This window comes from Pantherophis guttatus, chromosome 6, assembly GCF_059756535.1.
Source record: "Pantherophis guttatus breed Tessera chromosome 6, ASM5975653v1, whole genome shotgun sequence".
In the NCBI taxonomy this organism is placed as follows: domain Eukaryota; kingdom Metazoa; phylum Chordata; class Lepidosauria; order Squamata; family Colubridae; genus Pantherophis; species Pantherophis guttatus.
In genome coordinates this window covers 57,702,827-57,774,915 of record NC_142068.1, presented here as the reverse complement: position 1 = coordinate 57,774,915, position 72,089 = coordinate 57,702,827, and the positions used below count along the sequence as shown (strand labels likewise).

General features: G+C 35.2%; 1 protein-coding gene across 1 annotated transcript; it reads right to left on the bottom strand.

Annotated features, from left to right (window-relative positions):
- Nucleotides 1-19,941: 19,941 nt before the first annotated feature.
- WDR11 (WD repeat domain 11) lies at nucleotides 19,942-65,290 on the bottom strand. Its single transcript, XM_034436348.3, has 29 exons — nucleotides 64,973-65,290; nucleotides 63,046-63,157; nucleotides 62,313-62,466; nucleotides 56,506-56,679; nucleotides 55,279-55,465; nucleotides 53,559-53,724; nucleotides 51,288-51,405; nucleotides 50,560-50,755; nucleotides 48,867-48,970; nucleotides 46,624-46,794; nucleotides 44,365-44,449; nucleotides 40,457-40,563; nucleotides 38,647-38,722; nucleotides 36,646-36,754; nucleotides 36,303-36,427; nucleotides 35,611-35,758; nucleotides 34,595-34,701; nucleotides 33,772-33,886; nucleotides 32,903-33,074; nucleotides 29,400-29,508; nucleotides 28,791-28,853; nucleotides 27,339-27,404; nucleotides 25,370-25,547; nucleotides 24,396-24,491; nucleotides 24,092-24,257; nucleotides 22,942-23,039; nucleotides 22,194-22,339; nucleotides 20,912-20,991; nucleotides 19,942-20,617 (listed from the first exon to the last, which is right to left on the bottom strand). Exons 1-29 carry the CDS (start codon nucleotides 65,056-65,058, stop codon nucleotides 20,463-20,465), a joined length of 3,669 nt encoding a protein of 1,222 aa, XP_034292239.1. The 5' UTR covers nucleotides 65,059-65,290; the 3' UTR covers nucleotides 19,942-20,462.
- Nucleotides 65,291-72,089: the final 6,799 nt, after the last annotated feature.

The following is a 72,089-nucleotide window of genomic DNA, read 5'->3' as shown; positions in this document are numbered from 1 at the left end:
TCTCTCTCTCTCAATCTCTCTCTCTCTCTCTCTCCCTTCCTCCCTCCCACAAAACTGTTATTTCCTATCCTGTCATCTCTAACTTGTCCTTTTTAGGGAAGGTTACTGAAACTGTAGATGGAATACAATTATAGACCACCCTAGCAAAAGCAGTGTATTTGAATGTTTTCCAGTCAAAATTGAGATTTGGGCATTGGTTGTTTTTGTGGGTTATTTTTGTCATGATTTGGAGGGAACAAGAACGTCTGTCTTGCTCCTGTTAAACTTAACAGCAGGGTCCTTATCAGTGACCACAGCAAATTTCTGCATTGCCTAATGGTTAGGGATCAGAGACATTAAGTTATTCTGAATTAATTCAGAGAGTTTTGAAGGGATGAGATGATACAGTCAGGATTGATTGGTTGATAATTGTGTGGATAATTTGGTTTAAATAAATAGTTTTTATATTATACATATTATTTTACAATACAATACAATATTATACAATATTTCAATTGATGCATGTGAACCACCAAGAGTCTTTTTGATAGTAGTAGAGTTTATCAATCAAATACATGGACCGTTGCAATGGAAGGAGATGGAAGAAGAATCAAAGACAAAGATTCCCTTAATCCAAGCAGAAACAGAAGTTGGGGAAGATTTCTAAGCCATGAATTTGCTTCTTTATGGGAAGCACAATCCTGTCCAAAACCACATCTGGAATCAATGTTTCAGGAAGGCCAAGATATTAATGGATAAATAGCAACTCTGTCTTGCTAGAATTTAACATGAGCTTGTACTCCCTGTCCAAACCTTAACCGCTATCGCCATTGTTACAGGATTTCCAGAACATCTCCAATCTAGTCTGGGGTGAGTATATAAAATGATATCTCATATCAAACCAACAGATAATCTCTCCTTGCAATTAAATAAAATGGAGAGTACTCTATAATAGACAGACTACACTTCATTGGAATAACCATGAGCTAGTCACTCTTCTCTTTGTTAACTTGTTGTTGCTGCTAGTTGCAAAGTCATGTCCGACCCATCGTGACCCCATGGACAACATTCCTCCAGGCCTTCCTGTCTTCTATCATCCTCTAGAGTCCATTTAAGCTCATGCCAAATGCTTCAGTGACTCCATCCAGCCACCTCGTTCTTTGTCATCCCCTTCTTCTTTTGCCCTCATTCTTTCTCAACATTAGGCTCTTCTCCAGTGAGTCCTTCCTTCTCAATATGTGGCCAAAGTATTTGAGTTTCATCTTCAGGATCTGGCCTTCTAAAGAGAAGTCAGGGTTGATCTCCTGTAGGACTGACTGGTTTGATCGCCTTGCTGTCCAAGGGACTTGCAGGAGTCTTCTCCAGTGCCATAGTTCAAAGGCATCAATTCTTTGGCGCTCAGCCTTTCTTATGGTCCAACTTTCACAGCCATACATTGCAACTGGAAAAACCATAGCCTTGACTATACACACTTTTGTTGGCAGGGTGATGTCTCTGCTTTTTAGAATGCTGTCTAGATTTGGCATAGCTTTCCTCCCAGGAGCAAGCGTCTTTTAATTTCTGCAGTCCCCATCTGCGGTGATCTTGAAGCCCAGGAAAATAAAATCTGTCACTACCTCCATTTCTTTCCCATCTATTTGCCAGGAATTGAGAGGGCCGGATGCCATGATCTTAGTTTTCTTAATATTGAGTTTCAAGCCAACTTTTGCACTCTTCTTCTTCACCAGCATCAAGAGACTCCTTATTTTTTTTCATTTGAGTTTTATTGGGTTTTAACAATTAAACAATTCTTATTCAACCAAGAGACTCTTTAGTTCCTCTTCTCTTTCTGCTATTAGAGTGGTATCATCTGCATATCTGAGGTTTCTCCTGCCAATCTTAATTCCAATTTTTGATTCATCTAGCCCTGCCTTTCTCATGATGTGTTCCGCATATAAGTTAAATCGGCAGGGTGGCAGTATACAGCCTTGCCGGACTCCTTTCCTTTGTTAACTACTGAAGCCATTTGCTCAGATTGGAGTGAAACTAGCACAAAACAGTGCTTCCAACTCCTAATCCTCATAGGCAGTCCACTAAGATACCATGATTGATGGCACCAAATACTGCCAAATCTACTAGGTCTAGGCTGGACTCATTCTTCCCATCCAAACAACAGTGAACAGTGCTGTTTCTGTCCTGTAGCTGACTGAATCCTAAATGAAACAAATACAGACAATGCATTTCTTTTAGGAGCTTCTGAAGTTAATTCCCAATTACTCTCTGAGCAACCAATCTTGGATGGAAACTGTCAAGAATAGCTGAATTGTGTGATACAGCCTTTTGAAGAGAGAACACATCCTTTTTTCACTCCTTCAAAGAAGCAGGTAGAGGAGCCCACACCTCAAATAAAACTAAAAATTAATAAATCCCAGTTCTCATTGCTCCATTTACCTCCCTTGGCTGTGTTCAATTGGCCTCTGACTCTTAGGAAGCTTGGTGACTTTATCTACAAAAAAGGGCTAAAAAATTTCACTGGACACTGCAGGATTCTTATCCTCCTTTGGGTCAATGTGACAGGGTCACTTAATAAAAATGAATAACATAGACTTTTTACTGTGTAGGTCTAAATATGAACGTAGGCAAAGGCCAGTCAGGTTCATTTCTGGTTTTGCACAGTACTACTTTTAGAGTACTTTCCATACACTTCATCCCTTCGGTTCCTCCAAAAACTGGACAGTCAGTTGTGATTTTTTTCTTAGTAACTCCATCCCATGCAGTGGTTCAAAAACCTGCAATCCGATTGGAAAATGATCTGACCATAGCAAAGGACAGTTGGTGACAGTTCTCCTTTTCCAGAATGCAACCACTGTGCAGATCTAAACTAACAACATAATTAAAAATAAAAGAATTCCTCTGTTTATGCAAGGAAGTTTATATATAGCCTTCTAATTAGCTGTTCCATAAAATCTTGCAAGCTGAGATACCAGCTTATTTATGGATTTAGCCTGTCATTCCTAGATTTCACAGAAAAGCTTCTTCTGCAGAGATACATGTGGAATAAACTGTGCCTCAAATTTTGAAAATAATATTTCTTTGTCTGTTTCAGGACTAAAAAAATATCCCATGATCAATTTTCTGCCACATGCCTAGTATCAAAAATAATTCTTTCTGGTTCTACCAGTTATATTGGTTCCCTTTTAGTACCATACACCTTAATTTTTATTCGAATAATACAATATTCAAAGAATACAATATTTCTCTCTTAAAATATATCTAAGTAGTAGTTACTACTTTCTAGTAGTTCCACTAGCGTAAGTTGAAATTGTACTTTCTTTTCATTTATCTTCAAGTGGTGAGTGAAATGAGAGAGCATAATACTATTTCATATCTATACGTTAGCTTCAGTAAATAAAATAACAAAATGGCTCCAATGGTTAATGTTTTCTTTACTATGTAGATGTTTAATGTTTTCATTCAGATTGTCAGCAGCTGGAGTTCTGAAATGTGGTTCTGATTTTAAAAATTCAAAAGCAATTTTGGAAGCTTCTTTTTTAAATGTGGTTTCTCCCACTTAATTCTCATTTAGGAAAATGAAAAAAATACAAATACTGTACAACAAAAGTAAGCAAAAGATGTTCTATATGGTGGGAAGTTTTAAGGTGTTGCTGCTTTGCAAAGTTTCTCTATATTCTGCTAAACATCAGAACAATGCTTACTCCGACATGCTGAATCACAAATTATATGCAGAAACTGAAATCTGGGGGAGCCATTTTGAATTTTTCCTTCAAGATGGCTTTCTACAGCCAAAAAAGAATGCTTAACAAATGATGTAATTGCTGGCAGTATTAAAACAACCGGATTGTTGAAATAATGATTTATTAAACCAATATCCCAGCAGTAATTAGTCTCTTTCACCTGAGATGACTTGGTTTTTTACCTTGTCATAACTTACTGAAAACATTTACTTCCCTAATCAGACTCTTCAAGCAACAATTTACTTAAACTGAAGGAAAGAAAACATACAGACTCGGGTGGAAAAGCAAATTTGTTCATAGTTGTCTCTAAAAACTTGGATATGCCAAATCCTTGCTGTTATGGATTTTCATTAGTTCTTGTCATCTGTTGGAAAAGTTGTTCAAACTGACATACACAATACAAATGTTCCATTCTTGATCAGTTCTTCAAGTGTGGCTCAGATTGCTATGAAGAAGTTTGTTGTTGAAGGGAGAATCAAATCCTGACTTTCCCATGGACTATGGACAACATTTTCTGAAGCTGAGGTAACCCTATTAACAAAGGTGGGGGCTGTCTTCCAAGAGCATGTTTCTCCTTTTCTCACCCAGGGAGGTATAATATTCTGTCTTTTAAAAATTTCCTAGAATATTTCATTCTTCTAGGAGAGGGGTGGGTGCTAATGTCCTACACAACTTTAAGAAGTAAAACCAGTATGCTAGCTGGGGAATTCTGGAAGTTGAAGTCCAGACTTCTTAAAGTTGCCAAAGTTGAGAAACACTGCCTTATAGTGAAATAGCTCGCCAGGTTATCTTGAGGTTTGATAACAAATTTGGATCCATCCAGATGTTACTACTACAAATTAGCAGCAGCCCTATTAGCATGACACATGGTGCAGGGTTTTGAGAGTTCTAGCTTCTCTAAATCTGGAAGATGAGCAATCCCCTGTGGGTGTGGACGTTGTCTCTTTTCTTCCCCTTCTTGGGTCCTTCTCTGTGATTTGGTAAAGATCTCAGAAGCTGTAAGACCTTACCTGTCTTTAGTTTAACGTGAAATAATTTAAGTTCTGGGTTGTTTCCTTCATTTAAAAGAAATTTAAATTTTCATTTCTCTTTTTCCCATCCTATTTTCTTGCTTGACTTTCTGAAACTAGGAAAATATGAATGGCTTTCATGGCAATAAAAATGAAAAAAATAAATAAATAAGAAACCCAGATTGGTGTAGTGGCCAAATTACTGTGCTAACCTTGAGCTGGGAGCATTCATTACTATTGCTTGCCCTTTGCTGCCCTCTGCTGGATTTTATATGCAAGAATTCTGTGATTATGTTTAAAATTTGATTTTTATTATTATAAAGATTAGAGGATTTCAATAAATGATTCACACACACAATCAAATAATAGTTAAAAGAAAAATAGCAGTGCTTATTTTCTAGGCCCATTATTAAGAAGTTAATAGAAGACCTGTGCTATTCTAGTATCAGCTTGTTATGGAAATATGGAACCTTTTCTAAATATTTTTATTAAGCAATATTAATGCAACTATAATTATAATAGTTTAATTACAATTTGATTTTAAAACTGCCTAAATAATGTTTATCTCTTATTAACCATTTATATGTGTATCAAATCCAATGGTTTCCTTCAGAGCCAAGTTTGAAGAACTAAAATCCATTAAAATTTAACAGACATTTTCCTCAATTTGTGGCTAGACTCATTTAATTCAATGAACTCTCCAAAATCTTAAATAAATTAAGGAGAGATTTGGTGGACTTTTATTCTTACTAATATTCTTCTGTGCTTATCTATTGATCAGGAAGGGCAAGATTGACTGTTTTCTGTCACCCCTATAAACTAGCAAATAAGTGGACATGCTTGTTCCAGTAGCATCTTGGCAATTTAGATAGCAGAATGCTTATTTGAGATACACACAGCCATCCTGAGTTACATTACATTTATATCAGTTTAATTGTCATGAGATCTTCAGTGAATTTGAGAACAAACAGCAGTGCCACCAAGCAGAGCATTGAAATAGATCTTCATCCTCCTTCAACCAAAAGATCATGAGAGGGTCTATGACAATTCACCATGGCCAACTTGCCACAGCCAACTCACCATGGCCAACTTGCCATAGCCAACTTGCCATGGCCAACTGTCCATGAGACAACTTGCCACAGCCAACTCACTATGAGACAATTCACTGTGGGACAAGAGTTACACTAATATCAAAGAAATGGTGGAATAAAATCATTAAAGAAAGGATGCAAAAGGAGGGACAGAATGAAATGTGAATGATGAAAATTAACATATTTTTATTTTAAACATATTTTATTTATTTATTTTAAATAATTAAATTGAATTATTAAATTGTTCTACGGTGAGTGGGCCGCAGTGAGTTGGCTGTGGTGAGTTGTCCCACTGTGCCACGAGGGCCATAAATACAACAGTATTTATTTATAACTTTTGGAAGCAAGTAATCCAAAAATTAGGGATAGTGAGTAAGGATAATGAAGTTGAAAGAGATATGCAGGAACTATTACCTAGGCCCATGATGGCGAACCTATGGCATGCATGTCACAAGTGGCACACACAGCCATATCAGTGAGCACGCCAGCTCAGCTCTGGCGTGCATGTGCAGGCCGGCCAGCTGATTTTCGGGCCTTCTGGGCCCACCAGAAGTAGGAAAACAGGCTGTTTCCTGCCTCCGGAGGGCCTTGTGGGGGGAGGTCCGTTTTTCTTTCTCATCTGGCTCCAGATCCTCTCTATGCATCTGGGAAGGGCAAAAACAGCCTTCCCCACCCTCTCGGAGGCCCTCCAGAGTCCTGAAAGGGCGCATTTCCCAACTCCCGGTGGGACAGGAAGTGACTTTTTTGCTGTCCCCAGTCTCCAGGGACTCATAGAGAGGCTTTTTTTATCTATGCACCCTGGAATGGGTGGAGTCTTAATTAGAGCTTATTTTGGAGGGTAGGGCTTATATTGGGCACACTTGTAAAAATCAAGTTAGGTCTTACTTTCAGAGTAGGTCGTATTTGGGGAAAACACGGTAGTTATTTTTTTCTAACATAAAAGATGGTCAAAGAATTTTCATTTTGGGAGTCAAGGAGGAAAATAGTGTTCCTGTAGTAGCTTGGCACAGCAACAAATTAATATTTTCAAAAAAATCTTAATAATCTTGTTTGGGCTTGAACAAAAACAAAATCTGGCCTGTTTACTTACTTGGATGGGAAATTTCTCAAGATTATGGGGATTGCTAGAAGAGAGGTCAAATAATTTCCATAATTACCATATTTTTCAGAGTATAAGACACACTTTTCCCCTACTAAAAGAAGCTGAAAATTTGGATACGTCTTATACTCCGAATGTAGCTTTATTGAAGCTTTTTTTCAGCCCTCACAAAGCACTAGCGAGTGAAACAATCTTCTGTGCTTTGCCTGCTTTTCTCATTCCTTCTCTCTCCAATGATCAGCTGTGCTTTAGAAGCTGTTATATATCCCAAACCAGGGGATAAAAAGCGTGCACGCATGCTCAAAACCAGCGAATTAATTTGTTGAAGCTGACCAGACTAAGGACGCTAGCCAGATGAATACCTGATAGGCAGATTTTTTTTCCTATTTTTCTCCCCAAAAACTAAAATGCGTAATATACTCCAGTGCGTCTTATACTCCAGTACGTCTTATACTCCAAAAAATACATTATATGACATTCATTATTTCACTAAGTAACAAATTTGATCCAAGGAGACTTTACTTTACTTCTATTTACCAATGATAACTTTAGGACCAACCAAGCATATCTATATCTATGTGGGCAGATTGCCTTGGAAGGAATTACAGGCTATCAGCCATTTCTGGAGGACAGAAACAGACTAAAATTGTCTTCTACTCAACCACAGCTCACTGTGAATGTGAAATCAAAGCAGTTCATTAGCTACAGGAGAAGTTAATGAGCCAAATCTGGAGATTAAATAAAGTTGCCTGCTGTGCTTGAACATGTTTAACTTGGTAAGGAACACTTTTTTTTCAAAATGTACATATGTCTGGTAAGCTACACCCAAAGAAAAGAAAGCAATGAGCAGTGACTTTTATGGCATGGAAACTTGGAGGCACAACAGCAGAGAAACTGTCCATCAGAAGGCTGTGGAAGCAAACAGTCTAGATCAGAGGTGGGGAACGATAGCCCCTTTATGACTTATGGATTTCAACTCCCAGAATTCTTGACCCAGCATGGCTGGCTTGGAATTCTGGGAATTGAAGTCCACAAGTCATAAAAGCAGGGTTGGGTTCTACTTACCTTTACTACTGGTTCACAATGGGATTGTACATGTGTGCTCGCTTCGCTCATGCATGCGCTTGCTTCTGCGCATGCATAGAAGCTTCTGCGCATGTGCAGACCCCTGGTGACGACATCCAGGGTGGTGGGCGGGGCCTCCTGCCAGTTTTACTACCGGTTCTTGTAAACCGGTCCGAACTGGGGGCAACCCACCACTGTATAAAAGGGCCATTGTTCGCAACCTCTGGTCTAGACTGAACTCCTGAAAAATTCCAATCTGGATAGAATTTGCTGAAATTAATTTAGACCCAGTTGCATCAGCAGATGAAGGAGCTATCTAAGATGCAGTTCTGAAGCATCCATATTCTCCATCCATAACCGGCTGTACTCCAGATACCAGTAGTGATCCTGGCACGAGGCTCCGCCTACCCGCCCGGTTCTCATTACTTCCTGATTTTAACCAGGAAGTAATGTGTTTTGTACCCTCTGCACATGTAGGGATACATGCCAGGACCGGTAGTTAAAAATGCTTTAAAAAGTAAAAAACAAAAGTTCCAACATCGCTCAGCTGATCGTTGGAACTTTTTTTTTTTTTACTTTTTAGGCATTTTTTTACTACTGACTCGGGAGAATAGGTAGTAAAAAAATGCTTTAAAAAAGTAAAAACAAGACTCCGAAAATCACAGCTGACCTGCACGATCATCGGAGCCTTTTTTTTCTTTTTAAAGCATTTTTTAACTACCGATTTGCCTGAGCTGGTAGTAAAAAGATGCTTTAAAAGGTTAAAAAAAAAGGTTCCGAGAATCACAGCTGTGATGCACGATCATCGGAACTTTTTTTTTTACTAGGGTGGGGTGTGTGTGCATTTTTGCTTCCAGCAGGCTTCCCTGAAGCCTGCTAGGCCAAAAACGGGGGGGAGGGGCGTAGGCCAAAAATGGGGGGTGGGGGTACGTTTTTGAAAGAAAGAAAGAGAGAGAGAGAGAGAAAGAAAAGAGAAAGAAGGGAAGGAGGGAGGGAGAGAGGGAAGGAAGGAAGGAAGGAAGGAAGGAAGGAAGCAAGCAAGCAAGCAAGCAAGCAAGCAAGCAAGCAAGCAAGCAAGCAAAGAAAAAGGAGAGGAAGGAAGGACTACAAACCTGGCACTAGATGCAGCTTCAGAGGATAATCCAGGGCAGGAAGGGATCTGGGGGTCATCTAGTTCTGCTCCAGCAGGACATTCTTAGTGGGTTTCTGTCTTTTGATTCCCCAGTCACATGGTTACATAGCCATGCCCACCCAGTCACATGACCCCCACCAAGCCACGCCCACTAAGTCATGTCCACAGAACCGGTAGGAAAGAAATTTAGATTTCACCACTGGAATGAAGGAATCATTGTATTTATAAAGGGAAAGAATTCTGGTAAAGTCTGCACTCAATTATCTCCCCTGAATTATGTTCTGTTTCCAGATTTTCTCCCTGTACATTCTTTCATTATCTTGTTACACTCAAATTAACTGTAATTGGTTTTCTTAAATGCTGTTGCTCCTATTTTCTGAAACCACACACATCCTTCTTAAAGGAGGAACATAAACCATTCATCAAGAAGTCAAAATACATCTTATTAACTACACTCATTTATCTTTACTGTATGAATTCACAATGTACATGTGTGTGTATGTGTGTGTGTATATGGGAAGAGAGAGAGAGAGAGACTTTCAGATATAAAGTTAGTACTTTGCGTATTGCTGATACCTCACCCCGTATTGTCGGATGATCTCACCCAGTGGCTTCATGTAGATGTTAAATAGGAGGGGAGACAGGACCGAGCCCTGAGGCACCCCGCAAACGAAGGGCCTAGGGGTCGACCTCTGTCCTCCTACCAAAACGAACTGTGACCGACCAGAGAGATAGGAGGAGAACCACCATAACACGGTGCCTCCCACTCCCAACTCCCTTAGTCGTACCAGAAGGATACCATGGTCAATGGTATCGAAAGCCACTGAGAGGTCAAGTAGCACCAAGATGGAGGAATGACCCCATCTCGGTCTCGCCAGAGATCATCCATCAGCATGACCAAGGCAGTTTCTGTGCTGTAGCCAGGCCTGAAGCCAGACTGAAAAGGGTCTAGATAATCCGTTTCCTCCAATGACCGCAGAAGCTGAAGTGCCACCACTTTCTCTACAACCTTTCCCACAAAGGGTAGGTTGGAGACTGGAGGAAAGTTCTTTAATTCTGCTGGATCCAGGGAAGGCTTCTTGAGGAGGGGCCTTACAACCGCTTCCTTTAATGGTTGCGGGAAGGCCCCTTCCCTCAAGGACGTGTTAACTAAAGCCTGGAGCCAGCCTCATGTCACCTCCCTGCTGGCCAAAACCAGCCAGGAGGGGCACGGGTCCAACAAACAAGTGGAGGAACTCATCGCTCCTACAGCCTTGTCCACTTCCTCAGGAGTCACAGGCTCAAGTTCATCCCACACAATAGGACTAAGACCTGCCCCTGTCATCTCGGTCGTAATTGCCCAATCAGAGTCCAGGTCCATCCGAATCTGAGCGACTTTATCCGACAGAAACTGCACAAACTCCTCAGCTCTATCCTGCAAGGGCTCCTCCACTCCCCCTGCATTAAGGAGGGAGCGAGTCACCCTAAATAGGGCGGCTGGGCATGAATCAGCGGATGCAATAAGTGCGGAAAAATGCGAACATTTTGCTGCCCATATCGCCATTAAATAAGTTCTAATAAAGGCTCTTAACAATGTTCGGTCAGATTTGGAGTTACTGGTCCTACTGATGGCATGCAAGCCATTGCCCCAGTTCAGTTCTGCTACGCATGCTCACGCGCCTCCCACCAGCCAGCTGGTCTTCGGGTCTCTGCGGCGCATGTGCAGGGGCGAATGTGGGGGACCCACGTGCGCATGCATGGGGCGCATGCGTGGGGGCCACATGCGCATGCGGGAGGGGAGAGGTGCATGCGAGGGGGTACGCTGATCTATATCAAAGGTTTTTATTCATTGAAAATATGGGATGTGCTGTATATGGAAAGTTTCCCTACCATTTAGATTTTTTTTTTTATTTATAAAATTTATATGCTGCCCATCTCGTCTGGATGCTGCATCTCATAAACATTGTTGTCAAAATTAATAATAACATGTAAATGATGCTGAGAAAGCATAACAAGGTGTCATTCCTGGTAGCATTGATGATTCTGACACCTTAATTCTCTTTTATGAAGTCTAGATCACCAAAATGCTTTCCTGAATTATAAACTTTAAAGAAAAACAGATGCAGAGATGAAAGTTTTCATTTTTAACCTCCCAAAAAATTTCCATCAAAGCATAGGATCCACAATAGATTCTGATTTCAAACAAATACATACAATTCTAACAAATTTCTCTAAGGCTAGACAATATACTGTACATATCCCACAAGAAACATGTATGTAGTTGCAACCTTACTTTTAGAGTCAGTAGCAAAAAAATTCAAGATTCTCTTTATCCTTCCCACTTATCCTATATTACAGTAAATTGGGGAGGGAGCTACGTGAACTTCTCCCAAATGTTATGTCTTTGTTCTGCCCTTTAAAAAAATTGGTCCTTTTGCCTCAGTAATCATTCGTGCAAACCTGTATTTCCATCAGTTATTTTTCTTACTGTCTAAAAGGTATAAAAATTGGTTGGATGGTTTCTCAAAATTTTTGCAGCAAAGGGCAAAATATGTAGGTTTCATGAGAGAAATTTCTTCATCATACTTTTCTGGGAATTTTACTGAAGCAAACATAAGGGCTGCAACTGCATTGTCAGGCAATGAAGCTCTGAGCCATTTGCATATGCCTCTTGGGGGCCCGGTAGGTGAATGAATATGTGGACATCAGACTGGGAAAGAAATCTCAAAAGTAAATCCTTCATCAACTCGAATTATTACTGGTATGAAAAATTAAAGGGGCCTTTCTCTGCCCTGTGTTAGTTAAAATAATATATAGGAGTAGAGCAGCCTTGGGTCTATAAAAAGGGCTCATAAATCATGACAAAATGATTTATTTTACAAGTTGCTTACGTGGGAAAAGGTTGGTGAAAGAAAAGTTATGATCATTTCAAATTTAGACAGATAATTTCAAATTTAGAAAAGTATAAGAAGATAGATTGATAAAGAAAATGTACAAAGAAATTATTTTCATAGCAACTTTTTGAAAAAGAAGTTGATAAGCTGAGAGCATTGGCTGACTGTGCAAATCAAGACCTGGGCACAGGGTTACCATATATAGTATTAGCTATTTTTATAATAGACTTCTGTCTATAGTTCACTTCTTGGGCAGGTAGTTCATAGCAAAACACAGCCATTTGTAGACTTTCAATTATTACAGAAATATAGAGAATAAAATTATAGATTGTAATTTATGATTTGTTCAATAACATTTAAAACTTTAGGTTTTAAAGACATGCCACCTGCCACCAGCATTAAGTTGCCACCAGTGAAAAGTAAGATTTTAGGTTACATCAGGAATTCATCCCTAAATATTGCTTTGTCCTTACAACAATAAACTGGGTTTCCAGAACTACTGAGGTATCTTAATAAAAATCTATTTGGATTTGATACCTGTCACATTATATTTTGACCTCTTAGAATGGAAAAAAATATTGTTCCTAAGTTTCAGACCCTTCTTCTATTATCTATGTATTCCTAACCTTTAATCTATTAAGAACAAGTTATTCCCAATTCTAAGCAAAAATTGTGTTTCCTAATTATCTCTACTATTTCAGAAAACTAAGTTTGTAACTAACAAAGAGAAGGTTAGGGTTTTTTTGTCCAATAATAGCAAACTTTGCTTAAAGATAGGATCAATTATTTTAGCTGCAGAAGTAATGATATAAACAAATGTTATTAAATGCTAGTTATAAGCGATAATCAGATTCAAAGGTGCCAAGTGTTTGTCTGTGATCCATGTCCCCAGACTGGAGATATTGTCATTTACATACTATTATATTAACGATAACAATCCTGGGTTTTTTTAAAGCACTTTTAGAGTTTTTGGTTTGGACTGTGTTACATATGTAAATAGCAAGTGAAGACAGGGATGTAGGCTTCATTCAGGTCTGGGTTTAGCTGGACATTTGCATGCCCACTGCTGATTGGTGGATTCAAACGGAAGGAAAAGTAAAGCGTTGTTAGTGGTTGAATCAGTGGGACAGCTCCCTTTAAAAGGAAGCGCTGCTGGCTAAGCCTTTGCAGAAGTCATTTACTAAAATAAAAATCTGAAGTTACTGTCTGTCATCCTGCCTCTTCATTGCCTCCCACGATCTAACAGATTGTATCTTAGAAACATGTCCCACCATATACACTGACTCACTTTCATGTCAGAAACACCGAAGTGCTTCCTTGGTGAAAGGATCAGCCGGTGACATTACCATTGCCAGGGGGACACCCAGTTTGGGACTCCTTTCATTTCCCCATTAATGAGCACACCAAAGTGGTACCTCTTTATCTAGTCACATTTACATGCTTTTGAACTGCTAGGTGAGCAGGAGCTGGACTAAATGACGGGAGCTTACCCTGACACACAGCAGCCAGGCTTCAATTGAGGCTTGCAAATTGTCAAACCAGTATCCTAACCACATGAGCCACATTGAATACACTGAAATGGGGGAAAGTGTATGTTCAGCACACATAACAACAATACATTATGTACAAAATCCATCTTACGTAATATTGGGAAGATTGAGATTTTCTATATTCTTACCTGAGAATTTTGAAAGGACTTTCTTGTGAAAATAATATACAGAAACTCCATAATCCACCTGAATTAACCATCCTTCAATTAGTTTTTAATAAACTATTTCTATATATTAAAAATAGGTTGACAATAAGAGTTTCAGCTTTTTTCAGCCCTAGAGTTCAAAAGGAGGTAATGTGAGATTTTTGTGAAAGTCATGAGTTGGTATTAGCACCCTACCCTCATTTGGAAAGCCTATAAATTCCTTTTGTAACTCAAATACCTAGTTCCAACTCAGTGATTAGCATTTTGATAAAAAGATTTGATATACATTTTTTTTTCCACCTGCAAAAACTCTTGACGAGATGCCAACACGAGATTCCATAAATGAAAAAGGATGTTGAGATTGATATGAATTTCAGAAAGATACCTCAGGTTCTTTCTCCCTTGCAATGAAAGAGAATTCATGTAAGGCTGTCTTTCTCTCTTTGTACTGATTTATTTAATCAAGATTAATCAAAACAAAATTTTCTGAAAGGTCATGTTATAGGATATCAGTGGGGTGTAATCTCTTTTTCCTTGACACTAAGAGCACTGAATGTGAATATTCTAAAAACTATTGTGCTAAATGGTTACTTGAACTGGTATTTCATTGGTTTCACAGAGTTCTGACAATGACCCTGTAATATGGATTGGTTTGCTTTTTCCAGCATTTTTCTATTTAAATTCTGGCCTTGCCATTTGATTCAAGGTGATCGGAGCCTTGTAACAATAGCATAGATTGCTCTGATAGCTTTGCAAATACAGATTGCTGGAAAAAAAAGGAATGAAATAGTGTGCTCCCACAATAAGCAGCAGTCACATTCGGATAATGGCTTATCAGATTTCATACCGCAATGGTTAGAAATATTGCTTCCTCATATTTTACGGGAAAGTAAAGGGTAATTTTATTCTTCTATTTTATTCTTGTCAAAAGATCTCATTGGATTGATAAATTGTCAGTGAGATTACATTAAAAGAAGAGACAACTATTAACCTTAACCAATACAGTACAATTTTAGAGAAATCTTTTGTATTTCATAATGATAGTTACTTTTTTCTTCCACAAATTTGGAGGAAATTGGAAGATATCTGCACCTGTCAACAGCCCATCTTATACAGAAAGTATAAAGCATTTAGCACACAAAAGATTATAGACAGTCCTTGATTTATGACCAAAATTGACCCCAAAATTTATGTGGCTAAGTGAAAACTTTAAGTGATTTTTGCCCCATTTTACAACTTTCCTTGCCACATTTGTTAAATGAATCATTGCAGTTGTTAAATTACTAACACAGATGTTAAATGAATCTGGTTTCCCCACTGACTTTGCTTGTCAGAAGGTTGCAAAAGAGGTCATATGACCCCGGACCACTGCAACTGTCATAAATGTGACTCAGTTGTCAAGCTTCTGAATCACGTGACCATGGGGATGCTGCAACAGTCATAAATGTGAAAAGGAATCAAAAGTCACTTTTTTCAGTGATGTAATTTCGAACGGTCACTAATGAACTGTTGTAAGTCGAGGACAACCTGTATTAGGGAATAGAACAATTCTTAGGATTTACACTAGTTGGGCTGTTTTATTCTGGACAAACAGTGAGGTGGTAGTATTATATAAATATTCGTATTTTACAGAAAATGCATATGATGTTCTAGCAAGATAAAAGAAAATACTTATTCTTATACTATAGAACTAGTCAACAAAACAAGTTATCCTTACAGTATCTTAAATTACTTCAAAAAGTTCATTTAAGGATAAAACTGTTAATGGCCAGTAGAGCCACAGCGGTTCTATATGATCTTTGTAGTTTGAGATGCAATATGGCTTTCAGTTATGTTTTGGCCGCTAATGGAACAATTTTCCAGGTGTGATATTATTCAGTTGGTGTGCTTACTACCAACTGTCCCTCCATGGCATAGAATCTATTATTTGAGTGATCCTCTGTGGTCTAAACCAGGCAATATGAGTTGACAGGGTTGGCATGCTTTAATTCTCAAATAAACAGTATCATCTTTTGGAATGCAGGAGGCAGGCCTTTGTCACGATATCTATACTCCAGAATGAAATTACACACCTATAATCACCCTAGTCCCCAGGCTTGGACTAAGGTGAATAGAAACCCTTTTGAGTTTTGTTATTAGCCGAAGTCACCATCTTGATCATTATCTCCTTCTTATTCGTTTTATTGGTTTGGTTTTATTGTATTTTCTTTTGTTACTTTGTGAGCTGCCCAGAATCATTTTGAGTTGGGCAATGCTTAAAATGAATACATCGAATTAAATTAGACGTGCTCTTTTTATGGTAAGTCAGTATCACAGGAAAATATAGTTTTAAAAATTGATTTTAATTTCTGTTTTTCAACATAACAAAACATTTAATAATAATTTTCATTTTTGAACAAGATTTTGATGGAAACAATTTTCAACTTGTACAAAATATATAAATAATGCAATAAGGCTGCATTCCTACACACATATAATTGCAAATATATCCATTATGTCCAGTTGGATTTACTTCTGAGTATTCCGTACTTGTAGTAAACATATGAAGTGTACATGTAATACAAGTAAGGCTTATTTTAAACAACACAGTACCAATTAAAAGTGCCTAATGTCATCACACAGATTTCCGGAATGACAATAATCTAATTTAAAATGCTGTAATTAACAATTAGCTAATTTTATTAGCTCCACTTCACAGTAAAACAACTACTACTCAGAATACAGCTAGGAATGTTACTTACACTTATTTTACTTACATTTATTTATTTTATGCGTACCTTTTTTCATCTAAAACCTAGTCTATTGTGTATTTCCTCAAGACCTAGCTGATTAATAGGCCTATGTAAAGTCATTTAGACTTGTATTGACAAGTTTTTTGCCCGAAGTAAACAGTTCCTTGGAACTGGCCAAAATGCTTCAATGTTGGACAGCATCAATGCATGTGGTGGAATTCAGCATATTCTGATTCTGTCCATCATGGAAGAGCTTTGGTGCACACCAGGAAGGCCTCTGGTAGGTTTCTTTGGTGTGTCAGCAATGCCCATAGTATTTAATGAAAGTGTCCAGCCTGGAAGACACTACAAGCTCTGCAGAGAAGCCTGGGACGGGCTGCAAAGCAAAGTAATGCAAAATGGTAACTTAGAAAAGAAGCGGCTATGTTACTTCATGAAGGATGCTTTATCTCTGCGGTAGCGAACCTATGGCACACGTGCCAGAGTTGGCATGCAGAGCCCTCTCTGTGGGCACGCACACCATCACTCCAGCTCAGTCAACTGGTCGTTGGGTTTCTGAGACGTGCCTGTGCGCCTGCCAGCTGGTCATCGGGTTTCTGAGGCATGCATGTGCACCTGCCAGCTGGTTGTCAATTTTCCAGCGGTCTGGTGTGCATGCGCACGCATACCTTCTAGTTTGGGTACTCTGTGCCTAAAAAGTTCACCATCACTGCTTTATCTGAATATTCATTGAAGCAAAAGCATTCATTCAAATATTATATGGTTTTTGTTAAAGGCCTAATTGACATTATAGGCAGAGTTTGTCTGCATATAATGTTTACCTTCTTATCAAGTCACATAGAAACAGCTGGGAGTAATATTCAGAACTGAAAATCAGGCTTCCGCAATGATTCATCGTAGCTTGTAGAGGGCAGGCAAGGTAACACTAATGTCATTATATAATAACAACATATACATTTTTACTAGCTGTTGTCAGGAAAATGTGGTTAATACCCTTGAATTATCTAGTTAGGCATGTGCATGCAATAATACAGATTTTTAGCATGACCAGGCAGTATAAAGCTTCACAGTACTCGTGATGGTGATGGCTTGATTTAGAAGAGAATAGTTACATTTATCTGCTTTTTTCCAAATGAAGTGAAATCTTAATTTCCTATTGCATTGACTTATAGTATACAGTAGTTACAGCATTATGTCTGTATGCAAGTACATTTATTTATCTGAACAACAGCTATGATTGACAACATATAAATGTGCTACAACTTAAATTTTTTAAAAAATATATTTAATGAATTAAGTCTTGCAAAATTGAAAAGAATGCTTTTATGCTGAATTTTCCTAAATCGCTGCATTGGAAATACTGTATAAATGGACTCAGATACCACAAATAACTTCTGAATAGTTATTTTCAGACATGCTTTATATAAAATCCAATTACCTTTAGTTTCATGTGATTAACAGCTATTTTAATTCAACCATACTCATTATAAACTATCACTAACTAACCCATTCACGCTACCTTGTTAACGAAGAGACCTGAAACAGTAAAAATCCCCTGTGGTTGAAATAATGTACAGCTCAGGATTAAAGTGTTCTCAACCTTAAACCCCAGTGCTCTTGAAATCAGTTAAATAACATAAAGTATAAAAACATACACTACTCTACTAATCTGTGAACTGCTTTGTGTGATATAGAGACTGATTAAATTTCAAGCGTTAAAATGAATTCTCAGTCTCATGCATTTACACCATATCCAGAACTGATTACCTAGTTTACCAGAAGTATTTACCGATCCAAGTGTAAAAGTGTTTCTCTCTGAAAACTTATAGGAAATACTGGGCTTTTCTTCTACCTTTTCACTATTTCTTCATTGTTCCAAATATACTACTATTAAGCAGTGCAACTGTAGCGATCCAAGTAAAAACTTTTTTTCCGCAACAATCCTTCAATACAACACTATTAATTGATTGATTTTTATAATCAATCATTGTCAGCTTGCTAACATCAGCAGAGCTTCAATTCTACTGCAAATGATGAAATTTTAAACATATTAAATTGAAAAAGAACCTAACAGCAAGCACATTCGACTGAATATTGTAGACAAGTTTAAATGCTAAAATATGCCTTGCCATGCTATAATACACCCTTGGTTAATATATGATCCTACAAGTAAGTTTATTTCAGAGGGCTTGGAAGCAGAATTTATTAAAGCTGCTATATATTAATTTATTCCTATCACCATAGATTTAAATGATGCCCTTATGGAGTGGCTTATCAAGATGGAGACAGCTATAGTAATCTCTCTCTGCTCCAAAGACTGAATATATTCTGATATTTAGATTTATACCATACCAATTCATTTTATAAGATAATCAGCCCAATAGAATTAGAAGGCTTTGACAACCTCAGCAACCAAAAAGGGGCAATTTGTAGTTTATTTGTAAGTATCTAATTAAACACAAATAATGAAATGATATACACAGGAAAGAACCAATATAAAGTATTAAAAAGCTGAAACAGAAAGATCTATTAAGTAGCTATTAGAGTAAAACTAAATGCAACTAAGTCAAAATCATCTGAATCTGGTTCTCTTTTATTATGGCCACTATTTAGAAAGCTTTAAAGGAGATTAAAATAAGTTCATAGAAAATTAAATGATAAGAAATCACTTTATGTGATGCTGTCAAGCTACTTCCAAAGGCAGAAGCAGCATGCTTCTCCCTTCAGGATTTGGGCTGTTGGGATAAACAGGATGATGAACTTGATAGCCTTTTTTACATTATTATTATTGCAAAGCACAACCAGTTGATCCCTCAGAATTTCGTACCTGACTTTTTCCCAATTCCCTGGTTTACAATATTAATTATTAAACACAAGTTGAGGTGTATGGAGAAAAACTACAAATGTTTTGTCTAAGATTTACCTCCGTTGGGACTAAAATGGCATGGTCAACTAGGTTTGGGGACTGCAAAATGGCAGTTGAACAATACCGTATAAAATATATAGTTGAACAAATATATATATTTGTTATATATATATTGAACAAATATATATATTTGTTCAAAGGAAATTTGTACAGAATAGTGTAAGGCCATTTTGCAGTTTTATATAACTACAGACACACACACACACACACACACCAAATTTATATTTGCTGATAAGAAATAAAGGGAGACTAGTATAGATCTATTTCAAGCTATTTAGCTCTCATCAGCTAGCCATACCCTTATTCAGATTCGAACTTGGGCTGCCTCCATATTAGGCAGTTGTATTAACCTCTGACCACAAGTTCTCCTCCCTTTATCAGCTTGAGCCAGGGGAGAAATTTGGTATAAAATGGGTTGTTGTGAATGCGACTGCTTGAGGGCTCCTGGATTGGAGCTGAAAGGCGAAAGGGAAGCAGTATGCTCCCTCCCATTTTGGGGTAGACCAGATGCTTTATATAACTACAAGTATATATATATGATTAGTCTCCAGGATTGTTTGAGATACTTTCTGAATTTACTCAGTTTTATGCAACTTGTTTGGGGCAAAAGAATTTTCCCGCAGATGCACATTTCACAATGAAACGTCAGTATAGCTGTAGTGCTGACTGCCATAAGTAATTGTAAACCAATACAGAAAAACCAGACGCAATGGTTTCAAAGAATGATGGGATACATCTGTGGGACTTGTGCAGTGAAGGTTTTTTTCAGTATTATTTGTATAACTTCATGGGACACGTGGAGGCAATCTTAAATCACAAGGAGCAGGAAAATATTGGGCTGAGCCTAGTTCACAAATTTTAAACCATACATTAAGATAAATAACCAGTTGCTGAAAAGCTTTTACCAACACAGTTGTTAGTCAAAGACCAATATAGCATTGCTTAATACCAAAACTGTTTCTACCAATGTTAAAACAAAATACAAGATATTCTTTACTTATATTTCTATTGTGATAAAAGATACGTTTTTTTTTAAAAAAAAACCTTCTTTGTTTCTTAAGTATTATTGCACCAATGACTCATCCCATGGGAAATCACAACTTCTAGCTGTCTTCAAAAGAGTTCTCATTCTTTGACTCCCTCCTTCTGTTGTTCAAGTTCACTCAACAGATTTTTGCCTGGTACTCCTGCTTTTGTGGCAAACAAAATAGCAGCCTGCTTAAACCCTAGAGACTTCAGACTTCTGGCATAATCGGCAAATATTGCATGGATTAATTTCTGTGAAAGGCAGGTTAAGGAATATAGAAATGAACAATCAGATATCAGACTTCTGGATGAAAATGCTTAAAGCTGGCTCTGTGTTTAATCCTGCTGTTAGATCTGAAAATATTTGACAGTGAAATGTTTCCACAATTTAACACACTGCCTGTTATCACTTAGATACTTTAGATATGTTATCCTTTTTATTTTTGCCTTAGACTGAAAAAAAACTTTTACATGCACAGCACCTAATAAATAAAGCCACTATTAGTAGATTTCTATGCTTGAATTTATGCATAATTAAAAAAGGATATTTGCATCTTCATTAACTTCAATAGCACCATACTTAAGGCAGGCCTCAAGAAACAATGCAGCTCGGTCAAAATGCCTCATGCTGTTGAAAACAAGAATAAATGATTATGTTAAATAGTTTTTTTCGTCACTGTGCAGAAATATTTCTTCAGATATATGCAACCAGGGTGGATAAAAATTGATAATTTTTTTAAAAAAAATATCAGAGTTTTTAAATTTAAATCGGATTTTTTTATTTTTATAAAATTTATTTTAATAAAATGCTTTTGGAGTAAAAATCTATCTAAATATAGTTTTCTATTTAAAATATATTAATTCATCATGAATTAATTTTATTCATCATGAAATGGAGCTTAGTTATATAGCATAAGGCTGTATATTCTGCAATATTAGGACTATTGGTGAGTCAACAGCAGGTCAAAGGAGGAGCTGCTGCGGGACAGAAATGACAGTTGCTCTTTAAAAATTATTTTAAAAAGCCTTTCTACTAGAGATTTACTAGTGAATCGTGATTTAAATCAAATTATCCTGCATGCAACAGACACAATGGTGCCTTTGATGCAAAACTACAAGTTCAGTCACAAAAATGTAATAAGAAATAATAAAATATATGTGTTTCTATTCATAAAAGCAAATAAATATATTACTATTCAAATATGTGCTCACTATGGAAAAATGTATGGTGATGGATATAAGACTTGGATCACTTCCATTTTATGTCATTTGATTTCATTTTCAGTATTTTTCAACTTGTATATATTTATGTAAATTATTTACAAAAAAGTAACCAACACCTGGAAAGTATACTACAACCGTCTATAAAAACATAATTCCTACTAAGGAATTTTTATTTTTATTTACATTTTCTTTATATATTTCTGCACTAGAGTTTCAGTCAGAATAAAACTTGAATAGGCAATACTGCAAAGACCTCACAACTCCCATTTACTTAATGTCAGAAGGTACTATTTTTGTTGATATTGTTCCTTAAGCAACCCAATACCTAATATCATATTCATACACTGAATTCATTCAGACTAATTCCCAGATAGTTGGTCAGCCTAAATCAGATTCTTTATAGAATATACTTTTTCTCTGAAAACATATATATTTGAACTGACAGGCATATTTATTCAGACAGACATTTAAATGACTTCTGTTTTGACTTTCAAGAGGTTGTATCTAGTTGATATTGTATTATTTTAATGTTGTTGTTTTTTTAAAAGTGCAAAGTATACAAAGAAGCGGTTCATGTTGTTAAATAAACAGAATATATGAACTGACCTATGTAACATCTCAGCCACTCTCATGAAACAACCCAGGGAAAGTAGAACAAGGATTGCCTTGGATTTTTGATTGATTTGTGGAGAACAAAGGTGATCCACCCAACGCTTCAAAACATCTGCACATTCTTCTGCATTCAGGCGAACCTTGGAAAGATTCAAAGTATTTGAATACATTCTGGAAGCCAAGTCATATGTGCCAGTAAGATAAGTAAATGGAATAACGCTTAATTTATATCGCTTGCTTTAAATTATTTTCTATTTATTTTCTATTTAGAAATTATTTAGAGAATAATGAGAAACAGTCGGCAATTTTTGAAAAATGACATCAATAAATATCCACCAGTACTCTTGTTTATTCATGGTTTATGGCTATTTGCAAACACTTCCTGGAGCCTGGATAGCTCTGCAGACTAAGCACTGTAATTTAACACCAGCTGTCTGCAATTAAAGTAAGTTCGAATCTTGCCAGGCTCAAGGTTGACTCAGCCTTCCATCCTTTCTAAGGTAGGTAAATTGAGGACCCAGTTTGTGGGGGCAATAAGCTGACTTTGTATAAAATATACAAAAGTATGAAGGCTATTGCTTAATGCACTGTAAGCCGCCCTGAGTCTCTGGAGAAGGACGGCATATAAATCAAATTAAAAAAAAAAAAAAAGCTTCCTATGGATACACCAGCTACTATTTCTCTCAACTTTTTAATTAGTTATACATGCCATTATTTCTGATAAAGAAGCGAAGCATCCTACCTTTGCAAGCCACGCAGCTCGATTCCATTCCCCATAGGTTTGTAGGTAACGACAGGCATCAGCAGCTTTATCTATTAAACACAATAACTGGACACCCTCTGGGGAGGATGGAAAGGGATGTGTGTGTACCAAATCTTAATGAGTCACAGTTCAAATTTTTAAAAAAAGTTATTACATCTTTTCCAATTCAAAATGATAGACAACTGCTTTTTGTGGAGGGGAAAGTACAAACACCTTTCTAACTTATAACCTTCTGATTCAATTTTAGGGCATTCATAACCATTTAATACTGTTTTGGTCTTCAACACGACAAAAAAACCCCAAAGAGATACAGATAGTCCTTGACTTACAACCACAATTGAGCCCAAAATTTCTATTGCTGCGTGAAACATTTGTTAAGTGAATTTTGTCTCACTTTACAATCTTTCCTGTCATAGCTGTTAAGTGAATCACTGTAGTTGTTGAGTTATTAACAAAGTTGTTAAATGAATCAGGCTTCCCCATTGACTTTGCTTCTCAGAAAGTCACAAAAGGACACTGCAACTGTCACAAACAGTCACATAACTCCAGGACACTGCAACTGTCATAAACACATGCCAGTTGCCAAGCATCTGAATTCTGATCACGTGACCAAGGGGATGCTGCAACAGTCATAAGTGTGAAAAACGGTCATAAGTAACTTTTTTTTAGTGCCATTGTAACTTCGAATGGTCACCGAGTAAACTGTTGCAAGTCGAGGACTACCTGTATATAAAAATTTCAAAGCAGAATTCATTTAGTCACAGTATTTGACTGTTGACAGTATTTGCCTCTATTTCACCTCCATTCTTTTTAATGCATTAATAAATCAAAGACCTGTAGAAATAAGATCATGTTTGTCAATCTTTATCAGAGGAAAGAGAAAACAGGCCTCCCCTGCACATTATTAGATGAAATTAAACTAAATCTAAAGGGGGGAACTGATAATGTTGTAAAATTCTTCCTATATACAGAAAACCATTATATTTCATTACATTATATATATTTGTCTCTTGAACTTTAAAAAGACAATGTGAGGTCTAACATTCCCCTCTTAGCTAAATAGTAACATGCATTTTAATAGCTGTATGCTCAAACTTTTGAGGCATTCTTATCAGAATGGAAATTATACCTGCCAGCTTTCCATTTGCAATCATGTTTGTTGCTACCAATTTAATGGTACTTTGGGAAGGGCCTGAGGAAGTAACTGTGGTGACAAGACATGCCTTGAGTGAATCACAATAATAATAAGGGTTCTCAGCACTGGTTTCCAAAAGCAACTGCACAGCTCTGTCAGTCTGGAAAGAGGAAAAAGATAACTATCAGTGTAACAATTTACATCAGCAATATTGCTTAATATTCTTCTATATTTCTAATAAATACATGTATCAAAGAAGATTAAATCAATACAAAAAGCCAAATTTGGCAGCACAAACCTGGCCCAAAAGCAAGAGTTGATCTGTGCATTTCCTTGTGTGATCGTAATTTGATCTTTTAACTTCTTGAATATTGACTCTTTCAAGCTGGAATTTCTGCAGAAATCATAGAAAAAAAATACATTTTTTGATAAAGGATAAAATCAAAAGCAAATTGGCAATTGAGGCATAGAATAAAATTTTCTTCCAATTTACACTGATGTTTCAGTTCCATATTCATGTATGTAAGTAAAAATATGGTGATAAAAACATATGAAAAGCTTTTGAAAAAATGTTTAAATGCAAGATAAGGAAGTTAAAATAAACTGGGAAGCAAATGGAACCAAATTGGTATTAGAATTAAGCAAATAGTAACAGAGGCGCAAAGGGAATTAGGAATAAGAATGAATGAAATATTAAGTGAGCATTAACAAGGCCCTGGGGCTTTGTCCAGGATTATGTCTATAGGTACAAGTAGAATATGCTTATGATAAAAATGCTGCTTTTCTTAATGATCAATAGTATAATAATCCAATTATGCGACCTCATTTTACTATGAAGAAAAATGAAGATTTCTGCTTATCACTGAAGTGAAACAACTGTTTACTTCTTACATGTTAGTAAACAGAAATTGTGATGGAAAAGTTCTCTCTAAGCTTCTGAAATTCATCATAGCCGAACTAATTAGGATAATGATTGTGCATAAAGAAAAGTGTAATGAGTCTCAGGTTGTAAGATTATGTGACTGTAAGTATAACATTTCCTATACTTCTTCCTGACAGAACTTCTACAAATTCAATGGATCTTGCATTGCACAAATTGCAACAAATAGTATTAATATATATGCAGATGTGAGTTCTACTCAATTAAAAAATAATAACCATTGTGTTTGTACCTCCGAAAGCTTCAAATGAAATGAGAACATGCTTGTGAAAATTACTAAAGAATATTTTGTGGATTTGAATGGACTTACGATTTTAAAAATCAAGCAATACCTGGAAATAGGAATTTTCACAGAGAATATCATAACATATATCTAGCGGACTGATCGAGTTTTCTTGAGAAGCAAGTACATCTTCTGCCTTCATGGTTAATGATTTGTTACAGGAATAAGTATGCAAATAATGGGCAGCAACAGTCCAAAAGTGTAGTTCAGATTCATCTCCGTACAGCCTGAGAAAAATAAAAACCTACATTAATAGTTCAAATTTAAAATCAATGAGTGCATTCGCATATCTTGTGAATCCAGGCTGCACTCTCAGATGTATTTTATTTCTTTACATTTATTTACAGACTTTCTATTCTTAGGAGCCTAACATAATTAATACATTAAAATAAAATATGAAAATCAGGAAAAATACTAAAATTATCAGTGATGTAATATAAAAAGGCTTGACTGAAGAGAATCCTCTGAACTATTTTCCTGAAAGCAGGAAGATTCGGCACTAAATATAATTCTTGATGATATAACTTAAGCTGGAATAACTGAATTCCCATCATCTTTGACTATTTAACATGCAGAGAGGGAGTTATGGAAGCTGTAAGAAACAAAAGCTGGAATCTATGTCCGCTTTCCTCCTTCTAGGATGTCAAAGAGAAGAATCAGAAAATATCTGACTTTGACAGTTTGTTATGGTGCCCAAATTTAAATTACGAAACTTCTAATAATTTTAAAGCAGAAATAAAGTCAATCAAAACTTCTGACTTTTTTTGTCCTTGCTTCATTTGGACAGTAGACTTATAACCTCCAAGATTTCAGCATATTGTCTAAAATGTTCTGGGAATAGAAATCCACAGATCTGGAAAACGTTGTGCTAAAAGTATATATATACAAAAGTATGAAGGCTATTGCTTAACATATTGTAAGCCGCCCTGAGTCTCCGGAGAAGGGCGGCATATAAATCAAATTTTTTAAAAAAGTATTATTCTTAAAGTTGTGCATTATTATGAAATAGTATCACAGACACAGTACTTAGACCCAAATTGTTGGGGTCAATATACTGACTCTGTAAAACTGCTTAGAGAGGCTGTAAAGCACCCTGAAGCGGTATATAACTCTAAGTGCTATTGCTATTGCTCTTCTAAACTCTGTTCCCCATTTAAGGTAGGGTAGAATTCACCCAACATGAAAGATCTTAAATCCAATTTAAGAAAACGTATCAATATACTTAACTTCCCCTCCCCCCAAATAAGCCATCTCTTGGTTTATCCCAAAAGTGCTTTTTCAAAAGGCAACTGGACTTTGTTTTTTTTCCTTGAAGATGTTTCACTTCTCAACCAAGGAGCTTCTATTCTATTCTTTTCTGTCCTTAAGAAGCTTCTTGGATGAGAAGTGAAACATCTTCAAGGAAAGAAAAACAAAGTTCAGTTGGCTTTTGAAAAAGCACTTTTGCCGTTTAAGTCAACTATGATCTGGATGACTAAGAATCTCCATAGAAATCTTATGGTTTAGTGTCATGGATAGGTTTACACTAGGTACTAAGACTGGGATTCTGCAACCTGCTGTTCCAAAAACCTGTGCAATTGTTTGAGCATTCTGCAGAAATCCAGCCAAGGTACTTCACAGATATCAAAATAGCAATATCCCATAAATGTTATAATTTGCCTATCCATCTGCAACAGTAAAAAATAATGGATTGTTAACCAATGTTATACTAACTTAGAATTAATAGGGTAAATGGGAAGCATTTCTTTTACAAGAGTTATTACACTTAATTTTACAATGGTTGGGGTAAATAATTATAACTAAACAAACCAATATATTACCCTAATGAAATTGTCCTTATTTTTTTCATTTCTGTACAAAAATTAATGCAGCACTAATTGCATTTAATCCTGGATGATCTACGATGTTAAACATAAATAATGTACCAATTCTGAAACAGAAAATATTCAGGCTTAGAATTATATAAGAACTATTATTAAAATAAACCTTTGGAGGTTATTTAGGAAATATTATATTACCTTGAAACCAATAAGCATCGCTGCAAAAGAGTGAACTCTGGATCAAGCAAAAGTTTCTTGACATCACTGTAAAAAGTTAAACCATTTCAGGCATATATTATGAGTCCCTCCCCTTTTACCAAAGACAGTTTCAAAAAGAACAAAAACAAAGAGCTCTTTGTTGAGAAGCAAATTATTCACATTCATTTTAACAGAATGAAAACAATAAATAAAAAATACAACTGAACTGTACCTTACTAACTTTACATACTAGTGAAGCAGGGATGGGTTCTAAATTTTTTTACTACTGGTTCTGTGGGCGTGGCTTATTTTGTGGCTTGGAGGTCATGTGACTAGGTGGGCGTGGCTAGCTGGTCAGAGTCATTTTTGGAAGGTCCTCGCACTTACGACCAATCCTCGCACTTACGACCCGACTCATTTGTTTGCTTTTAACACTGATCATCTGTAGGACGGCCCTTTGAAGCCCCGCGGCAAGAGTTTAAACAGTTTTTTTCTCTCTAGTCATCAGCTGGGACTCAGGACGCAGCAATAGATTGGGGGTGGGACCAAATAAAAGGTAAGAATAACGTGGGTGGGTGGGTGGGTGGGAGGGCGGGGGGGGGGAGAACCGGTTCAGTGACGTCATATCATCACCGCTACCGGCTCGGCCGAACCCGACCGAACCGGGAGGAACTCACCACTGTAGTGAAGATAAAAATATGTACTATTGCACCAAGCCTTTTGCATGCTGAAAAATGTATGTGAAAAAAGGAACTTATTTCTCCATATCCTAGGCATACCTATAAACATTACATACAGACACACAATTATATACACTGTTCAACTAATGACTTATTAGTTTTATGAAATGAATACCTATCATTATGGAAGAACCTGTATCCACTGTGTAACCATATAGGACAATTTGGCCTAGTTGGTATGAACGAATAGTATATAGCCAAATGTTTACATATTGTAAAGAGTCTTGACTTTTCTACTGAAATATTTTTCTAGTCTTTTATTAGCAATAGAAAGGCAAGAACTTCATGTTCAATATCCTGAAATTCATAAATGTGAGTTAGCAACAATTTTTGCTAAAGGCACAAACCCATAGTACATAAATTTCATCATAGTCTTAACAATTGTTATCAAATTCTCATTAGATGTGATTATATAATGGCTCCAGAGATATTACAATATTTTAAAATATTGTTATAAATATGTTACATATCTGCTGAACAAAATGGGAAGTAATACAACAATCACATCAGTATGATTACATGTATTAATATCTATCCAAGAAAAACTGATGTTGGAAACTAAGAAAGCTACTTTAATCAATATGTCAAATTATTGAATCAGACTGTTGGAAAATAAAAACCTAATGCAGCTTGATAGTATGATAAAAGCAAACAAAGACACTTTTATTAATCCATTTTGAAGATATAATATAAGAAACTCAAATATGCTTACTTGGACAATGAATATAACTGCTCTTGTAACATATTTTTAATATTTTCATTTTCTGGATAATTGCTGAAAAACAAATGAATAAAGGCTCAAGAATCAATATTGATTGCTTATGTGACATCAAGTTGCTTCAACTCCTAATGACCTCAGTAGTCGAATTCTGACAATCTGAAATTAAATTTACATGCTGTTCCTAAGTTCAATTTGGTCAGACTCACAAGAAGAACCTTTACCTTTACATAAAAAGGTAAAGGTTTCCCTCTACCAGTCGTGTCCAAATTTAGGGGGAATTGCTCATCTCTGAATTACAGCCGAAGAGCCAGCATTCTCTAAAAGATGCTTCTGTGGTTATGTGGTTAATATGACTATACAACGAATGCTGTAACCTCCCCACAAAAGTGGTACTTATTTATCTACTTGCATTTACATGTGAGGCTGGCAGGAGCTGGGCCAGGAACAGAAACTCACTCCATCACGTAGTACTTAGGTCTTGAACTGCCAACCTTCTGTTGAAAAGTCCAGCATCTTAACCACTCAGACACTGAACCCAACCCTTATATACATGTTGCTATTTTCTAAAACCAAATGCTTCATACTAAAAGTAAGTCTTACATATATGATATATCCAAAGAATACTTATTATCCCAAGGCTGGTGAAGTAAGAAAGCTTTTAAAGCTAAGGATGCTCTTGGAGGAGGAAGATATGGGCACCATACGGGTTCTAGAAATAAAAATAGGACAAGAAAATAACTAAAATCAATATCAATCTGATGATAAGGCTAATATTTATTCTACCCTTAACTAATAACTACCATTACTGAACTTTTTTGAAAAATGAAATAGAAAACTTATTGCCATAGCAAGAACAAATGATTACAGCAGTGGTGACTGGGGAATTCTGGGAGTTGAAGTCTACAAGTCTTAAATCTGTCAAGGTTGGACACACCTGGATTAGAACAAATGAGTAATTTCTAACTGAATTTGTGTGTACTTAGTTATTCAGGATAAAAAAGATAAAAATTCAAACTAAAAGCAAATAATATTCATTGTACATCTTAAAAAGTGAATATACTTTTATTTTTTGGAGGGAAGGGATTTTGTGTATTAACAGTATTTTTTCAGGGATAAGGGTTTGACATTATGTTTAGATTTTAGAACAGATTCTCCTTTGTAGACATTCATATAGAAATAGTTTTATAGAAATGTTATTTGTACTAGCTTCTCAGAGCCATAACAACAAAAATAAGATACATAACTAATAAAGAAATTTATTTTTAAAATCATTAAGAGGTTTAGCTATGTCAGAATCCGTTTAATGGCCTTTAGAAGAAATCTATGTAAAAGATTCTTTTTGGTGGTTAAGCTACTAAAATAATTTTTCCCATTGAAAGTTTGTATTTGTTGAAGGCAATATTTGAATTTTGCTAATAGGAAAGAAGACTAGACATGATCACAGAATTTTTATCACACCTGGCACATTATTTTTGTATGGTTTGATCACTTCATTTTCGCATATTCCTAATGAACAGGAACATGATAATAAGGTTGTAAAAAAAAATCCAATCCAACTTCCAACTCATAAGTGATCCAGACTGATTGTTATCTTTTGGTTTTTGGTCTCTCAACTATGCAGATAACTGGACTGATTATTACTGGAAATATATGGCTGAAAGGTATTTCTCTGTTTGTATCACAATGTAGATTCCCAGTTAGTTATACAAATACCAGGTTGAGGTTAAAGCATTTCAAATTTTTCCACTGAGGATTATATAAAATATTTCACTATTCAGAAGACATTTTCATGACTTAATCTCTTTCTGTTTGTTTGTTTAAATCAGTATAGCCAATTTAATAGACCTTTTCTGTTCCATTATTATTGACTGAGATTATAAGGGATGATGTGGGAAGATGTTGGGAAAAGAAACAGTTACCAAACACATAATTAGGGCTGAAAAGCTAATGCAGGTTATGTTTAGTTGCATTTGCACTGACAGATAAATACTGTTTTTAGCTTCATGCCTGCCAGGTATGCAAATTACTGCTTTCAAAAAAGAAACAAAAAATCAAGTCCCTATTATTAGGAAGAAAGCATTTGCAAACAGCATGAATCTATATTTCACAGAAGTTAAACAAAGGTGGGAGTTTGTTATTCATGCAGGACAAAAAGTAATATGCAAGCGGAAACAATTGTTTCCTACATGGGTTTTAACAAATTTGGAAAAACGATTTTATGCCTCCGTCAGCATGGAATGCCAACTCACTTTACTCTTGTGAATTTGGGGTGAAAATGAAGCGGAAAAGGATGATTTCTTGTTTGATTTCGGAGTTCCTATTGTTTTCTATACTTAAATCTTTCAATTTTTGCCCCATCAAAACACAGGAGACAAACCATTTGGTTGTATTACTTTACATCAATTATGGAAAATCAGTGAGTTTGTTTTCAGAGCTTGAAATAAAATGTTTTCTTTTTTAGTGCAACCTATTATTTCAGTTAAGCAGTCAGTGCCATTAACTTAATACAAAATTATAGACAGATGTGAAATAGGTTACATATCTACAAGCCACAGGATTTCCTGACCTGTTTTTTTTCAGCAGTAAAGATAAAAGTCAATCATACAGTCATATGGTAAAGCAGTGCTAGTGATTTTATCACATGGAAAGGGAAAATCCTTCCTATACAGATAATCTAATATTTCACAAAAATATCTGGCAATAAATTAAACATTTAATATTAGAATGTCTGAATATGAGTGAGCCTATGAACAATAGATGTAATTTATATATTCAACAGTCTGGTAATCAAATGGCAGAGTAAAAAGCAGAAAGCAGTATTTTAGATTTACAGATTGCAAGTAAAAATTTTGCAGAAATTATAGATTATATTATCTTTCTGTATTAAATAGAAAACTAGAGTTTATTTTAAAGTGGAACATTATACACACTTTTGTAATTTATATATGAGAATTAAAAAAATGAATGACTGAATTGATAAAAAATATTACAGTTAGAAGTATAAAGAATAAAAACATTTTATACACCTATTTTCCAGGAAGTAAATGTTGAATGTAATGGATGTGAAACAAAAGAAGTTATTATCTGTGTAATCCTCTAAATTTTATTTTTATATTTGTAAAGTATTTTGCGTCTTTTTGTATTGAACAACACATTAATTACTAAATTAATGATTATCATTAGAGAATGATAATTCCTTGCTTTTGTTAAATAAAAAAAATGCGATACACAAGTTTTCCCCAAAGATTCAGACAAACAATTTGATGGCAACTGTGCATTCAGGATATTTTTTTACTGTGACCAAGTATATTGTACACAACAATTTATGCCTTTGTTAACTGTCCAGCTGAAGCACAATCCCATATGGGATTGCATTGAATTACACAAGATTTTCTAGCCTTCTTTTCTTACTACAAAGCTAATGGATTCTCCAGAATAGCATACAAGGTATTGCAAAGAATGCAACCAGTGTAGAGAGAATTGTGACTTGGAAAGGGCTGAACCTGCAGCATCCATTGTCATGATCAGCCATGCTGCTAGGGATGCTGAGAATAGGAATATAGCAATATCAGGCAGACTGTGAGTTCCCCATGAGTTTAGAGAAAGAAAGAAGATCAAGAGTGTGTAAACCATGATTTTCCATTTGCAAATTGGGATCTTTATATCCAATTCAACATATGAATAGATGATTTTTTCCCCAGTAAATATTTTGTGAGCAAGAGCTGGAAACAAATAAACCCTTTGAAATTATGACTTATTTAACTTGTGAGCCTGGGGACTGGCTAAAAGACCTTCCTTTTTAAAAAAAATTATCTCCTGCACTAAAAGTAGAGTTAAAAAACAGGCTTTACAATTCATGTACTCCATGTCTACAATACTGAGTTTTCTTTGCAATTCCACATTGTTCTTATAGTGTAGTTTAAAAATCACCCCAGTTCTTACACCCACAATTTGAAATTCATGCCATATCTACAAATGAAATATCTCTGCCTCATTTCAATGCTGGCTGAAATATTCCCATTTTACTACAGCAATATTGTACAATGCAATTCCCCCCAAAAAAGGGGTGGGGTTGGTGGGGGCAGACTGGAGCTTAACCTTACCTGACAATTCTTGTTCATCCATTCTAAAGCACGCAGGTTTCATTGTCATTTCTAGCACTCTGATACAACCATCATCTGAAGCTAAGATCACTTTATCTGATGTGCACCAGTCAACATCAAGTACACGGAAACTGACATTTCTGCCACTTCTTAAACTGCTTACCATCTGGACCTAAAGGATATAGAAAATCTTAGCTTTAAAATGTTTATTGGGTACTTCATGTAAACATAAACCAAAAAGGATTTTGTGGATTGCTAATTATTCTGTATACAAATTAATTACTAGTATTCATTTCTACTTTATAATTTATGGACATTTATTTCATCTCTATAACTCAGCTTACCTTTTAAAGACATCTACTATTTCCTGAGTTTAAAAAAAATCACAAAAACCCTGTAATATTTCTTCTTTCATAGTGAAAGAACATCTTTTATTTCAGAGTGATGTTTTTTTCATGTATTCCCTTTTTTAAGATATATAACATACATACATACATACATACATACATACATATATGTTAATATATCTGCAAATGCCATATTCTAAATAAATAATATATGATTTTTGATTGAGTTCATTGGTTTATTCTGCAGGAGTCCAAAGAAGCTTACATTGATTCATTTTATTTTTCTCCCTAACAACCCTTTAATTGCGGACTGAATTTGTGTCTCCAGCACTTTATCCACTGGAAAGAATGTTATAATAACTTGAATATTAATATACTATCTCTAATTTTATTTCTACATGCAATCAAGAGGTTTGTTGAATTAAAGAAGGCCTTAATTGTCTAAGTGACATCTATGTCTTTTAGTTAATTAAAAATTATTTTTACTATATAGAACAAAAATCAGCCGAGTTGATATCTTACCTCCTTTGTATCCCAAACCTCAGCCCCATCATTGTATATTGCTATCAGCTTTTGGTTTCCTTTCCCAGGAGCAAAGCGTATCTTCCTCACCCAGCCTCGGTGGGTGGGAATGCCCCTGGCAGAAGATGAACAAGGAACAGATGGGAAAATTGCTTAAATCAGAGGTGGGCAATTCATTTTTCCAAGGGGCCATATAAGAAACTGGGACTGTTATGGAGGGATCCCCCTCCCACCACTGCTATTGCAGGCCAGACAGGGATACCCAAAAGGATGGACATGGCCCAAAAGGCTGTAAAATGCACAGGCTTTGACTTTAACAATTAGGTGGCTCAGTGGCTAAGACGCTGAGCTTGTTGATCAGAAAGGTCGGCAGTTCGGCAGTTTGAATCCCTAATATAAGTTCCCTGCAGGACTAGATGACCTCCCAGGTCCCTTCCAACTCTGTTACTGTTATATTATAATCCGCACCATCTAGATGGGTATAACTGATTAATCTCCCATTGATTTTGCTTGTCAGAAGCTAGCTGAGAAGGTTGCTAATGGGACGACATGACTCTAGAATGCTGCAATAATCATAAATATATGCCAGTTGCCAAACCAGATTACACAATTCGTGATTACATGAATGTGGGGATGCCTTGCTGTTCATAAGTGGGAGGACTGGTCATTAGGGTTTTTTTTAGTATCGTTGTATCTTTGAATTAACAATAAAAAATTGTTGTTAAGTTGAGCAGACTTGTACTATGTAGATCACCATCAAGAAGTCAGTCACAAGATACAAATCATTTATGATTTTGCGTTTATAGAATTTTAAGCAAATTACCTGGATACCCTAGCTTTTAAATCCCAGAAGTTCAAATTGCCATCAACATCTCCCAGAACTAAGGTATCACCTTTCCAGGCAATGCATGTAATACTGCCCATACTTCCCTATAAAAATTTAAAAAGCAAAGATTAAAAATCAGCAAAATAGTAATTTGAAATATACATAAACTTAGAGGAGGTAGTAACATTATTTAATCCCAACAATGGAATTTTAATCCATTTATTAATATACGTGACCAGGGGGGACGTATAGACAAGCAATTGCACTTTTAAGAATAGCATGAGGCAGTAATTCAAGATAAATATTATCTATGAATCTCAGATGCATTTGATACAACACAAATACATGTTAGAGAATTGTAGTGAGATTCTAAAGGTAAAGCTTTCCTTGTCTATTCGTGTCCAATTCTATTCGTGTCCAATTCTAGGGTGCAGTGCTCATCTCCATTTCTTGGCTGAGGGAGCCAGAGTTGTCCGAAGAAATTTTCTGTGGTCATGTGGCCAGCATGATTATAGGCCAAAGGTACAAGGAGTGCTGTTACTTTCCGACCGAAGTGGTACCTATTTATCTACTCGCATTTGCATGCTTTCAAACTGCTAGGTGGGCAGAAGCTGGGGCAGGAACAGGAGCTCACCCCACTGCATGGCGCTTGGGTCTTGAACCCAAACAATCAGCTTTCCAGCAGATAACCTACTTGGAATTGACAAAATAAGTGTAACTGATGTAATAAAGTGAATGTACCCACAGTATCAGATTGCCCAATGATGAAACCTTTCTGGATTACTTAGAGCAAAAATTCAGATTTACTTTCAAGATCTTGTAACGGGATTTGAAGCTGCACTCTGTAGCATGACTATAATGGGCAAACTAAAACAAATTCATGGAAGGCTGAATTATTTTCTCTTTCATCAATAGGTAGACAAAAGGTAAAGAAAGTAGGAACTTTCATTACATCTACTTCAAACTTTTTAAATCTATAACTATTGAAAACAGACATTCAGCAATGAACTTACATCAGGAGGAATTCTCGCACTGTCTTTGACAGAATTCCCTTCCACTGTCAAGTGATAAACTTGTCCATCAGTATCTGTAAAAACAAAGTGCTCCCGAGCAGAAATGTTCTGACTTAATTCAGATTTACACTCTGCTTCCTGCAACAAGCTTTAAAAGAGAAAGCAGTTAATGTTTTATTTAGTCTAGATCAGTAATATGATATGGGTGCATATGCACAAATGCTTAAAATATACATCACAGGAAAGTAATCATGTATTAAGTAATTTATCATAAATATATATTACTATTGCTGTAAGCCACCTAGGACTATCATGTGTAAGATAGGCAGCATATTTATTTGAAAGAAATAAGTAAAAATATATCAAATACAATCTGTAATTTTTTTTTTAAAAAAGTGGATTGATAAAATTGTATTTCAATATTAAATTGTCCCTTTATATGAAATAAACAAAGGATGTATTTTACTGCAGCACTGTACAACACATTTTAACATTTAATTCTTTCTGTTGCTGTCCAAATGCTTCAACATTATCAGGTTGATAGCTGGTTTAAATTGAAGTCCAGCTAAACTTTTTATTTTCATAGTCCAGAACTAGTGAAATGCTAGAAATGCTAATGGAGAATAATCTTGGACAAATGACCTCTCTAACAAATACTTAATATGAATTTTCATTTAGACTGGTATTTATACCTGATCATTGAAGATTCCAGACTGCTCTGCTCTGTATCTGATACCACTGTTTGCCTCGCCATCGCCTCACGGGCTGCAAGTTGCTTCTTTCTTAAACTCTTCAGATTATGAGAAGGAGACCATTCCTAAGAGAAGAAAACCCAGAACATCTAAAGTTTTATCAATACAAATCTCACTCAAATGTATCTGGATAAAAAAAAAAAAAAGAATACTATACAAGTCACTACTGCAGTTTTTCTAATAATCTGAATTCAAAAAAGAAAATAATGTATGTATTTATCCAAATGGATTTTAAAATATATATATATCTTATATATGAAGCTAGATAAAATTTCTATCTTACCAAAGCAGTAATAGTAGGGAAGTTTTTAGTCATTTCTCTGAGAAGCGTACATGTCCTGATATCCCATAATTCCAAAGGCTTATCTTTGAAAACAACTGCCAAATACTGCCTAAAATTGGGGAAAAAAACCCAAGGTTAAAAACACATAAGAAAATTTCATAGCAAATATGATTGTACTTCATCTTGTTTTATTTACTGTCCTAGAATATCTATTTAAGGGCTTTATATAAATGACTTATATATTATTTAAATATAATTTGTATATATATTTATATTCTTATATAAATAATTCTAATAATTTTTGATTATTAGTGCCCAGAGTTGGTTTTAAGTGGGTTGTAAGGTAATTAAGATAAACAATTTACCATCACAACATTGCTCCTAATAACTAAACCCTATGACTCTGCTGATAAAGGCCGAAAGAAGCTTAAATTTACTTCTTTAAAGAGATGAAATTAACAATAACATAGCATTTATGAAAAACAATTTACAAAATCCTAACATCTAATACATGTTAACATGGGAAATGAAGAAAACAAGGCTGGATTTATCTCTGGATAAATTCTAGTATTACTGTATTTTTCAGAGTATAAGACGAACTGGAGTATAATACACATCTTAGTTTTTAGGAGAAAAATAGGAAAGAAAAATTCTGCCTACCAGATATTCATCTGGCTAGCATCCTTAGTCTGGTCAGCTTCAGCACATTCGTTTGCTTGCTGGTTTTGAGGTTGGGGCTGGTTGGGGCTAAAAAACAGCTTCTAAAGCACAGCTGATCATCAGAGGGAGCAGCAATTAGAAAAGCAGGCAAAGCACAGAAGATCGCTTCGCTTGCCTTGGGGCTGAAAAACAGTTTCAAAAGCACAGCTGATCGTTGGAGGGAGCTCCAGTGACTAAAGCAGGCAAAGCGCGAAAGGGGTAAGAGAAGGCAGCAGCTATTCTGGATAGCCATTTTGGGCACTGTGTGTCATGTTTTCAGCCCCCAAATGCGTTGCGTTTTCAGGTGGCAATCAGCAGCGATGTGCTTTGGCGATCCTCGCAGCCTTGAAGGATTCTCAAACGGAATATTTGGAGGCGCGATGCATGGAGCAGTGGTGGGTTTCAAAAAATTTTACTACCAGTTCTGTGGGTGTGGCTTGGTGGGCATGGCATGGCTTGGTGGGCGTGGCAGAGGAAGGATACTGCAAAATCCCCATTTCTTCCTCAATCCAGGGGAAGGTTATTGCAAAATGCCCATTTCCTCCCGATCAGCTGGGACTTGGGAGGCAGAGAATAGATGGGGGCGGGGCCAGTCAGAATTTTTACTACCGGTTCTCCAAACTACTCAAAATTTTCGCTACCGGTTCTCCAGAACTGGTCAGAACCTGCTGGAACCCACCTCTGGCGTGGAGCCCAAAAACACAAGTAATTGTCAGTGGCAACCTCTGCAGCCAGGAAGAGGATGCGTGAAGGCCAAAGGGTGGGCGCCGGTGGGTGGGCGGGGTTACATTCAGAATATAAGTATAATTTTCAGCCTCTTTTAGGAGGGAAAAAAGTGTGTCTTATACTCTGAAAAATACAGTACTTTGAAACAGAATATTTTTAGTGTCATATTATTGCAGAAAGCAGTAGGAAATGGTTCTAAAGCAGGGGTGTCAAACTTGCATCATCACATTGTCACATGATATATTGTGACTTTTCCCGCCTTTGCTAAAACAGGAGTGGGCGTGGCCAGTGCGTGACGCATCTGGCGCATGGGCCGCGGGTTTGACACCCCTGTTCTAAAGAAAGGGGAATAGAAGAATAAGATTAATTTTATATGCTTTTCACCAACAAACTACTCAGTATCTGAATGATAGACAGCACTATTATATGCACCAGTTTTTCACTTGAACATTCAAATTTATTTGCTTGAAATAAATCCATTCAGAAGGTTAAACAATAGATTCTATATAAACATATAAATAATTAGAGTAACTTTCTAAAGGAATCTTACATAACCCACTACAGAGACTTGCTTACTTCAAATGGGACACCTTTATCATTTCAATTGTTGGTTCATCATTTCCTCGCTCGCCACGAAAGGCAATACTCCTACCTAGGAAGATTATGCACAACATATGTAAACTATCCAACACAAGCAAACCTGTTGTGGCTGATCTTTCAAATTCTTATTTTAATTCCATTACATTTTCCCTTCTTAACATTAGTTTCCAAGTTCCATAACATTGTTTTCTGTATTATAAATAACCCCCAATTTTCCCCCCCCCCCAATTTTAAAAGCTCAGTGTAAATTATAGTAAATGCAAACACTTTCTCTGTGATCTTGGACTAATCCTATCTGTTCAGTCCAGACAGGTGGACAGGGTCTCCAGCTTGCGCAGATAGATGGAATAGAAGACCTCCAAGGTTCCTCCCAACTCTATTCTAATTGTATTGAATCAATCAGTTCCCAGTACTGAAAGTTTCTTAAGTGTCTTATTCACACAAGCTACTTTTGTTACAGATTCATGACATAATAATTTCTGCAAAAAGTTATGTTATGATCTAAAGGTAACCCAGACAGCTAGCAGAGGTTCTCTTCACGTAAATGTTGCTGCACCCATTACATTCATCATACTGAAGAGCAACCACTTGCTCTCACTGATATCTATATATCCCAATTTACAATGAGTTTCAATCACTTCTTTCAGAATGTTCTGCAGATAATTTGATATTAATAGCCACTAGTTCATATACCGATAACTGTATGGTTCTCCCATGCTTATTTATGAGAAAATGGATATACTAAATTAGAATTTTTGTGTCCATCTTTCTTTTCCACCAGTATTACATAATATAAAATATACATAATATAAAACTGTGTTTGAAATATTGTGGAACAGATCTATCAGAAAATATGTCAGTTTCTATTTCATCACGTTTCTAAAACTGTACTTTCTGGTGGTAGCAGTTTTCTCTAATTAGTGAGATTAACATACAACACAGCAGTTACAGACTATGGATAAAAATTAAATTCCAGCCAAATAAATTTAAAACTCATCCAAATGAATTTAAAACTTAATCCATTTGAATACTTTGCTGAATATAATGTGACATTTCTTAGTATTTGCTTCTTGCTTCTTAAAAAAAAATAAAAATGAAAGGAACCATACCAATGTAGGGCCAAGCTAATAGTATATGAAAACCATTGTGCAATAATGTAAAAGTCACAACATTTAAGCATAAGATCAAGGTCTGAATCCTAATTAGACACAAAGACAAGTGGTGAATGCACTGAACAAACCAACATTTCAAAGTTAAATCATTGATCTTTCTACTGTAAGGTCCAAGCAATTATGCATTTCCATATGTGCATCCACATATGGAAACATCTTTATATCTCCCACTATTACCAGCTGAGCAGAAGCTTCAGCATCAATGCTAATATGTACAAAGAAGAATTGGGTATTAAATAATATAATAATGTTGTAACAATACATTTAAGTATAAGAAGTACTGAACTAGCAAGATTTTAATATTAGTTTTGAATGTGTATTCTCAAAGGAAGCCAAAAAGCTTTTCACGTAAACAGTGTTCAACAGTTTTACAGATAATGGCAAAATCTTCCAATTTATGTCTTGAAGAAAAAATATGAATTTAAAATATATTGAACTTGCTGAGCTTTAGTTATCTAAAATTTTTACTCTGTTTTTTAAAATGCGTTAGCCATTCATCTATTTCTGCCATTGTAAAGTTTTAAATCCATCAGACAGAATTCAGTACAAATCCACTCTGCACAGCTACATTCCTCTATCTTATCATCAAATATTATATTGTGCAAAGAATTTACCTGTGGGAAGATCAACCATTTGCAATTCGTTTCTCACTAATCCCAAATTATTAGGTGTAGATGTAGCAAATGAAAGGAAGCCATTCAAGCCTGTCCATTCAATACCCCTATCAAGGAATAATATTGAAGTATATTATACAAGCATTTCGAAGTATAGGAAATAGTATAATTTTATGGGACAAGGAGCAAAAATACTCAATATGCATTGGAGGGAAGAGTAAATATACAACATTCAATGTTTCCCTTGAAATGAAAAAAAAATCTTACCATTCCATGGATTCACCATACAAAAATATTAATACCCTATTTTCCCCAAAATAAGACATCCCCTGATAATAAGCCCAATCGGGCTTTTGAGCACATGGCAATAAGGGCAAGCACTTATTTCAGGATTCAAAAAAATATAAGACAGGGTCTTATTTTCGGGAAAACACGGTATATAGAAAAGTTATGAATAACAGTAATACAGATTATTTTTAACAGTTTAAAAAGGTTATTAAAAATTAATTCAAAATTTCAGGTAAAAAAAAGAACTCCCATTACTTTAAAGTTGTTCTGTATAAATTGAAAACAGAGAATATTAAAAAATGTTGTAAAACCACTGGGTTGATACTGAATAATTACCGTATTTTTCAGACTATAAGATGCACCTTTTCGCCCCCTAAAAGGGGGTGAAAATTTAGGTGCATCTTATACACCGAATGTAGCCCCGCCCACCCACTGGCCCCTACCCTTTGGCCTCTGCCTCTCAGCAGTTACCTCCTTGCAGCAAACAGCAAGAAAAAACAACTCCTTTCAGCTTCAGCACAGCCTAATTAGCACAAGTTGATTGGATCGGTTTCCCGACTCTCAACTGTTTTGCTCTCAGCTGTTTTGCGCAGACCTCTGCTGCTTGCTGCAAGGAAGAAAATTGCTAGAGCAGATCTTTTCCCCCCCTTGTGCTAATCAAACTATGCTGAAAACGAAAATGAAAGTAAAGCAGATGGCTGTTTGCTGTAACAAGGCAAGATTGCTCAGAGGCAGAGGCAGAAGGAGATTTCTTTTTCTTGTTTTCGTCACCAAAAAAAGGTAGTTGCGTCTTATAGTCCAGTGTGTTTTATACTCCGAAAAATACGGTACACCAGTTTCCTTTAAATAAGCTGCATTATTACTAGCAGTAACACAGCAGCTAACTTAGCAATAATTTAAAGAATATAGTATTATAAGAAGATATAAGGCAAGGATTATTAATGTTACTTTACATTCGGCACTGTTGTATATATTTTCCATTAAAATAAGAAGTCTCAATAATATAAATCTACAGATAAATACATGGAATACGTGGATGGAAGCAAACTTTTATTTGCATATGTATAATTTTCTTGCAAAAATAAATGTTGTAATTCATGTACAATTTTGGAAAAAAAACGACTATTTCTAGTAGTATTTCTAGTAAATTAAAAAATGTATCTGCAAAGTTATTCAAGATCTCCTGAAGGTAACAATATTCAGCAAGCTCGGTATTTTCTAGCTCTGTTGTTCATACCCTTTTTTTCACAGGCCTATAGATTTAATTTGATTAAAAGCTATACATGCAGCATGTACCACTGAACACAAATCTGTATTTTCATATAAATGGAGAATGCAAAAACTAAATTTGAAGCTTTGTATCACGGTAAGTATTCCAGTTATATTGGAAGTGTTCGGAAGTAGTCAATTTTCAATCTCCAAATTTCAAGTACACTGGCATAAAAACTGACATTTAATGCAATTAAGGGTCACGCTACATTTGTTTTATAGATTACAACTCTGTGCTTAAAATGTAACACTCGTGAACTTTATTAATAGCCTTTGCAGTGGATTTATAGAACAGAAATATGGAGTCCCCGAGCTTTAAAATCTCTGAATAATTCAAGGCAATCTATTTCATGAGTTCCTTTCTAGCTGCTGTAAAGAAACAATGAAGAAATCAAATTCCTTTGTTATATTCATCCAGCAGTCCAAAACTGCTAAGTCATTTTAGTAAAGATGGTCCTCAAACTAAGACAGTAATTGAACCTGGAATCACAGTTGTAAGTCCTTGCAGTTGTTAACTGGATCACCACATGACAATCCCTGATTTTACTAGTTTTTGCTGCAATCACTAAGCAGATGCAATGGTTGTTAAGTAAACATGGTAATCATTCAGCGAATCTGTTTTATTAAATGGGCATTTTTGCCAGAAACCATAATACAAGAAACAGACAAAAACGTTAAAAACCAAAACATGTGACTGTGGGATGCTGCAAACAGCATTTGACTATCCAATATGCAATGCCAGTAACAATTAGAAGATAGCAGAGAACAAATTATGTAAAACTTAAAAGCAACACAGAATGGCTACTTTCCCCAGTGACCTCTATGAGCAATGCAAATTGTCTATATATGTTTATTTCTGAGCTTGGTTGTTTCATCACCCAGCTAGGTAATATCATCAGTGAGAATAAGTGTGTAATTTATTCCCTGTTTATGTAGCTTACTCTGTCAGTTTTGGTGAGGATATTGTTTTCACTTTGGCAGTTTCTTGATTAGGGAATTGTTTTCTGCCTGATAGTTTTGTCTGGTGTTAATCTCTGCTTATCTGGATATGGGCTGTTAGAGAAGTTGTGTTCTAGTCCTTTCTTTCCCCCTTCTTAGCCCTGAGTTCACAAAGGACTCACTAGTTAAAATATGAGGTACATACAGTACAGCGGCATGTTCCAAATCCTATCGCTACTGGTTTGCTCGTGCACATGCGCGCATGCGTGCAGCACTTCTGGGTGGGGGAGCCTCTCGCTGCTGCCACCGGTTCGCCCGATTCGGTGTGAACCGGTAGCAACCACCATTGATACAGTACATAGGAATCGTCTATATGTTCTTGGCAACAAAGTACATATTAAGTTTTCATCTACTTCTTGCACTTTTGTCATCTTTAGTACTTAAATAAGGCAAACTCTGATTTGGTTTGCCACGTGCTACATAAGTGTCATGTATTAGATTAAATGCTTTCAGACATACTTAAAGCTTTAAAAATGTTGGAACAAACTGCAATATCTCTGCACAGGTACAGATGTCCAAAACAATATTTATCACTGTCATGTTTATAAAATAATATAAAACTGAAAGATTATGGTGAATCCCAAATCAGATAAGCAATTCACTAGGGGAAAAAGTGATTTAAATAATTTTGCATGGCTTTAGGCTGCTTATCTGACATTGGTCTCCAGCCAGAAAAACCTCCAGGAGCAGAAACATGCAGTAAGATTTTGCACAGTACAATTAATGCACAAATCAAGAAAGGATTAGGAAGGATGGAAAGCAGGAAGGAAAAATTCAAATCTTATTTAAGTTGTAACATTTATTCTTATTGTCTCAAAAACCTCAAACAGAACTAAAAAGTTATCTCAGTTTGTCAGTTTGATGGATAGTCCTGATCTATCCTTTTAAATGAAAAAAACCCTCTATTTTGTCCTACAGGAAAAACAGAATGATTTTAAGCAAACAAACACAGGGCTACGTTAAGCAATCTTTTTCTCCCAAGTGATACTGTATTCATGATCCCAACTTCTGCTAGCTATTGGGAACAAGAATTTTTTTTTTTTTTTTACAAGGAACAACTTAAAAAACTCCTTCTCATAAATGGTTTGAATCTTATTTGAACCAGGCAGGTCTGTCTATATTGCAATGTACTAAAAAAAGCAATTTTTTGTGTTCAGGTATGCATAGTAGTTACCAATTCAAATATTTATTATGCAAAACCATATTTACAACCAATCTATCATGATTCTATTTATGGAAGTAACATTATTTTACCAAAGGAATATCATCTCAGAAGTAGTCAAATGTTTGCGTTTAATATTTTATTTTTTTCCCCAAACCGCTTCTAGGACCAACAATTAAAAGTAACTCACTTGACTTCACAGGAATGAATGCTTAATTCTTTATATAGGTATCCGCTAGTAAGATTATACACCAAGACCGACCCATTGCTTGTTCCTGCAAAGAATCATTTTTCATTATATATAAAAATAACAATTTATATTTAAATTATTATTACTTTGCAAATAAAAATGAGCCTGTTGAATTAATTTTCCTGATTCTTCTACAGCAATAATGAACATGTAGGCTATTATCCATAGCAAATTAGCAATGTCAGTTTACAAAGTTGATGTAAACCCTCTATATGGATGGCTGCTGAGGAAAGAGACATCCTTAACACTCAAAATTTCTACTTAATCAAGGATCAAGAAAGTATTCAAAGATAAAGACAGTCTATTTTTCCAGGAAGATGAATAGTTTATTCAAGGCAATTGGTGGGTATTGAACTTTCTGACACACTATTACAGAGTAATCAGAGTAAATGTTTTCTTTAACCTGTGTAAGAAGAAACTTCATTGTATGGGTCCATGGATAGGGATCATAGGAATCAGATGGTAATACTGGGAAGATAATCAGCTCCTCATCATACAGCTTTAAATAAACCTGTTTAGTACTGACTCTGAATTCTGAAGTGGCACACCAGAGAATTTCACCTAGCATTAATTATTATTGTTGTTGATGTTTTTAATTATAGTTTGTTCTGCAATCAAATTTTTATATCGCATCTTATATTTTATCTTATTTATTATGATTTGTTGCAATCATCCAGATGTTTGGATTGGATTGGACCAGACAAATAATAATGGATGGAAACTGAACAAGGAGAGATTCAACCTGGAAATAAGGATAAATTTTCTGACAGTGAGAGCAATCAACCAATGGAACAACTTGCCTTCAGATGTTGTGGGAGCTTCATCACTGGAGGCTTTCAAGAAGAGATAGGACTGCCATCTGTCAAAAATGATGTAGGGTCTTGCTTGGGTGGGGGTTTGGACTAACTTCCAACTCTGTTAATCTGTATCTAACTGGCATTTTAATTCACCTGTCAAGTCCTTCCCAAGGACCTGGGAGAGGCAGATTTCGTTTGAATTATTATTATGGTTCTTCACGCAGTCAGACAGATTTTAGATAGATTTGGCATTTTTATCCACCTAGCCAATCTTTTCACAGCCAGTTGTTTAGACTGCATTTGGCATTTTTATCCATTTATTGAGTCCTTCCAAGGTCCTGGGATAGGCAGATATCGTTCTTTGGTGTTAGAGGTATCATCTCAGGATGTAAGCTATTTCAAGTAAAGCTGCCTTTTGCAATTGACTGATAGTGATTTTGTCAATGTCATATATTCAAGTGGTGTTCGATATGTTTTGGAATTGCACTCAAGGTACCTATTACTATTGGTATTATCTTTGCTTTTTGGTGAAAGTCATTACACTTCTATTTGGAGGTATTTGTATTTTGCAATTTTCTCCAGTTCTATTCTGGTGTGTTCAGATACTGCAATGTCCACTATCCAGACTTCTCTTCTTTCTTATTACCCAATATTCTTGCTTCCTATTTGCCCTACATGCTCTTGATGGATGTTCACAGTTCTCTTAAATTATATTACTTTATAAATTGTTATACTGGTTTTTAGTGTCTATAGAATTCTTCTTAGGCATTTGAATTTTAAGTATTTGTTCAATTATATAAAATTTTATCTATGACAACAATTCTATAATATGTAAGTATTTTTATATGTGACCTAGAGAATTCTTATTGGGTGACAAATAATATTGTTTAGGAAAATATAGCCAAACATAAGCACATCTTTCTGCAGCAGTGTTTTATAGCAAAAATTAAAGAGATAATTGGTCAGATTCATTTTAGAACATTACATTTTTAGTGGCTTATAGTCTGAAAAATATGTTAGCAATTGCAATTTCTAAAATATGAGACAGATAAACCTACAATCAAGAGGAAGTAAGATTATATTTTAATGAAATGTTGAAAGCAGCGGTTTACGTTAAAAATTAGTATTACAGCAGTTTAGTGACATGCTATTTTCTATTTTTTTTGAAATATTTTCTGAAACTGCACTGAGTTTATTACGCAAAGCTAATACCGTGTTTCCCTGAAAATAAGACCCTGTTTTATATTTTTTGAACCCTGAAATAAATGCTTGGCCTTATTGCCATGCGCTCAAAAGCCTGATTGGGCTTATTATCAGGGGATGTCTTATTTTGGGGGAAACAGGGTCTTTCATAGTCAAACTGAACAATACACTGAACTTTACTGCTTAAAAAAATACTTACCCACAGCAAGCAGGGGCTGATATTGCTTAATATTTTTGGTGGTAAGAGGTGGACACATGCGAATAGCAAATGGAGGCAAAGGAAGTCCTGAAAGGAGTCCTGTTAAAATGAACTTCAAATGCACTTCTTGCAAACAATAACATTTTGCTTGATCTTCGGTAGACAGTGCACCTTTATTGTAGAACAGAAAACAAAGAAGTTGTTTCTGGCATTCTGGCAACTTTGTGTGCATGTGTGTGCATGTGCAAGTAATACATATATACATACATACCTACTATATTTCTCTGAAAATAAGACCCAACTGGAAAATATGCCATGGCATGATTTTTTTCAGATGCTCGTAATATAAGCCCTACCATAAGCCCCAGTAGGGTGGATAAAAATTGATTAAAAAATAAATAAAAACCTGGATTTTTATTTAAATTGGATTTTTTTAATTGGATTTTTTTTATTTAATCAGATTTTTTTGATTTTTATCAAATTTATTTTAATAAAATGCTTTTGGAGCAAAAATCTATCTAAAGATAGTTTTCTATTTAAGATACATTAATAATTTAGTGTATTTAGCATGAAATGGAGCTTAGTTATGTAGCATGAGGCTGTATATTCTGCAATATTGGGACTGTCAGTGAGTCAACAGCAGGTCAGAGGAGGAGACACTGTGGGACAGAGATGACAGTTGCTTTTTAAAAATTATGATTTAAATCAACTTGATTTAAATCAAGCCTTTTTAGTAGTGATTTAAATGATTTAAATCAACTTGATTTAAATCAAATCCACCCTGAGCCCCAGTTAAGATCATCAGCCAAAAGGATGCATTTAGCACCGCATTTCCCCCAAAATAAGACCTAACTGGAAAATAAGCCTTAATGCATCTTTTGGAGCAAAAATTAATATAAGATACAGTCTTATTTTCAGGGAAACACGGTGTGTGTGTGTATGTATATGTGTATGTATACACACACACACACACACACAGAAAAAATATTTCCATTACAGTAATGGTTTTAATAGATAATTGCTTCTGCATTCAACAAGGATGAATCCACTTGAACTGAAAGGTTAGTTTTATATAGCAATAGCACTTAGATTTATATACCGCTTCAGTGCTTTTACAGCCGTCTCTAAGCGGTTTACAGAGTCAGCATGTTGCCCCCAACAATCTGGGTCTCATTTTACTGATCTCGGATGGATAGAAGCCTGAGCCAACCTTGAGCCGGTGGGGCTTGAACTGCCAAACTGCTGGCAATCAGCAGTCAGCAGCAGTAGCCTGCAGTACTATACTCTAATCACTGTGCCACCATGGCTCATATTAGCATTATCTAAGAACTATATATTAGCGTTATCTAAGAACCTGAATTAATTTGCGAGAATTGTGCATTTGTTTATTTAACAATGCACGTGTTTAATCAAAATCACTCACAGTATAATTCATGTTTCATTTCCTAATAATTTAACCTTGAATATATCCAACTAATAATTCTCTCACATCTTTTTATTTTATTGCCATGACCCAACATTTGTTATTAAAGAATGAAAGGGAAAGACACCTGAATATAATTGAGAGAAGAAACACAGAAATTCCTTAGAAAATGCAAGAGAAGCAATACCTTTCAAAAGTCTTGACACTTAAATGTAAGAAAATATTTACTGGAATGAAGTTTTTGTAGATTTATCATTCTGAATATTTATGTATGGGCATTTCTATCATCCGGTTGTAACATTTCTTGCATTTGCCCTTCTGGACTTTATCCATTCATTGTTGCAATGAAAGGTGCAACAAAAGCCTTTGTAATTATGATTAATAATAATTGAAATATTCCATCTGGGAAGTACAAGGTATCAAGTTTTTTTTAAATATGCAGTATATAGAAATGTTTATTTCTATATATAGAAGAGTATACCCTGCCATTCATCAAGGTATGTAATGCTTTAATGACTAAAGTAAATCAGCTTAGTAATTAGTAATTAAGAAAAGTAATAAATACTTAGTTCATGCATTACATAGTTAACTATTCAATCATACTTCACAATCAAATCATGAAACATACTGTAGAAGTATAGCTACTGTCTTTTAAGAAAAGTTGTGCATTGTTGATTTAAAAAAAATAATACTTTCAATATTTTTTTATTTGTGAGAAAAGTTAATGGTATGCACACATATTCATGTGTATAAGCTATTTATTCATTGTTCTATATTTGTTTTCCTCCAGAAGTTGATAAACTTATACTTATATACTTACTTATCATATTATCCAGTGACAGATCTGGAAGCTTATTCTGCAAGGTCCCAACAGGAATCCCACAAAATGAGATAGGTGAATACAAGGGTGATATGTTGGAATGGCTAAAATAGCAACAAGAAAACTTCAGCATGTACTGAATTATCTTCTAGTATAACTAACAAATAGAACCCAAATGAAATTGTATGAGGATTGGTAAACAGAATGAAGTAACCTTGATTTTCACTTGTTACAATGAAAGTTTTAGACAACAGATTTAATCTCTTCTCTAACAGTTCCTGCATGTATTTTTTTTTAATTTTCCAATAAAAGTATCTGTATTACTATTAAAAGTATCTCTATTACTATTATTCATGTTAGGGATAAAGTAATTAATTTTCAAGAACTGTTAACCAAAATTCATGTATAATATTTTAAGTATTATCTACTCCAACATGAGTGTTTTAGCAAGTGTTAATTATCTGTCAACAGTGAAATATATTGAGGAGGTAAACAAAATCCAGTGAAATTTGATAAATGTTGCCATTTAATATATTTACTTCATAAATTTGCAGATACATAAACATGTTAATTCCTTTCTAATGCATTGAATTTAATTTGTGCTGGCTAAAACAATATATTGCTAGGATATGGCAGAAGCTACCAGCTTATTAAACCAATTCACTTTCTTTTGATGACTAGTTATATAAAAGAAGATTACTCTAAAAGTTCTGCCCACAATCATAGAAATTACAGAATTTTTGGCAAAATTTACAGTTTGCTTTATTAATAATTTATTAGATTTGGGTAGCAAGCTCAGCATTGAATGATTGATTGATTGATTACATGCTATCAAGTTGCTGTTGGCTCTTAATGACTACATAGATTCTCAGCATGCAGCAAACCAAGTCCAAAATGCTGCCAATGGCTTTCTTTATACGACTTGCTTAATGTTTCTTATGTTAGTTGGATCCAAGTGCCTGTCATCTGACACAATCTAAAACCTAATATAGCAAAAATTTCTGCTTCAAGTATTAAGAATTTTCCTGAAGTTGAAGGACAAAGAGAAACAGGCTTGAGCAGCTCTGCATTGGGAAAATGGGAAGGCAAACATTTAGAACAATGACCATCTTTATCCATAACATGCATGGTTCCTTAAAGAATAAAGTACTGGGATTAATGTAGCATAAAGTGGCAATGAAACTATTAACCTTGGTACAGCTGCAATCCATATAAATCACATGCAAGTTTTATCATGTGGTTCATGTGGTTGTTAGCTGCAAACTATGGTTCATATTACTTTTTGAAGATTGCATTTGTATTAACCTTCATACTTTCTGGCTCTAGAAAGGTGTACCACAAACAGGCTATGATTTTGGTTATTTATGCCAGAAAACATCATCATAAACATCATCATCATCATCGCTTTAGCATTGTCTATCCACTGCAATATGAAGACCTCTTCTGCATGTTTCTAACCCATATGGTCTTGAGTATTCTTTTGCCAATTGGGTCCACAATACTTGCTAACATCATCGATCCATCTTGTTTAAGTCTCTTTCACGGACACTTTTTTATCAAGTAGGAACCATTCTACGACAGCCTTAGTCCATCTGTCATCAGTTCTTCTAATACCAGAAATACAATGTAATAATTATTCTCAAGCATTCCCTATATACATGTATATACTGTGATAAAAATGGCACCAAGTTACCTGGTACGTATACCTTGGCTTGAAATGGTGGATTTCAGCTCCCATATCATTACTCTTCCATCACTGACTATAAGAGCTACAGAATTTTCATTCACTGGACAGCTCACCATACTAAATGGGCGAACTGTCTTGGTAACCCTAATGGCGTCACACTGGCTTCGTAAGTCATAGATGAGTTCCTGAATGGGGTCAGGATCTGTAAATGTTAAAATGTAAGATACCAAGCATTTGTGGCTACCAGTCCTTAGAATTAAATGCATTCATGTTAGTCTTTTGTTTTTCACTATCACATTAACATAACATGAATTCAAACTATTTTGTAATATTGATGTCAGAGGTTGGATATTTTCTAGCAGAGGAAGTTAATTTACCATACACCATATTATGGAGAATAACTGAACATAATGAAAGACTCAGTAAATGGTTGCTAGAGACTTAGATATAGGAGCATACAATGTACATTATTGCAGCATATATATTGCAGCATTGTGCCCTTTGATTACTGTGGATCTATTTCTGTATCTGTATTCATACAAAGCTTTATTATATTGGATTATCAGCATGTTATTTGTATTAAATAATGAAATATCATCACACTAAAATTGTACTAATTTTTAATTTCAGCTGCAATCTAAACAATCATGTAATCTGAATAACAGTGAAACCAAATGTCAATTAAAAACATAAATTCCTAGTTTCTGATGCAAGGCATATGAGTGGTAACTTACCTGCTGACTCTTCATTTGGTACAGCACTTAAATTAGTGGTAGATCTGCGAACTCTCAGAGTTATACAGCCATTTTCATGTAGGCAGAACAATCCATCACGCTGGCAACAAGGAATTACCTAGACAAAGGTATTAAAAAATTAAATATAAATTTAATGGACATAAATGAGTAGGAATTGTCATAGTTGTATGAAGTGTTTCTACACTGGCTCTTGAAACTGAATGGACCAGGCTATCCTAAACCTCACCTATAGCTCACCAGTTTCACTTTAAAGTCTGAAGTTTAACTTAACTTTACACTTTAAGGAATGCCCATCCTATTTTTCCAATAGTTTTAAATATCCTTATATATCCCTTAAGCAATACTTTTACAGGTTATTTGTAAAAAAGAAAATAAAGAATGAACAGTGAATTATAAATATATTTAAAAATAGAACATTGTATCTGAATTTTATATTGTTTATCATCAACGCTAAAATGAAAGGGTACCAAGCAATACTATTTTATTAGATTATTTCCCTTAATTGTAGAAACACAATATACATATATCAGGAGCTGGTAAAGGGGGAAAATCCTTTTAATGTGAATGATGTAATATTACAGGTAGTCCTTGATTTATGACTACATTTGGGGCTGGAATCTCAGACACGGAGCGCAGTGATCATTAAGCAAGATGTCCACAATCCCATTTCTCTTGATTACATTTGTTAAGAGATCTCCTGAGTCATTAAGCAAACCCAGTGAAGGGGATGCCTGCTGATATTGAATTCAATCCCTTCGGTATGAAGAATGGAACTGCTCCAGCAGGCTGTAGGAATGGAGCTGGATTTTTCAGGATCTCAGCTGTTTCTCCAGTCCGCTGGAACAGTTGTTTTCCATGCCCGGAAATGAGATGAACTCTTCCAACAGAGTAGAGAGGTGAATCTCTAGTCTTGAAGTTCCCAGCTCTGTTCCTGCAGCCCCCTGGAACAGTTTCCTTCTCCATACTGAAGGGAATTGAATTGCCTCCCTTCTATGCACAGACAGTTCCTTCAAAGGCTGCAGAATGAAGTTCAGATCTTTGGGATCTGACCTCCCTTTCTGTAGCCCTTTGGAGGAGTTGCTTTCCCCTCTATGTATAAAAGGGGACTCCTTTGGAGTCCTGCAGAAATGGAAGTCAGATCTTCAGGATCTGAGCTCCTTTTCTGTAGCTCTTCCGAGGAATTCCGCTCCATTTGTGGAGGAATTTGTTGCAGAAAGGGAACTCACATTCCAGATTTCAAAGGGCTGCCTGTAGTGGTAGGGCAACCTCAACTCCACATGAAGTTTAAATTTCCACCCAGCTGCAATTCCTTCCTGGCAGGCAGCCCTTTCATACTCAAAGAACTGCAGGATAAGCTCAGCTCAGTTTGCAACGTTGATTTTCTGAGGAAATCAGCAGAGAAAACTGCAAATGGCAATGAAAACATTGCAGACAACTCTGCAACTGATCCTAAATGCAAACAGATCACCAATCACTCAAGATTGCAATCATGTGACCACAGAGAGGGTGTGGGATTTTATGAAGGCCAGAAGTGCTTTACAAGTTGTAAAGTTGTAAAGCACTCTTTCTAAGGCTGTTATAACTTTGAACAGTTGTTAAACAACCAGTTGCAACTTAAAATGCTAACAATAACACAGTATAAAATTATACATACATTTAAACAGTAAAAATATTTAGTGTGAGAAAAATCTATATTATACAGTACTGGTAGATTCACTCAGTTCACCTCTGTGAAAATATATCCAACTTTTTTCCCATTGTAGGAAACACAACACAACCAAAGCAGAAAACATAATTAAATTTGCTTTGGGATTTTAAAACCAAATGGGCTGACTGGTCACCTAATTTATTTTATATATATACATGGAAAGAGAATGTGAGTTATAGTCATTCATGCCTTAGGCACAAAGTCAGCAGTGTGACTTAGAGCCAGCCACTGTCTCTCAATCCTAAGAAGGCAGCAATAGCAAACCATTTTTGAAAATTTTATCAGAAAAACTGAGGGCAAATTGATTCCAAGCAGTTGCCTGACTCAAAGGCACGTGCTTTCCATAGAAAATACAAAGCAAGCAACATGTTTTTGGAAGAAGCTTTCTGAAAAGAAGTTAGACTGCACTTAATATATCAAACCAAAACCAGGTAATGAAGCCAGATTTCTTTTTATTTAGAATTTTTACGTATTAAAGAAAGAAGAAAGTGAAATTTAAAACTTTTGTCTAAGGTATGCTTAACAGTAAGTGGTATTATTACCTGTAGAAAAGGCACTCCTGTTCTTTCAATTGCTATTACACCTACTGTCTGATTGACTTCAAGATCCAGAACCAAGATTTCTCTTGGGTACAGTAATAACATGTAATTTCGCTTGGAAGGTAGGTAGGATAGCTGAAGGCAGTCATTCAATGTTACTGATTCAGCACTAAACAGACCACAAATAGACTTATTAAAGGCTTTTAATTGAGAGTGGGATATGTTTTACCAAGCAATTAATAATCAAATAATTAAATTAAGTCCATAACCAAATTACATATGCATTTCAGGTGTCTGACGAGCTGTCTCTCCCCCATGAGACAAGCCCGTTCCACTCGTTCCAGCAGAAGAGGCCTGCTATGGATCCTGCTTGCTAAGGTATTGAAGCAGAAGGGACCCAGGAGAAAAGCCTTTTCTGTTGTGACCCCATTCCCGTGGAACATTCTTCCCCTGGAGGTGAGAACTGTCCCCTCCCTTTTGGCCTTCTGGAAAGGTATCAGAACCTGGCTTTGGCAGTTAGCCTGGAGTTTTAAAGATAGCACTCACTGCTAGAGGTGGCTGAGATGGTAGGTCTCATACCCATCCCCTTGAGTCCCTTGGCTCTTTTGGCATGTTTTTAGCAGTTTTTAATATTTCAATATTGGTTTGTTTTAATCTTTTAATTATTTTTCATCTGTTTTGATAAATTGTAAGCCGCCAGGAGTCACTTTGTAGGGGAGATGAGTGGCATCAAAAATTAATAAATAAAATTATAAAAATAAATATATAATTGTATATGTATATAAAATTACATGGCAGACAGCTACCATGACTGTTTTTTAATCTTTCCCTTTTGCTAACTATAATGCAAGTAGCAAACACTGTTTGAACATATACTGCAGCATTGTAACTTTCATTTCTGAACTGATGAAAGGAATTTTATATTCCACTTTGTTCATGAGTTCTGACCGGGCCATAATGAATCTATTGTTTGGTGTTTTGACTGCTGGTCTTTTGACTAGTGATATTCATTTTATAAAAGTCCAGGTAAAATACACATATAAATTAATATGATAGTACATATGGGATAATATAGGGTTGCAGATTTTATCCAAGTAATCCCTATTTTGACTGATTGCCTTGCATTATTGAATTAGAAATTGGAAGGGGACAACGTCCTTATTTTCCAATGCTTTCCAGCAGTACATAATTTTTCTCCACCTTAGCCAATCCAAAATTTATTTGGTAAATCAACTGGAAGATACAGACTAAGAGAAATACTAAAAGTTAAGAGTTTAAATTTTAAAATACCACAAAAAAATTGTCTGTACCATTTATTAAGCTACAAAGAATGCATTGATAGTCCTAGTTTCATTTTTGACAATTCTGTACATCATAATCCCTAGAATTTAAGACATAAGAAAGTTATTTCTTATTTAGACATAAGTAAGTTGAAGTTGCCATAAAAGCTATTGAAAAATGAAGCAATACTGTAAGTATTTATTCTACTTTAGCATTAATGTTTGCTTGTTAAGAACACATTACAGTATAAACTGTCACATTTGTTTAAGTATATGAAGAAAACTATTTGGAATGAGACAGAAATAAAATATATATTTCAATGTTTGTTAGGGAAAAAAAATGCAACTATCAAGTTTATGACTGTTAAGGGCATGATTATTAAGTAAGCCAGTTTGAATAGAATAATTCTTGAGAACATTAGGAAGAATCAGTCAATACATACCTTGGTTTTTCATTAGTGATGAGAATTTTTACTTTGTCCAGAGCCTTTTTAGCTCCTGTGGCAGATACCAACTTATTATGAACAGGACTAGAATGAGGGCTGGAAATGTATACTTTTTTTCCTGAACTGATAGGAGCTTTAGAAGGAGAGAAGTCTGAAATAAACACTATTCCCTCACTTGTAAGCACTGCGTGAAGAAAAAATAATGGTAGTAAATAGACAAAGTAGTGAAATCATATAATTTCATGGTTACTATACTAATGGAATTCAAATACAAATGATTTCATGCAATGCTGAAATAGATGGCAGACAGCTGAAAGGACTGTTCTTGGCAAAAAAAAAAACACAAAAAAACAGGACTATTTTGTTTTTATTGATTATGGGCCTCAATAGTTAAATTTATACAGTTTTTATGTATTGTATATAAGTACCGACAAAAAAAATTCTTCAGTACACTGTATTTACTTCTAAGTGAAGCAGTGTAAATAAAGCATTATCTTTTCAAAACCTTCAGGTGTTCTTAACTGTATAACCTGCAATACACTTATCTATAAGTACACTACATACTTGGAAGTGAGTACTAGTGGATTCATGTGGAGTCTTGAGTAAATGTACTAATTAGTGATTCTTCTGCATTTACTTTGTCATTTATACTTTTATATTGTTTCTTTTTTAAAAATAGGACTTTGAGTAGTTTCCAATAAGAAAGATATGAATCAAATAAATAAATAATGCTTTGTATTATAGAATAACATAACTGTACAAAGCACCAAACTATAGATAAATGGGCATTATCTGAGCAGTTTGGAAGCTTCTTTAGACCGGTCATGTTCCGATATCAAGTTACAAACCAGTATAGCTTTATATGCATTTATTTTGATAGAGCATTGCAAATTCAAAGCTCTTGTTCTTATCATCTGTCTGCTTTAGAATCTGAAAAACATATCCTTTTGTTTAATAAAATTTTATCAAACAAATTGAAATAACTAGGGTACTTAGCATTAGTATTTACTTAACGTAAGTTTCAAACTGCAACCCTCAAATCACAATTAGTCTCCAAGCTATAAATATCATACCAGATCCATTAAATCATTTTATATTGCTTTTGGCCTAATTTTTATTAACTTCTATACAACTGGCAGTTATGTCCGGTAGCAAATATCTGATTAATAACAATAGTCATACTTATGGATTAGAAGACCACTAGCTCTCTGGTATCATACTTACATGTTAAATTTGAAGGATCAAAAGGATCAAATGAAAAAGAAAGAATGTTTTCTGCATAACTTTTCTTCCATAATTTGGTGCCAGTATCAGCATTCCATAGCACAATATAATTAGGAGGATGAACAGCAAGGAGCAGATCTCGAGATGCATCCTGATTCCATAACCACTGCATGTCTACAAAAAGAGAAGGTAGATTTATCAGTCATTAAATTTAAAAAAATATTTTCTCAGATTTTAAAGTAAATCAGATCAATGAATTTTACTTATTTTATCCCACAACCAAGACAAAGGCCTCAAAGTACATGGTGAAATACATTCATAGAAGACTTAAAGACTCTAAACATCACATGAGAAGACACTGAAGTATTCGCCCAAGACCGAAAATGCTGGAAATCCTTACTGCCGGATATGTTTAGTATCCGGCAGTAGATATGTCTAGTATGGGATGTTCTAATGCTAATCCCAACTTTAATATTTTTATAAATATATCAAGGCAGCCAACATACCTAATACTCCTTCTTTCGCCTGGTTTCCCCACAGCAACAACCCTGTGAGGTGATAGGGTTGACAGAGAATGACTGGTCCAAAGACACCAACCGGGGTGTCATCCCTAAGGCAGGACTAGAATTCAGTGGCCTGGTTTCTAGCCTGATGCCTCACCCACTAGACCAACTGATTCTATAGTTAACCATTTCTATTAATAAAGCAAAGTTTCACTTAAATAGAAAATACAATGCATTCTTTAACACCACTGTTCACAACATATGGTAAACAAACATTATATATTATTATTATTCTTTGAATAAGCCTTGCAAGCCCACCAAACCATTTTTGCAATGTTACCAGCCTTGTTTATATACAAACCTCCAAATTTGCAGAGGTCTACAATATATTGCCCATACACCTTGATGATACATATTGCACAAAGATATCCCCAAATATTCCAAGAAGCAATGTAAAAAGGTGGGGTCCCTTGGAAAGTTCTTTCTTTAGGTAACTATTATCCAATATCTTTATTAATGACAAAGGGAATGGAGTAGAAGGAACACTTATCAATTTTTCAGGTGACAGCAAAGTAGGGAGTCTGGCTAATATTTCAGAAGACAAAATTACATTATAAACTGAAGCCAAACATTGGACCAAATTGACTAAGTTGAGAGTTCAATTGTGATAACAGCAAGATCTGAATGAATAGGACAAATCAAATGCATAGGTACAGGATTGACTAGCCTTAGTGATACTTTGTGAGAAGGATTTCAAAATCCTAATAGATTGTAGGTTTTCAGCTGGTAATAATCCATTTCAAACGTTAGACTTTCACACTCTATTCTACAGTTAAAATGACCACTTACAGTAGTGGCAAAAATTGTGGAAACCTTTTGGGAAAAGTATATTTTTGAGGTTTAATGGCTAATAACACCACTTTTTTTTGGCAATTCAGGATAATCATATTCCACTGCTGGAATGGCCTGAGAATAGCCCAGACCTTAACGCAATTAAAAATCTATGGAGCCAACTAAAGAAACTTGTTAGTCAGAAGCGACCCAGCAATAAAGCCCAGTTAATAGAAGCAATCATTCAATTTTGGTTTCACATTATAACAGCTGCAGAACTAAAAGACTTGGTTCACTCCATGTTCTAAGGCTGTAATTCATGCTAAAGGATACCCAACGAAGTATTAACTGATGTGATAATTTTGTATATCTCATTTTTTCTACGTGTTTCACTTTTCTTATTTACACTGTAACTATTATAATAGCAAATCCTTCATAAAGGTCATTGCATTACATTCTTAATTAAATTACCTTTCCACCTATATATAATTTTATGATACTACGCAAAAAAAAAGTGGTGTTATTAGCTAGTTTTAGAAAATACTTTTCCCAAAAGGTTTTCACAATTTTGGACTACTACTACTACTACAACTACTACTGTAGTACCCTGCCTTAGTTATTAGTTAAATGGATTCCATTTCCTATATATTTCCATTTCCTATATATACATTTTGCTTCTCTGTGTCTCCATGAGCTCACAACTCTTTAAAGCTTTTTGCATTCTTCATTTTCATTAGGATAGTTTTGCCTCTGGTTTCAGTAATTCATTTTTCATTCTCTATCAGGTGTAGTCTTCAACTTGTTTATCAACTTTTGAATTTTTAAAAATCTGTCTTCCTCAAACCATATATAATTGGAAGAAAACACTTTGATATGTTATTAAACACACTGTGTGTATGTGTGTGGGGGAGAGAGAGAGCAAGCAACTATAATGAACCCAAGTTTAAAACCTGACACCCAATTTCTCAGTATTTTATATTTAAATTATGAATTGTAACCATCTCATTTCCATTTTATCACAGGGAGAAATCAAGATCAATTTCAAAATGCAATTACAGCATCTTATGCAATGTCATTAAAGGAAAAAAATAGTTGGGTCATTTTAGGCCATTAAAAGTTTCTTAGCAAACAAATGATCAATTATTCATGAAGCTCATCTTGAAAATTTCATTTCACCCAGATGCTGTGAATTTTACTTCAGGAATAAAACACATTTATAACTGTGAAGCTAATGAGGAATAGGGATAGCACTGAAAACAGCAGGAGATGCACAGTTTGCAATAAGAAAAAACTGTCACAAGAGAGCTGACAAATATTAAAGGACATTAACATGGAAAATGTACTTTTAAAGAAAATAATGTACAATCCAATTATTTATTATTATTCAAGTTGCTCTCGACCTCTGCTTTAAAGAATTCCAATATATCATCTTTTATCTTAAAGACATATAAACTGAATAATTGTTAATCGGATGATAACATATCTAAAGTCATGATTAGTAGTAGTAATTCAGTTCCAAATATCTGGCTGAAAATAAATATGATTTTATGCCTGAGTGTAGAAGTAAAATTTAGCCTAAAACTCATTCCATAACTTCTCTTGGATGCTAGACAATGATGCTTTATGAGAAGTGTTAGATACAAAAATGCAGATAATCTGCATATGCTTATCTGTTGCTAAGCCAGAGTTCCATCTAATCCTTGTTTTCAATAATTAATCTTACTAATTCAATAATGAAGTGGCTGAATCTGCATTTGGGAGTAACAAATATAATAAAAAATGAAGTAATGTTTTAAAAGTACCAATTACATTTCAAATTATTTGAATTTTCTTTCATACATATCTTTTCAGAATAGCCCAAACAAGAGGCAAGCCAGCATAAAGGCTACCATAATTGTAAGCATGCATGCATTTCAATTTATATTCCACCCTTTATTCAGTTGTCAATGGCATATATAGTATTTCATCCCCCAATTTCCCCCTGGAAATTATAGCCATGTGATGTACGTTAGATTGCGCGGGGGGGGGGGGAGGAATTGCCAATGAGCTTCCAGATCTAATGGTAGATTAAAACATGAGTCTCATTATTCCTAGTCCAGCACTTTAATCACTAACCCATGCTGACTTTTTTAATTTACAATTTGCAAATGACTCTCATAAGATCCAGTTCTCATCCTTTCAAGACTGGAATTATCTAAGCAACCCTATAAGGAATGCCAGACTAAGAAACAAATGTCAGAATGTAAGGCACACAAGTGTGGGTTATTGATGTCAGTTTCCACACTCTATCTATCTATCTATCTATCTATCTATCTATCTATCTATCTATTTGATTTGTATACCGCCCTTCTCCAGCAGGACTCAGGGCGGTGAACAGCCGAGATAAAACAGAGCATATAAAATTTAAAAAACAGTTTAAAAGGTAATTAAATAATTTCAGCCCACAATTTAAAACAACCCAATTAAAATCAATTTCAAATTAAAACCGAAACGGATGGGATCAAGCCAGCCCGGCTAGATGAAATAAATGATTTTTCAGGCCCGACGAAAAGTCCGGACGTCTGGTATCATGCGTATCTCTAGGGAGAGGTCGTTCCAGAGGGCAGGTGCCACCACAGAGAAGGCTCTCTCCCTGGGGGTCACCCGCCGACATTGTCTGGCGAACAGCACCCTGAGGAGGCCTTCTCTGTGCGAGTGTACTGGCCGGTAAGAGGCTATTTGCGGCAGAAGGTGGTCTCATAGATACCCCGGCCCTAAGCCATGGAGCGCTTTAAAGGTGGTCACCAACACCTTGAAGCGCACCCGGAAGACCACCGGGAGCCAGTGCAGCTCGCGCAGGAGAGGTGTCACATGGGAGCACCCTGTCGCTCCCATAATCCTCCGCATTCTGGACATTTACTGATTTATAGCATCAAATAATCAACCTTAGTACTCAGGTAATTCACTGTTACCTAAAAAATAAGCAGCCTTACGGAAACAGTAACATATTTAGGTTGCCCAAAACAATGTAACATTACTTGCCATATAAATAGGAGTAAGCCAGGGGTGAAATCCAGATGATTCTGGACAACTGGTAGCAGAAATTTTGAGTAGTTTGGAGACTGGCAAATACCACCTCTGGCTGGCCCCAGAGTGGGGTGAGAATGGAGATTTTGCAATATCCTTCACCCAGGAGTGGGGTGGGAATGGAGATTTTGCAGCATCCTTCCCCTGGAGTGGGGTGGGAATGGAGATTTTACACTATCCTTCCCTGTCACACCCACCAAGCCACGCCCACCAAGCTCACAGAACTGGTAGTAAAAAAAAAATGGATTTCACCACTGAGTAAAGATCATTATAATCACCTCACAATTTAATGCTTCTTTCCTTAAAGTGAAGAATACTGGGTCAATTAATTTATTTACTAAAATATATTCCAAGGGAATAAATCCTGGATAGTTTATGTATGCTATATTGTCCAGAATTTGAATTATTTGAGACCATAAGCTCAAAGCTATGAGAACACAGATAAGACTAATATTGGAAGGAGAAATGATTAAGTGTAGGTTTAAGATACATTCATAACTTTGATCATAATCTAGTTATTATACAGACATAATACTTTCTTCTTAGAAAATAGCATTTATGTCCACACACACTTTCAGTAGGCTTAATACTTTTAAAGTTATAAATTATACAAATATAATTTCAGAAGTTTATTTTAGCAGGTATTATTTCAGGATAAGAGAACTGGTAGCAAAAATCCCTGCCGCCCCGCCCCCCCATGTCCAGTTGAGCTGTGCAATCATCAGAGGCTTTTTTTTTATTTTTAAAAGCATTTTTTCAGCAACCTCTTTGGCCGAAAAAATGCTTTTAAAAGTAAAAAAAAAAAAAAAAAAGCCTCTGATGATCCCAGGGCTCAGCTGGGATCGTCAGAGGCTTTTAAAAGCATTTTTTCTACAATCTCTTTGGCTGAAGAGGTTGTAGAAAAAATGGTTTTAAAAGAAAAAAAAAGTTGGCCATACCCACCCAGTCACATTACCTCCCACCAAGCCACACCCACAGAACTGGTAGTAACAAATTTTACATTTCACCACTGCTCTGAAACCTCTATTTGAGAAGCTGGGTGGGGCTACATTCAGAGTATAAGACGCACCCGGATTTGCACTCTCTTTTTGGGGAGAAATAGGTGAGTCATATACTCTGAAAAATACGGTATATTTTACATAAAGTTTTAAAAACCTTTTATAATATGAAATAAAACCACAAAAAGTATGATATGTGACTGATGTTAATTTTAAAAAAAAAGTTTCTAGAACAAAAATTAAAAATAGGGACTTTATACCAAGTATATCTCCTACACTAGAAAGAATTTGCATATGTAACATTTTTGATGAAAATGACAGTTTAAAAATAAACTATTTAGCATTATACTTTTCTAACTAGTACAATTATTCATTACTGGAACATGATGCAATATGGAAATTTCCTTACCTTGAATTGGTTTTGTATGCTCTTGGATTTCACAGCGAGCAGTTCCTGTAGCTACATCCCAAACAATTATCTTTCCACTAGCATCAGCAGTAGCCAAACGCAAAGCATAAGGTGATCCAACATTGTGATGGTAGTTTTCTTTAGCCCATTTAACCTTAAGACAGGTAAGTAAAGCTAGTAGTCATTTAAGACACTTAATAGCATTCATTTTTGGATCTCAGATAGTGAAGTTCATTACAAATTGAAAGAGACTGATTTACGGCATTTATAAATTTTTAATGCAGAAAATATAATAAACTAAAAAATAAAATAAATTTAATATAAAAATTTTGCTTTCTTAAAATATTGACTAGACACAAATATGACCTATATCAGTACTCAACTCATAAGATCTATGCCTGCTAAAATTGATTTTTAAACATATTTTTGTATAACTTTCTCTCTTTGCCAAATAATCCACCAAAGTTTAAGTAAAACGACATAATGTTTATCTATTGGAAAACAGAAATCTAAAGAGTGGAAATAAAGTTTGAATGGAATGGCTGACTAGAATCAAGAATACTCCTCTAAAAGAATCAGACTGTAAAATACAATTTATTAAAGGACACTTGTTAAATAGTAAAAGGCAAATGTGGTTAAAATTTCATAAATCATTTTTATGAAGTATCTTAGCTAATTTTGCTGGTATAAGAACCCTTCTTTTGCAGCATTCTAATTATTCTTTTCAATGTACCTTGACTACAGTAGCCTTGTGCTTTTCCAAAACCTGTAAGGTCTGAGCTGTTTTGGAGTCAATCACCAGAATGAGAGAATGGCATCCATATGCAATCAGTCCTTGCCAGCCCCTACATAAACAGTAATTGTAATATTAAATATACACCAAAAAAAATCATTCTGCTGAATCTTCATAGAAATATATGTTGCTGAAATGGCAGAGAAGTTATTAAAATGTTGAATCATAAATCATTTGTATGTACACTGAGAGCTTATGCACCAGATATGAATTTCTTGTGTATCCAATCACACTTGGCCAATAAAGAATATTCTATTGTATTGTATTTAATTCTTGGATATCTTCATGTGTTTCAAATACACCTTTTCTAGTCTCAGAAAACATCCTGGTAAAATAACTGGAAAAGTATATAAACTATAGTTCTTATTCATAAACGTTCTTCTTATTCTTGCAGTAATATCTTACACCATTTGCTTCATGGCAATTGAACAGAATCTTTTCTTTCTCCATCCTTATTGTGTTTCACTATACTGTACTTTAACCAATGGTTACCATTTTTGCAAAATTTCATAACTGGTCTCATCAAACATAATCCCAACTATTTTAGAGTCCCTAAACCAGTTCTTGCAATATCCTATCCAAAGTCTCCTTCCCTCATTCACTTTTAATTGCAGGACTTACAAACTTAAAGGTACTGTTGTTCTTATAAAGGCATTTTTAAATATCTTAAATTCTGATGCAGAATTTAAGCAGGTTTATATGTGAAGAAAACTAAAAAAAAATACTATAAATATACATATGTGTATATATAAATAAAGCAGTATATTTGTGGATCAATATTAGGAATGAACCTATATGATAACAGTTGTTTTGAGTTGAGACAGTTTTTAATTTTTCTTTTGTTTTTATCTCTTGTTGATATGCAGTACCCAACACCTAGGTTTGGGATAATATATAATATTAGAAATAAATAATAAATAAGTAAATACCATGCATTATCATTAACATTACACTAATTTTCTCCAAGCTTTTAAAACCCATCTCATGGGCTTCGTTATTAGACTGCTATATAAATATGATGCCAAATTAAAATGAAATCTTCACAATGTCTCTCCCCTCCCCAAAATTTTCACCAGAAAGGAACTGTATACTACTACAAATAACAACTTTGGTGAAGGGCAATATATCCTCTCCTAGATTTTGATCTAACTCTCAGCTGCCATTCCACATTTCTCTTGTTTTCACTCCAACTTAAGACATAGGACGCTTTTTCTCTTTTCCTACACATGGAAAGCTTCTAACAGCACTAATGTACATGTCTCTGGTTTTCCTCATTGTTTCTTCAGAGTGCTGTGTTATTTAAGCATATGCCTCATTTCAAAATAGGCTTATGAAATCATTCAGGTGGCTTTTTTCCTTCTATCGTAATTAAAGTCACACTCAGACAATAACCATAAAGTCAACCCAAAGGTGTTTTTTCCAGAGGCAACTGGACTTTGTTTTTTCTTGAAGACATTTCACTTCTCATCCAAGAAGCTTCTTCAGCTCTGAATGGATGGTGGGGAGTGGATTTATATGAAGGATTTATACTCCTTGCAGACAGCCAGAAAGTCCAGTTGTCTCTTGAAAAAGCACCTTTGGGACAACCCATGACTGAGACTCTCAATACTCAATATTTTGATCACATTTCTAACACGTCACGTCTCCCCTATAATTACAGGGACAATAATTTCTAAACGCAGGGAAGTACATCCCACTAAGCTTTATGGGACTTCTATGATGATAATGATAACAAGTCATAATCTGCCTCTTAACTCTCCAAAGCATCATCTTCTACCCAGTTCCGCTCACAGCTCGTCTGCATGCATACCCTAAAATTACTGTTCCCCCCACCCCACCCCGACGTCCCCTATTTTTTTCTACTTACCAGTCTGCCGCCCCTCTGTTGTGAGGGTTAAGGGCCCCAGTGAGGGTCCGAGCCGAAAGTTTGATGTTTACCATGTAAGGCTGCATGGCCGAGAAGAAAACAAAAGGAGGAGCGAACTAAAACGGCCAAAGGGTGAAATCCAGGAAACGCACTCTTGGTTGGAGCGCCGCTAATCCTTGTCCCTAATTGGTCCGACTTGCCCCGGTCGCTCCAGAACTTTGGTTCCGCCGGCGCTTACAAAAACGAAACCAAACGAAACGAAACCAGCGAGAGGCGGTCCGGGCGCATGAATCCATTCTTTTGCGCATGCTCAGAAAGAACTATTCCCAAGCGTTGTATTTCTCTTGTTTCTGTTGATGGATTGTGTTTATGCAAACTTTGCTTTCCGTTACTCAAGAGGGGAAAAAAAGGAATACATGATTTGCCACACCTGTACAATTAAGATTGTTATTATCTCTGTATTGGAGAATCCAGGCAGGCAAACAAGCTAAAATCATATCATGCACAAATTAGAATAAATCCCAGTGAACATATTTCGAAGTTAATTAGAACTGTCTTGTTTACCTGGGAGAAAGGCAGTGGATTTGCTAGCTATTTTATTAATCTAAACTAATAAACACAGATTGTTTTCAAGAAGTATATATAAAAAGATGTTTTTATTGGTTTTCAGCTTGATTTTTTTTTTGTCCCAAAGGAGAAATATTACTTTATCAAAAAGTCACCTCTTTTCCAAAAAGGAATGTAGTTATCACCAGTTTAAAGTTCTGTGTCTGGTGGAATGCTGCTTAATACAACAAGTGGTTATTTCTATGCTGTTCAATGTGTTTTATTTGCTGTGGTTTCATATTTATGTATATATGCATACTATGTATAAATGTTTCAAGTAAACAGTCATAAATTATACAGAAAATAATTTCATCTTCCATCATGAGATAAAGTACAGTAGATTGTGGTAATGGAGGGGGGGGACATGATATATATTAAGAAAGATCATATTTGTTATTTGGACTCCCTGAATCACAAATCCATTCAATTAAATATATATATTTAAGATTCTTTATGTTTTAATACATATTTTACAAAAGAAAGTATGAAATAAGTATAAAATAAGTAACATATTGCACATGAATACATGCAATAAAGAACAGATTCCAAGAATTTCCATCTGACAGTGAAAAGAGGTCTTCACATTAAGACTATTATGCAAATGGCTGAAAATTTAAGCCCCTGAAATGATTGCTGAAGCAAATGTTGACAAAAAAGCTTGTAAATTCCCACTGGCTTCTAATGCAGCTTGAGATAGTGGAGGTTCTCAGTGTTGCCAAAGCAAAGACAGATTTTGCAAAGTGTGAAAGCAAATATTTGCTGGGGTGGGATAAATGCATATCTGTGTTTTTAAACAGAAAATGTGTGTTAAAATCTGTTCTTCCATAAGAAAGGTATGCAACTTGCAGCTTCAAGACCACACACAATTCATTTTCACAATCCCTACAATATCCTTGATTATGCCACCTAACCTTGAGGGTATTTTAATTTTAATATTGTATTTTATATGTATATAAAATACATACATATGTATATAAAATACATATATATGTATTTTAATATCATGAAAAGGGTCATGAGAATAAGATTAATACTATTTTTTAATATTGAAATGAAAGTTTTTGTTAGTTCAAAATGTTTTTTAAAAAAAGAATTTAATGTCATGAATATTTCTGCATAGTATCCTTAAGATGCACTATCAATTCACAGTTGAATCATTACCCTTATTCTGAACTGAGAACTTTTCATATATTTGCCATTTTTCTGTGATTGGCATTGGAGGCTTGAGTGATTATCAACAATGGTCTGTCAGCTGCCATTATTATCATTTCTCAGCCTTTAGACCACCGGTGTCAGACTTGTGGCATCATGTTGCCACCAGGTGATGTTTTGTGATGTTTTCATGGAGATGTGGTGGGCGTGGCCTGCACGTGACATATCCGGCCTGCAGGCCACTAGTTTGATACTCCTGCTAGACTAAGAGCAAGTATAATGTGAATGTAGCTGCCATTATTAACTTTGGGTTTGATATAAAAAATAAGCAAGAGACATATATCTAAACTCTAAAAAAAAAAATTCTGCTTAGTTTCTGCCAGTTTTTTTATAACTTAGCAAAGTTTGTATGATTTGAAAGCCAGTTCAAAATTAACATTAGGTCATCTAGCCTCGATAGTACAGGGGTTTAGTGCACCCTGTAATTAACACAGCTGCCTGCAATTTCTGCTGGTTCGAATCTCTCCAAGGCTCAAGGTTGACTCAGCCTTCCATCCTTTCTAAGGTAGGTGAAATGAGGACCCAGTTTGTGGGGGCAATAAGCTGACTTTGTATAAAACATACAAAAGAATGAAGGCTATTGCTTAACGCATTGTAAGCCGCCCTGAGTCTCCGGAGAAGGGCGGCATATAAATCAAATTAAATAAAAAATAAATAAAAATCTGTTCCTAATAGGAAAAGGCTGGTTTGATCTTTGAAGATTATGAAAAGATCAGACAGATGAAAAGTACAGCAGCTTTATGGAAGATTTAGAAGAAATCTCATGCTTCTGTGTGATTCTTGGCAATCTTTGGCCAATGCTATGAATCATTAGTGGTGAGCCAGAGACTGCTCTTCTGGTCTTGTTTCAATAAGCTGTTTATCAAGATGACTGGTCTGTTTTGTTGGACTTCAACAATCTAGTGTAAAACAAGGTGACAGCAATTTTGTAAAATTTAGTCATTTGTGGAATTATACTATACTGCTGTAATTGGCAGATTTAATCCTTTAGATGGAAAGAAACCAACACATTTTCAAAATGCTGCTTTGGAAAAAATATAGGATTATTCTGTTTCCTAGACAACATGTTATTGTCTAGAGATACACAGCCCTTTGTGTTGACTTTATTATATAAGCTTCTAAGAAGTGTTATACACTGTATGCACCTAGACATTTGTTTTGTGCAAGGTGTCTCTCCACTTTTAACACAGGTAAGCAGCCAGAACAATGAAAGGCAATTTAAAAAGAAAGTAATCCACGTTAATTTAAAATCCTTCTTCAAAGGTAAGAATTTGGTTTCTCCGTGAAACAGAAGGCTATTAAACTATTAAACAGAAGGCTTCCAAAAAGCAGAAAGATTTTCCAAGTTATTCCAACTATATGGAAAAAGAACTTTCTTCCTAACATTCACAGGACAATCAGTTAATGTAACATCAAGAGAACTAGCTTCTTATGGAGAAACTATGTTATCACAACTTTTTTTAAAACATGGAAACTCTGATACTATATGAAATTTGGTAAGATAATTTTGGAGAAAGATTTACTAAAATGATAACATCGATATATCAGAATCAGAAAGCATGTGTCTTGGTGAATGGTGACCCAACAAAATTTTTTGGAATAAATAAGGGAGTAAGGCAGGGATGTCCACTTTCCCCTTTACTATTTATTTTAACATTGGAAAATTTATTAATCAGAATTAGAGCAAATAAAGAAATTCAAGGATTAAAGATCAAGAGAGAGGATTACAAGGTCCAAGCATTTGCAGACGACCTTGTCTTTTTCGTAGAAAACCCATTAGAAACAACCCCAAAATTAATAAAAGAGATTGAAAAATTTGGAAAGGTAGCAGGTTTAAAAATTAATAAAGAAAAGACAAAAATGATAACAAAAAACATGATAACAAAACAAGTAGAGAAATTAGTAAAAGAATCCGGTCTGCAGGCAGTTAAAAAAGTTAAATACCTAGGGATAAATTTGACGGCCAAAACGACAACAATAAAAGAAGACAATTATGATACTTTAGTCCAGAAAATAAAGGAAGATTTAGAAAAATGGGGGAAACTAAAATTGTCTTTATTGGGGAAAATAGCAGCAATAAAATCAAACATTCTGCCAAGACTCCTTTATTTATTCCAAACAATTCCAATAAAATTAGATAAGAAATTCTTTGATAATTTGGATAAAATAACTAAAAAATTCGTGTGGGAAAGGAAGAAATCAAGAATAAAATTGAATATACTACAAGATGATAAAAGTAGAGGTGGATTTGGACTCCCGGCATGGGATAAATATTACAAGGCTGCCAGTTTATTATGGATTAAAGATTGGATAACCTTAGATAATCAAAGATTGCTAAATTTAGAAGGGCATGATTTAATGAAGGGATGGCACGCCTTTATATGGAGTTCAGGAAATAAAATATATAAACATTTTAATAACCATACAATTAGGAGATCTTTAATTAACACATGGCTACAAATTAAACAAAAACACTACATGAAAATTCCCGGCTGGCTATCAACTATAGAAGCAATAACTCACCCCAACATATTATCAAAACAAAAGATTCTAAGATACAGAGAAATAGTAGATGTTCAGGGGAAATTGAAAACTAGGGAAGAGCTCAAAGAACAAGGAATAGGAATAGACTGGTGGCCCTACTCGCAAATAAAAGTAAGATACAGAAAAGACCAAGAGGAAGAAGGAATAGATTTAAAACAAAATCGATTAGACAAACTATTAGAATCAAAAGAAGGGAAATTAATTTCAAAAATCTACAAATATTTACTCAAATTCGATTTGGCAGAAGAGTTGGTCAAAGGGCAGATGATAGCCTGGGCGAGGAACATAGGGCATAATATACAATTAGAAGATTGGGAAAGAGCATGGGAAGATAACTATAGAATGACAAAATCGGTATCATACAAAGAAAATCATTATAAAATGTGGTACCGATGGTATCTGCCACCCGCAAGGTTAGCAAAAATGTATCCAAATGTGAACCCGGCTTGCTGGAAATGTAAAAAAGCGCAGGGAACTTTTTACCATGCTTGGTGGCTTTGCCCAAAAATCAAAAAATATTGGAACAAAATAAAAACATGGATATTAGAGATAACAAATCACGAAATTGAATTAACACCTGAAGTCTTTTTACTCGGCATGATCAATAAGAATATTAGGAAGGACATAAAATACCTAATACTCCACATTATAACAGCGGCAAGATTAGCGTTGGCACAACTCTGGAAAATAGACCGTTTGCCAACTGATCAGGAAGTAATACAGAAAATCTATGTATGTGCAGAGATGGATAAATTAACCCTAAAATTACAGGATAAGGAAGATTCAAAATACTTTAAAATATGGAATAGCTGGTACCAGTGGATAAGTCAGAGAGAGGGAATGCTTAGAGATGAAAGTTAGGAGAAATTAATGTAAATAAACAACTGCACTGTCAGAGAGATATAGAAGGAAATAAGTCACTGTGCGTATATATATATATGTATATATAACATTAGAAAGTAGTTGATAGATGAAGTTGAGCACTATATATGTATAGTATATGTACTTGTAATTTGTGTGTTTGATTAAGAAAAACTTGTTCAGTTTTTCTTATAATTGTTTTAAATGTCCTTTTTTTAAATACGAATAAAGTTTGTTTTTTAAAAAAAAAAAGAAATTTGGTAAGATACCATTGCATCAGCTGGCATGATGGGTTGTGTGTTGCTCAGATTTTCTTTTGAAGCAGCATATAGGTAATCTTTTGACAGTTGCTTAGCAATCATTCAAAGTTACAGTGGACTTCCCTGGGGTACCTATGTCCTGGATTCGAAGTTCTCATGTGGTCATCCCCTATGGTCATATGACTGCACTTTGGGTGGTCAGCAAATAAACCATTTGCAGCGTCTCATAGACACATATTTTATGATGTTTTTACTAAAAACCAGCATTTACTTCCAGTTTTTGCCAAAATTGCACCCATAGAAAAACATTGGTTTGTTTAACAACCATGGCATTCACTTAACCATTGCAGCAAAAGTGATTGTCAAATCAGGTTGGTGGGTGATCCGGTTTTCGTCCATCACAAGCTACAACCATGATGGGCAGGCTCCATTACAGTTGTAAATCAAGGACTACCTATACACTACTACCATGTTTGATTAGTAAGCCATGTGGATGGGAATTTGCATGTTGTGGCAAGCTTTTCTCTAGGTTGCACAATTTTCAGTTAATTCTTAATTCAGTTCAAATATACAGAGGAATGGACAGGAAGATTCTCTGGATCAAGTTGAAGAGATCATAACCTTCTGTAAAGCTACACTGTTCAAATTCACCATAGAATCACTGTACAGCCTACAAAATGTCTATCTTCATTTCTTATTCTTAGCTTAAATTCAGAAAAGTTGCACATATACCATCAGTATTCAGAACCATGAAAAAATGGACTTTGTTCCTTTTAAATGAAAAGAAGTGGTATAGGATAGAAGTGCTGGATTTCCTGCTAAAAACTCATGGCAATAAGGGGGTTACAAATATAACAAATTTAAAAATGGCTCATATTCATTTCTGGAAAATATTTGGTAATTATTTCTAACAATAATTAGATATTCACTAAAATTCTTTAAATTAAAAAAAAGAATAAAAATGGTCAACTTGTATAAATTGAGCCACTTATCATTGAGCCACCCTAACAATATATTAAGGTGAGTTATGTGCAAAGAAATTAGTTGGTCATTTTTTTCTTTCCTTGCAAGAATTTATAACCTTATGGTGCAACTTCCAATTTGTCTATTTTCTTTATGTTTCAAGAATCAATCACATGTTTGGAATCCCATTAACAGAATAAAACTGACCTTCAATTGTGGTAAGGGTTTTTTTTTTTGGAACATAAGAAGTGATTTATAATATTGCTAATAGCATGCCATCTAGTAATAGCAACCTTTAAGATGAGAATGTCTACAAAATTGATCACAGGAGTGAAAAAAATGAAGTAATTTGTAGTCGTTTCTTGTAGATGGCTTAAAGCCATGTTTATTGCCTAGTAAAAAAAGTATTTCCAGCACAATTTCCAGCACAATTTCCAGCACAATGCAAGAGCCAGCTTAAAGTAGGCCAACTAAAAAAATTCTTCTTTACTTCCAATCTTATTCCCCCTTCGCAATAACAAGGCAAAATGGGTATTCTACTCCAAAAAGTCAATGTTTTCATATATTTATATAAGCAATCCTCCACATAAGGCCTGAAGATGGCGTCACAAAAAGCCTTCAATTACACAAGAAGTTTCCTTCTGAAGAGAACAGGCAGCCCAGAAGTGTAG

Excerpts from the sequence above, each read along its gene's own strand:
- WDR11 (XM_034436348.3), bottom strand. The coding sequence starts at position 65,058 with ATGCAGCCTTACATGGTAAACATCAAACTTTCGGCTCGGACCCTCACT. Across the intron at positions 24,258-24,395 it reads AACTCTTGCTTTTGGGCCAG|ACTGACAGAGCTGTGCAGTT; the intron begins GTTTGTGCTGCC and ends TCCTCTTTCCAG. Across the intron at positions 23,040-24,091 it reads TGCAAATGGAAAGCTGGCAG|AGGGTGTCCAGTTATTGTGT; the intron begins GTATAATTTCCA and ends CATCCTCCCCAG.